At 40.6% G+C, this 59,394-nt stretch overlaps 1 protein-coding gene across 1 annotated transcript; it reads right to left on the bottom strand.

Moving 5' to 3' along the window:
• Positions 1-1,839: 1,839 nt before the first annotated feature.
• ephx4 (epoxide hydrolase 4) lies at positions 1,840-57,731 on the bottom strand. The gene is made up of 7 exons (XM_069936366.1): positions 57,489-57,731; positions 47,373-47,458; positions 41,969-42,126; positions 33,653-33,781; positions 19,916-20,019; positions 18,961-19,109; positions 1,840-2,062 (listed from the first exon to the last, which is right to left on the bottom strand). Exons 1-7 carry the CDS (start codon positions 57,729-57,731, stop codon positions 1,840-1,842), a joined length of 1,092 nt encoding a protein of 363 aa, XP_069792467.1.
• Positions 57,732-59,394: the final 1,663 nt, after the last annotated feature.

Below are 59,394 nucleotides of genomic sequence, written 5' to 3'. Positions count from 1 at the left end.
AACTGCTGAGATATTTTATTCTCAGATCAGCAACAGGCAATTATTCTCTCACAATTAAATTATTAATGATCTCTTAAGCAATACATCACAGTATGTCCTAACCATCAACCTGACTTGCATGAAATGAGCACTGTACTTTAACGATTTGCCTGGCTAATGGATGTACAATGCAAGTTAGTGCTCAAAGGGTGTCAAGAAAATATTATCCTAAGCAGAAAATATATACTGTGGGATCAGTCAATATCTCAAATAAAATGAACCATGCAATCCCTCTCACCTTTGGAAACAACAAAGCACATATGGTTTCATTTTCATAGGCCATACTGCCAAAGAATTTGTATTCAAAATTCCTGCACATTCAAAATACAAAGTCATTATTGGGAAGATTGGATGGTGCTGTGTCCAGGACAGAACTCATCACTGAAGGAATGTGTGAAGACAAATCTTGTTTTTCACCCAAGCACAGCTTCCTGGAATTGTCAGTAAATTTATTCCTGCATTTTGATTTTATTTACTTTTACTAATCTTTGAACCCTCTAAAAATAAACACCTTACCACTTTTCGAAGAAAATTTGCAATGGATAAATTTATTTCCCGGGGACCTCTGCAGACCTCTGAGCACCAGGGACAGAATCAATCAACCACAGACCTCATCAATGCTTTAGGTTGATCCTGCTTCAAACGTCTGCAGGAAAAGCCAAATGCTTCAGGTCGATCAGAGAAAATCCCAGTACTATCCTCAGCTTTTCTGTATATCCCCACTGACTGCTCTATCTCAGGAAGTGGCAGGATTCATTCAGATGGAGGTTGCAAATTTAGACATCAGGTATATTGAGATTCAAACCAATTACTACGGAGAGTTGTGGGCACATGATGCTGAAATCTGGATTTAAAAAACTCAACCTGCTGGCAGAACTCAGCAAGTATAACAGCGGGCGAGACAAAACAATTGGCAGGTGGAATCAATGAGTCCTTTCTCAATGGATAGCTGAGATAGGATGGGGCAAAGCATAGATTGATTCCTAATTAAAAAAATAATCCATAATCATTCTTCAGTTTTGCACTAAGAATATACCAGCTAGGAAATATGTAATTTTCCATGGATGGATATATACATTTTATATGGAAACCAAGTTGTGATGTCAGCAATATGCTCAATACTTGATCCTTGTCAATTGGTACAACTTATAAATATAAAATATAAACATCCCCATTTATATTTTCACAAATGGCACTCTTAATTTATTTCCTTAGGAAGAATCTAGTGGAAGGCACCACAAAGTAAAGAGCATGTACCACTCGTTTACCTGGTGACATCACTGCTTCTTATTTACGAGTTTTAAGGCTGGTGTATCCAGGTCCGAAGATTCAGGAATATATATGCTTGGATGCTGTCTTAAAAGTTGTAGGATCTCTTTGAGTTAAAGCTCTTTCCCCTTTGTGTCTTCTTCGTACCTCTGCTCTGACTGTCAGCACCACTACGAAGACAGCTCAAGATTCGCACATCTTGTTTATGACCCCCTTAAGCGGACGGCCGAACCTGTTTGATCCCCTCGGCCAGTCTAAATACACAGAAATCAGGTCACTGGGAATCTGAATAAGTATATAGGCTTATTTTTGGGGGGACACCCAGCTTTAAATGGATACTGCTCAGCATTACAAGTAAATAGTGCATCAACTAAAGTACGGACCTCACAAGCAGACTTTCATTCCGCACCAAAGATTTTAGACGGCACGTGGAAAAAGAACTGGCGACAGTTAAACGGCACAGAAAAACATTTACTTTTGACACTTGAACTGACGCAAAATTTTCGTGCCCTACTTCAGTGACGGTAAGTTTTACTGGTTGACTTCCTTCAGAAAATCCCAGATCAAATGGTTGACCAGCTGGGGTCGGTCCTGCTGAAGCCAATGACTGGCTTCAGGCACAACGTTGAGTCTGAAACAATTCCTCACGTAGGACTTCGAGAGCTCAGCCATTCTGAATTCCAGGAATTCTTCTTTTTCTCCCCACAGCAACAGGGTGGGTGACACCACCTCATTCTGATTCAAGGGCAGGCTACTGTAAAATAAAGGTAATCATTGTTTGAAAGAACTTAAACACACAGGGAACAAAGGAATTCGTTCTTCTACCTTTAACCTACCATTAAGTAAATAATGATCCAGTTCTACTCCCCTTTGTAGTGAAACACAAAAGTCTGCAGACACTATAATTGGAGTAAAAAGAGAAATGCTGGAAAAACTCAGCTGGTCTCTCAGCATCCATTGGAGGTAAAGACATCTTCTCGAAATGTTGGTAACATATCTTTACCTCCTATGGATGCTGAGAGACCAGCTGAGTTCCTCCAGCATTTCTGTATTCCCTTTTGTATTCTGTTATGATATTTTCCCAGTTCTGTATCTTTTCCTGCATGGCTGCCTTTTGGATTCAAATGGCCAGGAAGGGGTGGAGATGGGTGCCCATCATCAGCATTAAGGATCTGGTTTAATGCACAGATACCAGTCAATGAGCTTCACAGACTTCTGCTGTGGTGACTAGAAATAGGAGCAAGTGCTTGGGTGAAATTTCTCTAAAGTTCAGACGCACTTCATGTAACGGAGGTTAAGATTTTACATGACAAGAGCTCCTGACAAAAGGCATCCTGCAGATCAATCCATAAAATTTCATCTATTTTTTGGGTCCAAAGTGAGTACAACCATTGAATGAGGAGTTACCTTATAATATGCAAATGTGAAAGAGAAAAAATGAATTTTCCTTGTATAACCATCTGTTTGGAACTTGCTGACTTCACAGCGGATCAAGAGCATGTGCAAGAGGTGGAGCTAAACGGGGACAAAGATCCCTTTGTTCAATTGCACGCCTCAGTTCCATTCTGTTTACTGCGTAGATCACCACATTTTCTGATCCAATTTCCCACAATATCACCCTGATTGTTGACATAGATGAAAAACATATTTGGAGATGCCCCTTCAAAAAAAAAACCCACGATAAACCCACAATCTCCTGTTGCGAACCTTAAATTGTTTTGGATTTGAAACAATTTACATTAAATTAACATTGGAAGGACATTATAGTGATTAAAGTGAATTCTATTTCCATCACCATGAACTGAGATTATAAAACATAAAGCAGTGATGTTCTGCTCCCCATAATTAAAAACAAACGAGATGAATAAGATCAACTCAGAAAGTTTATTTGGTTGACATCATATTTGTCGATAAAATAAATAGCACAGGGACCAAACCATCTCGTACATAAAAGTGTTGGAGAATTTCTCCAGCATCTGCAAATTTTCTTGTTTAATATCTTCTCAGATTAATTAGATAATGCACAGGGAATGAAAGAAATATCTGCATTTATGCAGAGAAAATAAAAATAAAAATTGCAGAAGCTGGACATCAAAACCAAAAAAAACAGAAATTTTAAATTTTAAATGTAGACATACAGCAAGGTAACAGGCCCTTCTGGCCCACAAGCCTGTGCCACCCAAATACCCCAATTAACCTACAATCTCAGTACATTTTGAAGAGTGGGGGAAACTGGAGGAGCCAGAGCAAATCCACGCAGACACTGGGAGGACGTACAAGTTCCTTACAGATAGCATGGGATTCAAATCCAAATCACTCTAATAGCATCGTGCTAGAAAATGCTGGAAGGTCCCACTACCGTTCTGGGAATGGAAACAGTGTCCACATTTCAGGTCGGAAATTCTTTCAGAACATTCTCTTCCCTCAGTCTGGCCTGACCTGCTGGGTATTTCTAGAATTTGCTGCTTTTGTTTTGTTCTGAATTCAGGATGACCCACAAGGTTTACAGCCAATTACATAGCTAAGAAGCATGGTCACTGTTGGTACAGTAAGCTCCCACAGATTACAGTATGATAAAGAGTAGATAGCATGTGGCACTCACATTCCCTGATAGATAAATATTGACCAGATAGATGATCCATTCTTCTCTGAAATAGTATCTTGAGAGACTATTGGGGATAACAGGTTAGTCTCTCACCCATGTGATATTATGAATAGGGGACCCTATTGCATGCAGTGTCAGGTTAGATATGTGTGTACAAGTCTCTAATGTTTGACTCAGTGACGACATGAGCATTACAACTCAGCAGAAGCAGCTGAGTACAAAATAAAATGATCTTTGGTGCAATTCTTCATTTCTATCAACAATATTTTGAAATGTTTTTGGAAGGTACAAATTGAATTAAGAGTGAAGCAAAAAAACAATATACAACGTTAATTAAAAACAGAAAAATGCTGCGTAAACAGTGGATTAGGGCAGCATCGGTGGAAAAAGAAATAGTGAATGTAAAATGTCACTCCCAGAGACTGCATGTTGACTGGTTTATTTGTTGAATTGAAAATCAATCCTGAATCAGTGCCTTTTAACATAGAACAATGCAGCACTGACCCTTGATGTTGTGCCAGCCCATATATTAAAAAAAATTACTAACCCCTCCCCACCCTGGAATCCTCCATTTTTCGTCCATCCATGTGCTTGTCTAGGAGGTCTCTTAAATGCCCTGTATAATTGTTCCTTGGTCACATTGAAAAAACATGGATCCCAACAGATACAGGAGAAAAGAGAAAAACACCACATGTCGGGCGATTGGGAGGATCCCAGAATCCCTTGGGAATATTGAGTTTTTCTTATGTCATTTACAAAAACCCTCAAAACGTCCAACAGTAAAAGATTTTGATGATTGACCTCTAAGTAAATATTGCTCTCCATGGATACTGCCTGACCTGCCGAGCATTTTCATTCTTTTCTATTTTATTTTTTTCTCTCTTCCTTTTATATTTATTATTTTTTTCTTTTCATGACAGCTTATGCATTAATTGTACTTAAGTTGTTGTTAGTGTGCTCTATGGAACCATGAAGCTTCAGCAAGTAAGACTTATATTGCACCTGGACATTGTACTTAATGCATATGATAATAAATCATTCATTCATTCACCCACTCACCCTGATCCATGATCCTATCTTGCGCACCATAGAACTGTTAAAACTTCCTCTGGGATGGATGCCACAACCTTGCTGCGTTTTAACTCTCTTGACTCGTAGTCTTTACGGAGGATCATTAAAACAGCAGAGAGGATCATTGGGGTCTCCCTTTCCTCTAAAGATGGCATTTACTGCGACCACTGTCTAAAGATGGCTCAAGGAATTATAGAAGACCTTTCCATCCAGCGCACAGGATCTTCAACCCACTACCATCAAGCAGGAGGTACAGGAGCATCAAGATCAAAGCTACCAGGCAGAAGAATAGCTTCTTCCCACAGGCTGTGAGATTAATAAACAGTATCCTGTCTCCATGACAATCATCCCAATTATCCGTATATTTATTTATCTGATTTTGCATTGTGAATTGTGTGTTTTGCGTGTGATGATGGCCTGGAGAGATGCTGTTTCGTCTGGTTGTATCTGTACAATCAGATTATTGTGAACTTGAACTTGCTTCATGTACTGTTGTAGACCTTTTGCCTGACATCCAGAATTGGATGAGCTCTATATCGTTACTGCCTCTGTCCCACATAACACATTTTATTCTTTTCCCTGTGACCTCATTGCTTTTCCTGGTCAGTAATTCTCAAGTCACAACTGAATTCAGTCCTAAAACTTCCCCTTCACAAAAGCCATCTACTACAGCTCCAAAGTACCTCGTGCCTCCACTTCAGGCCAGTCTTTTTGTTGCTTTGTTTCCCCCCAGACTACGCTGTCCCAAACTGTCCCTTGACCTCGCTCCTATTCTCCACCCGCTATTAAATGTTTGGTTCATGTGAAACTGCTTTCCCTATCCTGCAAGCTCTGCTTATTTATTAGTCCCTCTGATGAACACTGCATCCCAAAAGACTTGAATATAAACCCTAATTGCTGTGTTTAAATCAACCACATATTCTTGTACATAACTGCCACTCCTGACTCTCCAACTCTAATCTCTTACACCATCACTAGAGAAATAATATTTGGCAAACCATTCGCTAATGTCTCTTGGCCAGGATAGCTTGCTCCAAAGGATCTGAAAGAAGTGGTTACCAAGATAGTGGATTCATTAGATATAATTCTCTACAAATCCTTCAGATCTAGATAAGTGCAATACAGGGAAGAAGGCAAGATGTGAGGAACTAGAGATCAATTAGCCTTGTTGGAAAAATGTTGGGACCAATTATGAAAGAAGTAATAGCAGGACATTGAAAAATCTTAATCCAGTCAAGCAGAATCTGTATGCCATCATCCCCTCAAATCTGATCAGAAAACTCCAAGACCTGTGTAATTGGAACATGGATTTCCTCACCTCCAGACCACAATAAGTGAGGATTGGTAAGAACATCCCCTCCACAATCTCTATCAGTAGCGGAGCACCATAGAGCTGCGTTCTTAACCCCCTGCTCTACTCGCTTTACACCTACGACTGTGTAGCTTGATACGACAATAACACCGTCTAAAATTTGCTGATGTTGGGTTGTATAAAGAAAGGTGATGAGTCAGCACACAGGAGGGAGATTGAAAATTTGCCTGAATGGTGCATCAACAACAATCTTGCAATTAATGCCACCAAACTAAGGAACTGATGGTTGACTTCAGAAAGGGAAAGCCAGAGGTATACAATCCAGTGATCATTGGGGGATCAGAAGTGGAGAGGGTGAGCACGTTTATATTCTTGGGTGTCACTATCTTGGAGGATGTTTCCTGGACCCAACACACTCATGGCATCATGAAGAAAGCACGTCAATGCCTCTACTTCCTCAGGAGTTTGTGGAGGTTTGGTATGACACCAGAAACCCTGGCAAATTTCTATAGTAGAATGGTGGAAAGTGTGCTGACCAGTTGCCTCAAGGTCCTGGATAGGGACACTGTTATGAGCCCAGAGGACCCCAAAACCCAGCAGCAATAGGTATTCTCAAAGACAAATGGTTACTTAAACAAAATTTGCTTTTAATTATCTTTAAACAGGAAAACATGATCATACTTTACCTTATCACTATTAACTTAACTAACCTAACTTAACCCCCTTCTAATTCTAAGTGCACGTATATGTAATGTGTTTGTAAGTTTAGAAAAGTTATTTGATTCACAGTCCAATCTCACTTCTCATTTCTTCAAGTTCACGGGCTGCAGGCAATTCTTATACTGTACAAAGAATTTGATATTTATGAAATTCACCAGGCTCTGGTGCTTGAAAGGCAAATGGTTACCACTCAAAAAGATTCTTGTCGGTTTTCAGAGAGAGATTTGTTGTTGTTGGACACAAACTGATCCCTTTTAATCAGTCACATCAGTGTCTTTCTGAAGAAACTTGCCCCCTCAGGGCTTTCCAGATGATAACCTCTTTCTTTCAGGTCACCACAGAGTTCCTTTTTGTTTCCCTTATTTTAAGTGAAACATTACATAGCCAGTCGTCTCCTCTTGAATGGACACAAGGGCTTTGACCAGGCTGAACTAAGCACTCAAAACCCGTCTTCAAATTGGGGTTTTTCCACAAGCTTGCCAGCTTGTCCTGTTCCAGTCCCAGCTGCTGCTGCTGACTGCAGAACTGATATCTCTCTCTCTCTCTCAGAGAAAAACTTTTCAACTCTCTCTGCTTGTAAAAACCACAAGATCCTTTTAGAACAGCAAGCTGCGCTCCCAGACAGCCTATGGCTTTGAACTACTCCTCTGATCTCTTTCATCTGTTGCTTTTCAAAATGACAATTCATTGTCTATCTTGGGCACTCCCCAAAGTTTTTGCCAAGGCCCCCAGGAGCCACCCTGTCTGGCTTGAGCAGAGCTCCAGTATTTTAAAGGAGATCTGTTTTGAAGTGTTTGTATGTGTCCTACACTAAAAAATCTGCCCTAATTTATCTCCCAAAAACGTATCTTATGTACAATACAAACACAACATAATCTCTCATAACACCAATACTCTTGAGTGTAAATCCCTGCAAATGGTAGTGGACACAGCCCAGAAAATCACAGGCTAAACCCTTCCCACTATCGTCAGAGAGCAGCAGCAATCATCAAGGATCCACACCACTCAGCACACACTCTGTTCTCGCTGCTCCCATCAGGAAAGAGGTATTTGTGCCACAAGACGCACCACCAAATTCAGGAACAGCTGCTACCCCTCCACCATCAGATTTTTCAACAAAAAACTCAATCAGGGACTCTTATTTTGCACTTCATTGATTAATTTTTTCTCTCTCTCTGTATTGCACAGTCAGTTTACATTCGTTATATAACCATATAACCATTTACAGCGTGGAAACAGGCCATGTTGGTCCTTCGAGTCCGGTCCGGTTCACTTGAACAGCTTCCCCTTCCGCTCTCCGCCCATAACCCTCCAATCCCCTCACATCCATATACATATCTAACCTTCTCTTAAATGACTGAAGGGACCCTGCCGCAACTATCTCCTCTGGAAGATCATTCCATTCTGCCACTACTCTCTGAGTGAAAAAGCATCCTCTAACATTTCTCCTAAAGTTTTTCCCCCTTACTCTTAACTCATGCCCTCTTGTTCCAACCTCCCCTGCCCTCAGGGGAAAGAGTCTATTTATGTCTAGTCTATCTATTCCCTTCATAATTTTAAAAACCTCTATCAAATCTCCTCTCAGCCTTCTACGTTCCAATGAATAAAGACCCAGTCTCCTTAACCTTTCTCCATACTCTAGATGCTGTAAGCCAGGCAACATCCTTGTAAATCTTCTCTGCACCTTCTCTACCTCATCTATATCCTTTTTATAATTTGGAGACCAGAACTGAATACAATACTCTAAACCTGGCCTCACCAATGCCTTAAACAGCTGTAGCATCACTTCCCAGCTCCTATACTCCATACTATGATTTATGAAGGCCAGCATACCATATGCCTACATGGGAATCCACCTTCAATGAACTCTGTACCATAACCCCCCAGGTCCCTCTGTTCCTCTGCGTACCTTAGTGCCCTCCCCTTAACTGCATATGTTCTATTTTGGTTATTTTTTTCTGAAATGCAGCACCTCGTACTTGTCTACATTAAATTCCATCTGTCATCTTTCAACCCACTCTTCCAAACCAACCAAATCCTTCTGTAATCCAAGAAAACCTTCCTCACTATCCACCACTCCCCCTATTTTCGTATCATCTGCATATTTGCTTACCCAGTTAACTACATCCTCCTCCAAATCATTAATATAAATGATAAACACCGATCCCTGAGGCACCCTGCTTGTCACAGGCTTCCAACCTGACAGACAGTTGTCCACCATGACTCTCTGCTGTCCATCTTCCAGCCATCTCTGAACCCATGTCTCTATCTCTCTATTAATCCCTAGTGACTGAACTTTCCTTATTATCTGTTTACAATTCTTTATTGGTTTACATGTATACACTGTATATATATTTTTACACGACCAATAAGTGGTAATTCTGTCTAACCCACAGAAAAAAGAATCTCATGTATTGTCATGTATGTGCACTCAGGGGTCCCTATCCCAGACCACAATGCAGCTACTCAGCACACTTTCCACCACACATCTGCAGAAATTTTCCAGGGTTTCTGGTATCATACCAAACCTCTCCAAACTCATCTGGAATCAGAGGCATGAAGGGGAAGTGCCTTGCTAATTCACTACCTAATATTAAGCAAAATTGTGAATTTACGTCTGTATTCCAAAAAGAACGGGATAAGAAAGGATGAGAGAGGAGAGTTCGTCTGGGGGGGGGGGGGGGGGGGGCTATCGACTGAAGTTCAAGTTGAAACTGGGGAAGAGCAGGCTGATTTGGATAGTCCACTATCATAAATCTGATGAGCTATGAGAATGTTCTGAGGTCATCTTGACCACAGTAAATGGGATGAGGAAGGGTGAGCTGGGTGGGTAGGGGAGAGGAACGGCAACAGTAAACAGCAGACGATACTAAGATAGGTGGAATAGTGGATAATGAAGAAGGTTTTCAAGGATTGCAGAGGGATTTGGGCTGCTTAGAAAAGTGGGCTGAAAAATGGCAGATGGAATTTAATGCTGATAAGTGTGAGGTGCTTCATTTTGGTAAGAAGAATCAGAATAGGACATACGTGGTAAATGGGAGAGCATTGAGGAATACAGAAGAGCAGAAAGATTTAGGAGTGACGGTACATCGTTCCCTGAAGGTAGAAACTCACGTGAATAGGGTGGTGAAGAAGGCATTTAGTATGCTGGCCTTTATCAATCATTGCATGGAATATAGGAGTTGGGAGGTGATGTTGAGATTGTATAAGATGTTGGTGCGGCCTAATTTGGAGTTCTGTGTGCAGTTCTGGTCGCCTAATTATCGGAAGGATATAAACAGAGTGGAGAGAGTGCAGAGAAGGTTTACCAGAATGTTGCCTGGGTTTAAGCATCTGGAATATAGGGAGAGATTGGACAGATTGGGTCTTTATTCTTTGGAGCGTAGAAGGTTGAGAGGGGATTTGATAGAAGTATTTAAGATTATGAAAGGGATAGACAGAATGGATGTGGATAGACTATTTCCGTTAAGAGGAGGAAAGATTAAAACAAGAGGACATGAGTTAAGAATTAAGGGGCAGAGGTTTAGAGGTAACATGAGGGGGAACTTCTTTACTCAGAGAGTGGTAGCTGTGTGGAATCATCTTCCAGGAGAAATAGTGGCGGCGGAGTCAATTGTATTATTTAAGAAAAGGTTGGACAGATATATGGATGAGAAGAAGATGGAGGGTTATGGGCATTGTGGAGGGAGGTGGGACTAGAAAGGGGTGTTTGGTTCGGTGCGGACTAGAAGGGCCTAATGGCCTGTTTCCGTGCTGTAATTGTTATGTTATGTTATGTTAAGTTTTCAACAAGATGCCTCATCAAAGATTAAGTGACAAGATGAGAGCCAGTGGTGTTGGAGGCAACATGTCGGAATGGATAGAGGACTAGCCAACACATTTAAGTATGAATTTCTATAATATTCACTTGCAATACAATGCTGTGTGATTTCACAGCGAGCCTATGTATTTTCTGAGCCGCAGCTGATTGCAACACCTCCTTGGGAACTTCCGATACCTCATCATTTTTTTTAAGATGACCATATGCTCCTCCTGGAAAGCAGTTTCTCAAATGTTTCTTAGCTATGCTTTTTGTTTTTAGCTTTATCTTATTAATTTACCACGAGCAGTATGAATATTTTCTTCTCCTTGAAATGAAGGAGAATTGAAACTCACAAGAACATAGGCATCGAACATAGCACACTATGGCACAGTACAGGCCCTTCAACCCTGGATGTTGTACTGACCTATATATCTCTACTAAAAGAATTAAATCCTTCCTTCCTCATAACCCTCTATTTTTCTTATATCCATGTGCCCGTCCAAGAATCTCCTAAAGGCCAGCATACCATATGCCTACATGGGAATCCACCTTCAATGAACTCTGTACCATAACCCCCCAGGTCCCTCTGTTCCTCTGCGTACCTTAGTGCCCTCCCCTTAACTGCATATGTTCTATTTTGGTTATTTTTTTCTGAAATGCAGCACCTCGTACTTGTCTACAAGGTTTCAGCCTCCACCACCACCTCTGGCAAGGCATTCCAGGCACCACAACTCTCTGCGTAAAAAACCTATCCCTGATGTCTTCCCTAAACTTCGCTCCCCCTTACTTGGGAGAAATGTCCTCTGGTGTTTGCTATTCCTACCCGGGGAGGGAAAGGCACTGGCTTATAGGCAATTGGGATATGTTGGCCAAAAGCCAAGGACAACACATTTGCCACAACAAATTGTATTTATATAGCATCCTCAGCACATTAATTACAACAAAGGACTTTGGCTGGAATGTTATTAAACAAGAGTTCACACCAAGCAACGAGCCTGCAGCAGACGCGGATATACCCCTCCATAAATCTTTTTCCGCGAAGCCAAGCCACAAAGAGTAAGAGCGACACCAAGCTATACATAGAGATATCAGGGCATGAAAGTTTCATCAAAGGAGGACACTATAGAGATTGGAGAGATGCAAAGGCTCGGCGAAGGAATTCAAAAACAGAGCCTGGACTGGGAATGCTCAAACAGATTTAGAGATTTAAGGTATCTTGAGGGGTTGTAGGTGTAGGGGAGATTACAGAGAAAGAGAAGCGCCCTTGGAGGGATTTCAAAATAGAGATAAGAATTTTAAAAGTCTAAGCTTTGCTAAACTGAGAGCCATTGGAGGTAAACCAGTAGAGGAGTGCTGGGTGATTTAGGAAACAGACATATTTATTGTCAGAGTGCATAGATGACATCCCATACAACCTGAGATTATTTTTCCCCGTGGGCCAGGCAGAATATCTACTTATCATTGCCTAATCTTTTTAGTTATGGAGAGAGGTTGGATAGAGTGGGGTTGTTTTCCTGGAGTGAAGGAGTCTGGAAGGTTACGAGATGCATAGCCAAAATATTTTTTCCATGGGAGAGTGGCAAGATTAGTGTAGCAGTTAGCGCAATGCTGATGCAGTGATCGAGAATGGAGTTCAAATCTGATGCTGCCTGCAAGGCATTTTCCTTATGTTCCTCTTCCTTCAAACAACCTGTTCTAATTAATTTGAGCAATTCTTATACTTTAAAAGTTGACCTTGCCCCAATTCTGAATTTTAACATGGTTAAGCCTGTCCCTCTCCATAATCTCATAAAACAATGACGGCTCATCCACAAACACTTCATCCAATTTTCCCTTCCCAATTTTTTAAAGACTAGAACATGTGTTGGTTTCAGTTCTAGTCATCTCAGTACAGGAAAGAGTGCAGGGGAGATTTACCTCGATGTTGCCTGGATTGGAGAACGTGTCTTATGAAGCAAGGTTGACAAAGTTCAGGCTTTTCTCTGTGGAGTGATGAAGGATGAAAGCTGAGTTAAAATGAGTTAATATTCTATAAGGGGCTTAGATAGAGTGGAGAGCCAACATATTTTTCCAGGCCAACAATTGCAAATATCAGAGTAAATCTGTTTCAGGTGAGTAGAGGAAAGTTTAGGGAGACGTCAGAGGTGAATCTTTTACACAGAGTGTGGGGATATCAGCAGCAGGAAGAGAAGCAGTGATGGTGGAGGCTGGTACAACAGGGATGTTCAAAAGACTCTTAGGCAAATTGATGCAAGGAAAATAGAGCATTATGGGTGAGAGGTAGAGAAAATATAGAGTATTTACACTCCATGTTATGGAGTAAGGTTTCATAGCTCGGGCCAACATTGTGGCTGTATGGCCTGTATTATGCTATAAGGTTCTATGTTTATTCCCAGGTAGGTAACTTATGGAGGTATATTATATTATGAGGTGAATGGATAAAGTGAATGGTCACAGTCATTTTCCCAGAGTAGGTGATTCTAGAACTTGAGAGCATAGGTTTAATAGGGGAGAGATTTAAGAGAAATCTAAGGGTAACCTTTTAATTTAAGGAATGAGGTGCCTATGAAAGTTTTAAAGGTTCAAAAGTTCCTTTTCCTGTCACATAAAAATACATTAAAGATATAATATGCTTGATATTCTTCAACATTTGTATGTGTTAAGACAAACAAAGAGCTACCACGAGCATTGCCCGGCACCCCCTAACAGCAGCAGAAAGAGAAGCAAAAGAGAAACTCTTCAGAGACACTGAGTGTCTGTGGATTTGCCTTCAGAACTCCTGCGGCCACATAAACTCTTGTTCGATTAATTGGCAATTTTGATGTTTAAAAGATAGTTCAACAGAAATATGGATATGTTGGATTTTCAAGAATATGGGCCAAATGCAGACAAATGGGATCAGCCCATAATGCCAACTTGGTAAGCATGGGCATTTTGGGCCAACGGGCATGTCCCCTTGCTGGAACAATAAAGGATTCCCGATAGCTGTGGCAGGGTCTAAATAATATAACCTGCTGAAAAACCAAATCTGGTGTAGTAAGAGACAGCAAAGCTTCACTCCCAGATGAACTCAATGCTTTCTATATCCGATTTGACCACCAGATCAAGGAAGACCACTTCGCCACCCCATGCCCCCGATGATCCTCTGCTGTCAAGAGTATTCAGATTAAATCCAAGGAAAGCATCTGGTCTGGAAGGTGTACCTGGCTAAGTACTGAAAACCTGTGCTGGCCAACTTGTCAATGTACTCATAGATATCTTCAACATCTCACTCTGACAGGGAGGGACACCTATCTGTTTCAAACAGGCTTCATTTGTCCCAATGCCCAAGAAGAGTGTGGCAACCTGCCTAAAAGACTCTCAACTGGAGGCACTCACATCCACAGTGATGAAGAGTTTTGAGAGGATGATGTTGGAGCATATCAGCTCCTATCTGAGCAGTGACAGATCCATTCTAATTTGCCTACTGCAGATGCCATCACAAAACCCTGGAATGCCCTCATACATCAGGATGCTCTTTATTGACTGCAGTTCGATACATCATCATCCCCCTCAAAATTAATCAGCAAACCCCAAGATCTGGGTCTTGGGGTTTTGGTCACCAAATTATAGGAAGGATAAAAACAAAATAGAGAGAGTTCAGAGAAGGTTCACGAGAATGTTGACAGGATGTCAGGGTTTGAGTTAAAGAGAAAGGTTGAGCAGCCTGGGGCTTTTTTGTCTGGAGAATAGAAGATTGAGGGGGGATTTGATGGAGGTGTTCAAGATTTTAAAAGGGACAGAGAGAGTCAACGTGGATAGGCTTTTTCAATTAAGAGTGGGGGATATTCAAACCAGAGGCCATGGTTTGAGATTGCAGGGGGAAAATTATAAGGGGAACATGAGGGGAAATTTCTTCACGCAAAGGGTGGTTGGGATGTGGAATAAGCTTCCGGCAGAGGTGGTTGAAGCAAGGATGTTATTTACATTTAAGGAAAGACTGGATAATTACATGGAGGGGAGAGGATTGGAGGGGTATGGCCCAGGTGCTGGTCAGTGGGACTTGGAGGGTGGGGATTTGTTCCGGCATGGACTAGTAGGGCCAAACTGGCCTGTTCTGTGCTGTATATGGTTATATGGTTATAAAACCTCACTGTGCAATTAGATCTGAGATTTCCTCACCTCCAGACCCCAATCAGTGCAGATTGTCAAGAACATCTCCATAATCTTCATCACCACAGGGCTACGTACTTAACCCCCTGCTCTACACCTACGAAATGGCACAGAACGACGGCAACACCATCTACAAATTTGCTGACAATATCACATTGGTGGGCTGTATAAAAAGGAGAAATGAGTCAGCATGTAGAAGAGAGATTGAAAACTTGGCCAAATGTTATACAATGGTGTACAACTTCACACTCAATGTCACCAAGACCAAGGAGCGGATTATAGATTTTAGGAAAGGAAAACCAGAAGTGTATGATCCAGTGATCAGTGGAGGATCAGAAGTGGAGAGGGTGAGAAGATTTAAATTCCTGGGAATCACTGCTTCAGAGGATTTTTCTTGGACTCATCATACTAAAGACATCATGAAGTGAGCATATCAGCGCCCTCAAGTGTTTGCAGAGGTTCAGTATGACATCAGACACCCTGGCAAATGTCCAGGTTTATACTGGAAAATGTGCTAACGGCTGAATAATGGACTGGTATTGGGGGCATCAATACTTCTGAGCATAAAGGCCTGCAAAGGATAATGGACACAGCCCTGTACATCACAGGCAAAACTCTCCCCACCATCAAGAAAATCTACTTGGAGATTTTACATTCAGCATTGAATTCAATGCATTGATAATTTCTTTCAAAGTAAATGAAGAATCTAAATTATTACGGGCTTGGCTTTTTAAAGTTGGTAATTGCAACTTAGATAAAAAAATCCTCAATCTTATCTACATTGTTTATTGTCTCTGATGAATAGTTTTGTACAATACTCTTTAAAAGAGTCATTTATGTCTTGTGGTTTATAAGTAATCTTAGAGTTCCTTTTAACTGCAATAATAGTCCTTGATGTTTGTTCTGCTTTTAACTGCCAAGCCAATACTTTATGAGCTCTCTCTCCCAACTTTTGTTTAGTTCTGTCAATCAATCTTTCCCTTCTGTAAGTCTGAATTGAATTATATTGCATCTTCTTATTTTCCAATTTTATTCTATCTCTCTCTGATGGCTTTTCTGTTTTTTTTTCCATTTGAGCAATTTCCTTCACTAAATCCTTTACTTCCTGTAAATACTTCCTTTTAATCTTAGCTGAAAAATTTATAATCTGTCCCCTTAAATAAGCTTTTAATGCATCTCATATAGTAAACTTATTATCAACTGAGTTAAGATTAGTCTCCAAATATATGTGTATTTGATTTCATATAAAATCACAAAATACTGAATTTCTTAGCAACGACAGATTGAATCTCCATCTATATATAGAATCATTTTCTTCCATATTTGAACATGACATCAATAATGGAGAATGATCAGATATAATTCTAGGTTTATATTGTACGTTTTCAATCCTTCCTTGCAAATGAGCTGAAATTAAGAAAAATTTAAATTCTAGAACATGAATCAAATCGATAAGAATGAAATGAATAGTCTCTTTCTTTAGGATTCATCTCCTAATATCAACCAGGTTCGATTCTTGCATCAATATTGATAAGTTTTTTTGCCATTTTAGTTTTAGTGACAGATTTTGTAGGTTTGTCTAAAATTGGATCTAAGCAACAATTTAAATCTCCACCAACTAATATATTCCCATCAATTTGTGCTAGATGAAGGAAAACATCAGACATAAATTTATCATCATCAACATTTGGGACACAAATATTCATAAAAATCCAAGATTCTGAATAAATTTGACAATTTATCATTACAAATCTTCTGAAGGGATCTGTAGTTATCGATTGCAACTTGAATGATAGATTTTTACTAATTAAAATGGCTACACCTCGGGCTTTAGAATTAAGCGATGATACAAATACCTGGCCCACCCATTTTCTTTTCAATTTTTTGTGTTCTTTCTCTGTTAAGTGGGTTTATTGCAAAAAAGCAATATCTGTCTTCAATTTCTTAAGATGAGCTAAAACTCTCTTCCTTTTATTTGGGTTATTGAGCCCATTCACATGAAAAGTTACATAATTCAAACTTTGTTTTGACATATTAATAGATCTTTAAAAAATATGGAGCTTCTGTCTCCGCACCAAGAGGCCTCCACTCCACAGCCCATCCGCAAAATTCAACATCTCCCAGAAAGAAAGTAGGAAACCCCAAATAATAATAAAAATAAGAAAAAGAAGAAGAGGAAAAAAAATCCAAAAGTGTCGATTAGGTCAGCACTAACTCCCTTATTTAACGAGAAGTGGCCCTCACCACTAGCGGCACGAAGCTTCGGAGGAAACAAAAGAGAATCCGCCCCCCCAAACAGAATATCATAAGTCAATCAGGTAAGACGCGCTTCTGCAGGATCCAAATCAGCCTGCTCTTCCCCAGTTTCAACTTGAACTTCAGTCAATAGCCCCCCAGACGAACTCTCCTCTCTCATCTTTTCTTGATCCCGTTCTTTTTGGAATACAGACATAAATTCACAATTTTGCTTACTATTAGGTAGTGAATTAGCAAATTCCAACACTTCAAATTCATTGGAAAAGAACTGAAATTGATGTTGACCGTAAAAAAACTTTCAAAACGGCCGGATAGCGATATTTGAATTTATAACCTTTATTCCACAAAACTGATTTGGCTGGGTTGAATTCTTTTCTTCTCTTGACAATTTCATTTCTCAAATCAGCATAAGAAAAACACTCTGTTATTCTGAATTATTAAATGACCTTGTTGTTCTCTTGCTCTCTGGACAGACATTCTTAAAATCATTTCTCTGTCCTGATAACGTAAGCATTTAATCAAGACAGAGCGTGGCGGTTGTCCTGGATACGGATTTTTCCTTGGAGCTCTGTGTACTCTGTCAATCTCCAAACCATTTGGAAAATTTTCCATTCCCAAAATTTCAGGTATCTACTTTTGGAAAAAAATTTACAGGTTCATTGCCTTCAATATCTTCTGGCAGACCAACAATTTTCACATTCTCTCTTACTTTGCTATATGTTTATTACTGAACATTTATTTCTGCATTTGCACAATCAGTTTGTTTATATGTCTTTCTTCAGTTTTACATTTCTTTCTTCTTGAGTACCACTTACAGTTACCAGTAATTAGAAATTCTGTCTAGCTTCCAGGCAAATGAATGTGATGTCATGCATGTACTCTGATAATAACTGTGGACTTTGAACTTTTGAACAGTTTATTTTCAAACAGAGATCCCCCTAAAACTGGCATCTCCCACAACAGGAAACGTTTTTTCCATATCCACCCTGTCAAGAACCCTCAACATTCAATACATTTCAATCAGACCCTCTTTTCTATCTGAAGTAGGCGCTGCCCAAATATCTGATAAGGGGAACTTTATAATTTCAATCTCCATTGTGCTCCAACTGTAGAGGTTTAAGGAGTATGAATTTCTAGTACTCTTCAACCTTGGGGGAAAAATTTATGAATCACTTTTAAGGTAGCAAAATCTCCCACAAAATGTGACATGGTAATTATTATCAGACAAAAGTTTAGCACTGTTCAAATTCTGATAGAGACAACATGATGCCAAAGATGATAGTTCATGTTAATACTTTAAAAAAATCAATGTAAAGGAGGCCAAATGAGGTCAGACTTTCTGCTGCTGCCTTGAAGCAGCAAATTGTGCCAAACTAGGATGTCTCTCATATATTTGCTAATGTATTTGAACTCGTAAATATCACAAAATAGGAGCAGGAGACACCCTCCTTGCCCCGAAACCTGCACCATCATTCAATATTATTTGCCCCAGCCCTCATCTTCTCTTTCCTGCCAGTTCTCCATCATCGTTCAGAAGTTTAAATATCCCCCCCCCACCCCCCCCTTGATCCAGTAGAGATGTCCAGAGATTCACCACCTCTGGAAGAAGAACATGAACACGTCGCCGACACCAAACATGTGATTACATAGATAATTAAAGAAATTTTTGAGTCACATCTACATTCAAATTTTGCACAGGCTCTGCTTTCCCTAACCCCGTTTACCACATTATACCTGACGATATTCCTGAAGTGGCTGAGTGGTCCAGAGAAGGCTCCAGGCTGGGAAAAGATGTACAGGTAGGCTTCAATCTCATCTGCAGTCATCCTGCACTCCTTTGTCCTAATGCCTGTGCTCTGACTTGTGAATAAGTATTTCAGCACCTGCAAACATAAGATAGGTTTAAGTGCATTGATGTGTAGTGTTTATGAAACTGCCTAACAACGGCTTGTGGCTTAGCTAGAAGAGCCACTACTTCACAGTGCCAGTGACTGGGGTTCATCCGACCTGGGCACATCTTTGTCCCCTTCTAATGCACTTCCTCAGATCTCAACACCCCTCTCACTGCCAATTTTTCAATCATGCATCATATCACCTGTCTAATTACCTGTGCCAATCACCTGTGTCAACTGGACAACATTCCCAATCTCCCCTTAGTCATTCAGTCCCTTGCCCCTTCGTGCCCGATTCTTCTCTTCAGTCACTTGATGCAATTTGGGGGAGAGAACAGTGGGAGGGCTGTTCTACCTAACATGATGCCTCAGGCTTGTGCAGGTCTAGGGGCTAGACCGGCAACAAGCCATCACCCAGTCACAGACAACAGAAGGGCAAGATCAAACTTATGCCTTGAAAATGAGCCTACCTGGAGGAGTTTCTGGAACTGAGAAGTAAGGTAAAAAAGGAAATCTGGAGGGCAAAAAAAAGACAGGAGATGTGTGTGTCTGTGTATGTAATGTGTATATATGTGTGTATATCACACACACGTGTGCATGTGTATTTATATTTATATGTGTGTGTGTATGTGAATGTGTATGTGTACACTTGTGTGAAGACAGAGAGTTGCCTCAGGATATTGAATGTTAATGCGCTGTCGTGCTGTTATGCCTTATATTGAAATAGTTCAGTGAAGCACATAATATACCTTAATGACTCTTCAAACCAATTATCCTGCATCTGAATCACTGCTCACCTTGAAATCATTTATTGTCAGAGCAAATTCAGGAAGCCACGGCACTTGGCAAAAGAAAAAGTATCTTAATTTCATCAGCTGGGAGGGATGTCGCACCAGGTAATCTGGAAAAATATAACAATAAATTAGTAGTGTGCATTCACTTGTAAGGAGTTTAAGAACATAGAACACCACAGCACAGTCAGGGCCTTCAGCCCACTATGTTGTAAACCTCTCAACAATCTAAAACTTCCCTACCCCACTCCCATAGACCTCTTTTTTTTGCATCATGTGCCTGTCCAAGAGTCTTTGAAATGTTTCTATTGTACCTTCCTCCACGACCTCCCCTGGCGAATGCATTCCAGACACCAACTACTCTTAAAAAAAAAGGACTTACCTCTGACATCTCCCTTAAACTCCTTCACTCACCTTAAACAGATGTCCTCTAATATTTGCTATTGTCCCCCTGGGAAAAAAGTGCTGGCTGTTCGCTCTCATAATCTTATTGACCTCAATTAAGTCACCTCTCTTCCTTCTTCACTCCAAAAAGAAAAATTAATCTTACCTTATAAGATGCATTCTCCATGGCAGGCAACATCATGGCAAATCTCTGCAACCTCTCTAAAGCTTCCACATCCTTCCTGTGATGAAGTGGCCAGAATGAACACAACATTCCAAGTGTGGCCTAACCAAAGATTTATAGAGCTGCAACATTACCTCACAATTCTTGAACTCAATCCCCCTACCACTGAAGGCCAGCTTTCCATAAGCCTTCTTAACTATCCTATCAATCTACATGGCCACCTTAAGAGATCTATGGATTTCAATCTCGAGGTCCTTCTGTTCTTCCACATTATTAAGAATCCCACCATTAAGTATTTACTCTACCTTCTTCAAGTTCGACCTCAAAAATGCATCTCTTCACACTTATCCAAATTGAACTCTATCTGCCATTCCTCTGCCCAACCCTGCACCCTGTCTATATCCTGTTGTAACCTTCTACATTTTTGAGTTTCTCTAAGTTGCTTTAACAATAAACATTTCAAGGCAACAGATAGCAATAAGGGCTTGTGAAGCAGTTGAACTGGAGGCAGTGATTGAGAATATCTGTCCAGTGCACTGCTTTTGCATTTTTTTTTCCTTGATTCCATTAATACAATATCTACTGAAGGTAAGTGTAAGTAATTTCAAATATAGGTCTGGAATCTGTACTTTAATAATGCAATGACTCTTGTTACTGACCTCAAGGAAAATAGCTCCCAAGAATCCAGTGACCTGCGTCGGGTAGTAAGGAAATGTATGGCAGTGTGTTGCACTTGAAGCTGCAGCAGTGTAGAAAACGGAAGTTGCTCTCAATTCCCCGTTGTAATTGCAGTGAATAATAACAGCTTTACCATCATTAGAACGTGACCCAACCAACAATTTAGCAATTATCTTTATTTTTGTTGGGCTCTTTTGCATGAGAAAGCTTCAAAAATAGCAAATTATTGGTTGTTTTTGAAAAGCTTCTTACTTCGTAAATATTTTAATTTAAAAAAAATTTAGACATACACCATGGGAACAGATCTTTTCAGCCCTCGAGTGCGTGCCACCCAATTGACCTGCAACCCAGTACATTTTGAAGGGTGGGAATAACCCACACAGACACAAGGAGAACGTACAACTCCTTACAGAGGACGCGGGATTTGAACTCTGGTCACTAGTGCTGTAACAGTGTTGTGCAAACTCAGAGCCAAGAATCCCACTGATCTAATGCATGGAACATGCAAGGCTGAAGAAGTATATAGTCCTGACTAGATTTAGGTCCAAGGAACCTTATGTAAGACTTTAACTTGTCAAGATAAGATTTGAAATCAAAAAGAAACTTCTATTTATCAGGCAATTTTAATGTACACAGTTAGTGTGGCAGTACAACACTGTAACAGTGCCAGCAATCAGGATTGGTGTTCAAATCCGTTGTTCTCTGTAAGGAGTTTGTATGTTCTCCCTGTGTCTGCATGGCTTTCCTTTGGGTGCTCCAGTTTCCTCCCACCATTCGAAATGAACTGGGGGTTGTAGGATATTTGGGTGTAATTGGGCGGCTTGTGGGTCAAAATGGCCTGTTATGGATGCTAAATTAAAAAAGATTAAAAATCCTCTCAAGGTGTTTTGTATTTTCAAACAAAAACTGATATCAAGTCACAGAGCAGATGTTAGGTAACTGGATGGACATGTGATGGGGAAAGAATGGGACTAAGGGACTGCCTAGATTTCTCTACCAGAAACTGACAAGAGATTTGATGGTCTGAATGATCTCTTTCTCTAACAATTCCCTAATTCTGATCTGTGACTAAAAAGTTTGGTCAAAGGAACAGATCTCAACTTGCTTGCCTAGTGAAAATACATTGCAAAGACACCAGAAATTCAGAGCGGGATTGTTTCCAAATTATTAACAAAAGAAAATTAGGCAATGCAGAAAAGAAATATGGCAAATTATAATGACCCAGGCCTTCTCAGGACATAACACCATCCCCCACCCAACCACATTGTCCTATGAAATATTTTTACACCACACTCAAAATATTCTATACTCTACTTTCATTCAAATATAAATTGATGTTCAATATTCAATGAGAGTTCATTGTCACATCTTCTTTCTTTGGCTTGGCTTCGCGGACGAAGATTTATGGAGGGGGTAAAAGTCCACGTCAGCTGCAGGCTCGTTTGTGGCTGACAAGTCCAATGCGGGACAGGCAGACATGGTTGCAGCGGCTGCAGGGGAAAATTGGTTGGTTGGGGTTGGGTGTTGAATTTTTCCTCCTTTGCCTTTTGTCAGTGAGGTGGGCTCTGCGGTCTTCTTCAAAGGAGGTTGCTGCCCGCCAAACTGTGAGGCGCCAAGATGCACGGTTTGAGGCGATATCAGCCCACTGGCGGTGGTCAATGTGGCAGGCACCAACAGATTTCTTTAGGCAGTCCTTGTACCTTTTCTTTGGTGCACCTCTGTCACGGTGGCCAGTGGAGAGCTCGCCATATAACACGATCTTGGGAAGGCGATGGTCCTCCATTCTGGAGACGTGACCCACCCAGCGCAGCTGGATCTTCAGCAGCGTGGACTCGATGCTGTCGACCTCTGCCATCTCGAGTACTTCGACGTTACGGATGAAAGCGCTCCAATGGATGTTGAGGATGGAGCGGAGACAACGCTGGTGGAAGCGTTCTAGGAGCCGTAGGTGATGCCGGTAGAGGACCCATGATTCGGAGCCGAACAGGAGTGTGGGTATGACAACGGCTCTGTATACGCTTATCTTTGTGAGGTTTTTCAGTTGGTTGTTTTTCCAGACTCTTTTGTGTAGTCTTCCAAAGGCGCTATTTGCCTTGGCGAGTCTGTTGTCTATCTCATTGTCGATCCTTGCATCTGATGAAATGGTGCAGCCGAGATAGGTAAACTGGTTGACCGTTTTTAGTTTTGTGTGCCCGATGGAGATGTGGGGGGGGCTGGTAGTCATGGTGGGGAGCTGGCTGATGGAGGACCTCAGTTTACTTCAGGCTGACTTCCAGGCCAAACATTTTGGCAGTTTCCTCAAAGCAGGACGTCAAGCGCTGAAGAGCTGGCTCTGAATGGGCAACTAAAGCGGCATCGTCTGCAAAGAGTAGTTCATGGACAAGTTTCTCTTGTGTCTTGGTGTGAGCTTGCAGGCGCCTCAGATTGAAGAGACTACCATCCGTGCGGTACCGGATGTAAACAGCGTCTTCATTGTTGGGGTCTTTCACGGCTTGGTTCAGCATCATGCTGAAGAAGATTGAAAAGGGTTGGTGCGAGAACACAGCCTTGCTTCACGCCATTGTTAATGGAGAAGGGTATAGAGAGCTCATTGCTGTATCTGATCTGACCTTGTTGGTTTTCGTGCAGTTGGATAATCATGTTGAGGAACTTTGGGGGACATCCGATGCGCTCTAGTATTTGCCAAAGCCCTTTCCTGCTCACGGTGTCGAAGGCTTTGGTGAGGTCAACAAAGGTGATGTAGAGTCCTTTGTTTTGTTCTCTGCACTTTTCTTTGAGCTGTCTGAGGGCAAAGACCATGTCAGTAGTTCCTCTGTTTGCGCGAAAGCCGCACTGTGATTCTGGGAGTATATTCTCGGCGACACTAGGTATTATTCTATTTAGTAGAATCCTAGCGAAGATTTTGCCTGCAATGGAGAGCAGCGTGATTCCCCTGTAGTTTGAGCAGTCTGATTTCTCGCCTTTGTTTTTGTACAGGGTGATGATGGTGGCATCACGAAGATCCTGAGGCAGTTTTCCTTGGTCCCAACAAAGCTTGAAAAACTCATGCAGTTTGGCATGCAGAGTTTTGCCGCCAGCCTTCCAGACCTCTGGGGGGATTCCATCCATACCTGCTGCTTTGCCACTTTTCAGTTGTTCGATTGCCTTATATGTCTCATCCAGGGTGAGGACCTCATCCAGCTCTAGCCTTAGGGGCTGTTGAGGGAGCTGGAGCAGGGCGGAATCTTGGACTGAGCAATGCACAAATTCTTACTTGCTGTGGACAAACAGGTATATACGATGCACCAAATACAACAGAAAAAATGTATATAACCACAAATGCAACAATGAAAAAGAAGAACTGAGAAGTAAATGTTCACTGAACATTAAGGAGGCCCTGCTTCCACTCCAGTTGATGTCCAATGCAGATGCACAAACTTTCCATCGGTGGGGCAGATGGTACTTGATGGGGAAAGTGGATGAGTCTACAACATTGTACAACTGGGCGCAGATTGGGAGATCACTTCACTGACCACCTTCGTTGCATCTGCACCGGTAACATAGTAGCCAACCATTTCAGTTCTGTGCCGCACTCCCAAACTCACATGTCTGTCCATGGCCTTATGTTCTATCCCACCAAGACCACCTGCAAATTGGAGGAACAACACCTGAATTTCTGTCTGGGTACTCTCCAGCCAGATGACATTAACTTTGACAGTTTCTGCTAACCTGCTCTCCCCCTTCCCTTCCCCTTTCCAGTTCTCCTCCCTCCCTTCCCCCTCTATTCACCTAGCCATCCCTCCTCCCTTTGATCGCTGCTGACCCCTCCCTCCCTTCTCCACTATCACCTCCTGCCTTTGCAACCTCACCTCCCCTCTACTCTTTTGTTTGGACACCTGCCGACATTTTTCCATACCTTGATGAAAGGCTCAAGCCTGTATTTTTACCTTTGGTGTATAAAGGACCCTGCTTGACTTGCTGAGTTTCTCCAGCATTGTGTTTTTACTAGAACATTGTACGTCTCTTCTGCTGTTTGTGGATGACCATCACATGCTCCAGTCACAGAGAATCAAGGTGCTCACCATCTTCTCAATTTAGATCAGTAATAGGCCAGCAATTCAGTGGGGATATTCTAATTATTGGAGGAGGTCTTTGGAACATCCTTGAAGCATTTTCTTTGTCTTCCTGGAAATCTCTTACTGTAATAGAACTCAGAGTAGAAATTTGTTTCAAAAATTTACTGCACAGCATTTGTATGATGTGGCCTTTCTCCAGAAGTTGCAATCAGAACCTGGATGCTGTGACATTGACCTGGGAGACGGTGCTAACATTGGCTCCTCTGCATGCCAATTGGTTTAGAAAGTGTTTGGGAATCAGTTTGGTAGCACTTTAGTACCATGCTGTTGAAGCATACAGGAACCTTCAGTTTACCGTTGCGTAGTAAAGCACAAGTTGCCACTTAGTTTGAAGTCAACTTGAGGGAAAGTTTTTGCAAGGAACCTCCCCATCTATCACCATCTAATCTTTGATCCTCCTTCAGTTTCAAAGTGGAGTCCATCTATCTAGAAGTGCAACACACATCATCTTCAATGAGTGACAAGTGCAAGCACACGATTGGCAACACAGTTAGTGTAACGGTGAACACAATGCTGTTCCAGTGCCAGCAAGCGGGGTTCGAATCTGGCACAATATGCAAGGAATTTGTACCCTCTCCCCATGACCCATGTGGGCTTTCCCTGGGTGCTTTGTTTTGCTTCCACCCTTCAAAACACTTGGGGTTGGTAGGTTAGGGTATAATTGGATGGCACGGGTGTCATGGGCCAGAATGGCCTTCTACTGTGTTGTCTTCTTTTCTTTCTTCTTCTTTGGCTTGGCTTCGCGGACGAAGATTTATGGAGGGGGTAAAAAGTCCACGTCAGCTGCAGGCTCGTTTGTGGCTGACAAGTCCGATGCGGGACAGGCAGACACGGTTGCAGCGGTTGCAGGGGAAAATTGGTTGGTTGGGGTTGGGTGTTGGGTTTTTCCTCCTTTGCCTTTTGTCAGTGAGGTGGGCTCTGCGGTCTTCTTCAAAGGAGGTTGTATCATTTAAAAAAAAGGTTTTATTCAATCAACTGAAAGGATTTTGGAGAATCCCTTACACTTCTAAACTCCAGTGGATGTAGCCCTAGTCTGTCTAGCTTTTTCTCACAAGAAGTTAAGTGTTAGTCTAGTAAACTTTCTCTGAACTGTTCTAGCACATTTACAAACTTCCTTAAAATAAGGAGTGCTCGATATAACTAAAGTAAAACTTCCACCTGTTGAGTGACCAGGTATTGTTGGAGCACTGATGGTTTTCTTCACACACACGTCAATTCCCATAAAACTGTCACCTATGGAGATTGGTAGACACCAGATAAGCGAGATTTCTAGTTGCTTGAGATTTACTCTTACATTCCCTAACTAATACACGTGCATCATTTTAAAAGACAAAAATACTCCACTGTACAAACTTCACTTGCATGAATATATAAACCTAAAGCATTTTACTTTATTTTTTATTCACATTGTTTGAAAACATTTAACCATCACTGCACCTGCAGGTTCCTCCCCTTCTATGGAGATGCCCAAAAGGTGAACAATAAGATCATAATGATCTCCCCTCCCCCAAGTTTATGGATAAAGCCTTACTAATATACTTAATAATATACTAAGCAGGGATAAGGAGAGTATCACCCCAACGGCGAGCGACATCAACCCGCTCTTCATCCTGGGCGACGCCATTTTATTCAAACACAACTTTATTCAAACAGCTGTTACGAGCAAAGCACAACCAAGACACTCCACTGGCTGAATATTTGCTCTCATCTTCACCAAAAGTTTATGTGTTGCTTCAGAGAACATTTACTTTTACAAATTTAAACTTTTATTTACATTTTTATTTTTTTCTTATTTATTTATTTCGTTTATTTCCCTCAATTATTTTGCTCATTGCTTGAGGTTTCCAGTTGCTTGAATTCTGGATAACTTTTTTTTTTCCTTTTACCTTCAATGAAATTGTTCATGGATAGTGGACAATAGAAGCTGAAATGGACATTGTTGGAGGATTCTATTGATTAAAGGTAGCCCAGATTCTCTTTGTCACAGAACGGATCAATAATAAATTTTGACTTGGAAATCTTAATCAGCAGTTAATTTATTTTAACTAATGTGGAGAAGCCTACAATATCCTACTATTTCAGATATAACCATTTACGGAGCGGAAACAGGCCACGTTGGCCTTTCGAGTCCGCACCGGGTCACTGATTTTGTGCGCCCTTTTCAGGCATTGGTCCCGCTAGATCCTCATTCAATAACGATGGGCGAATTCAATGCAGGTGGAATCAGATAATAGCAAAACTATGAGCAAACAGATTGGCTGTCTGTGTACCAAAAATAGTAAAATTAATTTCTTGTGTTAATTAATAACTTGGTGTTACATTTCAATCTGTGTTGGTTTAGTACAACTGTTAATCTATTTAAAATAAATAAGCACATTTAAGCAGCGCTGGCAACAGACCTTTGTGAGCTGTGTGAAAGGAAATTAAACCCCAATGTCTCCAGCTTTGCACCTTTGCAGGTATTGATTCACAGTGTAGGAAATATTAACCTCCTGAGAATTTTTATTTAATTCAACACACTGATTAATTCTTATGCTTAAGAGAGTCAGTAATCAGAAATAGTTTTGAAGCAAAAGAACTGCAAGGGAAATGAGGAAGAATCACAGACGACAGTGAGGAAGCGCACAGGAGTGAGAGAGATTAGCACACAATGTTAGCAAAACTAAGGAAATGACTGTGGACTTCAACAAGGGGAAACCAGGCGAACACAAACCAGTCCTCATCAGTGGAGATGGTAAAGAACTTCAAATTTCTGGCTATCTGAACATCTATCCTTCAAGTTGGTGCAATCATGAAGAAGGCTTGCCAGCAGCTGTATTTCATTAGGACTTGTGGAGATCTGGTATGTCGCAAGTTTCTACTGGCGTACCATGGAGAGCATTCTGTCTGGTTGCATCACTGTCTGGTACGGAGGTGCCAATGCACAGGACAGGAAAAGATTACAGAGAGTTGTAAACTAGACCAGTGTCACCATGGGCATCAGTCTTCACTCTATGAAGGACATCTATGAGAGATGGTGTCTTAAGAAACCAGCCTCTATCCTCAAGGACCCTCACCACCCAGGCCATGCTTTCTGCAGACTGCTACCATCTGGAAGGAGGCACAAGAGCTTGAAGATGAACATCCAATGTTACAAAAACAGCTTTTTCCCCTCTGCCATCAGGTTTCTGAACAGATAATGAACCACAGACATCACCTCACTTTTTTTCTCTTCTTTTTCACTGATTTATTGAATTTTAAAAAAATAGTGTGTTTACAGAAATGTAATTTATAGCCATTTTTGCCGCAAAACAACATATTTCGTGACACATGTACAGGACAATAAATTTGATTCTGATTCTGAAATTTCTTCATGTAAAAAGGCTGAATTTTGAAACACAACAGCTAAAGTGGTGAAGAAATTAAATGGCACTGTTTTTATTAAAAGAAGCATTTAATTGGGCGTGTTAATTAGTTCCATCACATAAAGAGGAGAAAAGTTAATATGATTCTAGTGAGAACTTGCTTCATTTTGAGAGAATACTTCAATTAATGGCTCACAATAGCTCTTGGATTGATTTATTCATCTGGCTAATTTCAAAAATAAGTAGGTAAAAGAAACACTACTTGACCTCAACAAAAATATCTTTCAACTTCCTCTGGTTATCTGGATGGACGTTGCTATGGTACAATTATATTTGACATTGATTATGAAAAATAAGTATCTATTTTTGGCACCAAGACCAATGTTCAATTGGGAGGTCAACCTGTATTTACCTGAAACAGTGCAAGGTTTTAGTCCAGTGGTTTTCAAATTGCCCCCTAAACTCACATTCTACCTTAAGTAATCCCTATGCCACAGGTGCTCTGTGATTAGTAAAGGATTGCTTAAGGTGATATGTGAATGGGAAAAAAAAGTTTGAAAACCACTGTTTTAATGGTACCTAATTGACTCGTTATGTGCACGGTTTCATAACTCCAAAGGAAATGGGCCAATGACAAACTTCTCAAGAAAAATATTTCAGTAACAATTGGGTCTAGAGCAATGGTTCTCAATCTTCCCTTCCCACTCACATAACCACTTAAACAATCCCATACTAATCACAGAGCACTTATGGCATAGGGGTTGCTTAAGGTGGGATGTGAGTTTAGGGGGCAGTTTGAAATCTGTAAACTGTATTTCTGTAAAAGATGTGACAAAATGCATCTTGTCTGATGTAGGAACCCACTGATTTCCTTTATCGACGGGCCATGGAGGATTTACCAATGCCACAAGTTATTTTTGCCAACTGAAGTCAGAGCTTTTCAAGTGGGTCACCTGCTTTAACTGCTCAATCGGTGATGTCTCGCAGAGTGGTGAAGGTGAGGGAAACAATCCTCATTTTTGATTAGAGCCATAAAGTCATATGTGGAAGACCTCTGCTCCACTTTGTCCATGCCAACCAAGTTGGCAAACGGGGCTTTTTCCATTTGCCTGCATTTGGTCTTTATCATCCTGAACTTTTCCTATCCACATACCTGTCTGAATTTCTTTTGAACATTATAATTGTTCCTCTGACAGGTCGTTCCACAGTGCAAAAGTTGCAACCATTATCTCTCTTCAATCTCTCCCCCTCACCTTAAAACTACGCCCTCTAGTTACAGATTTGTCTCCCCTTGGAAAATAAAACTGTGCATTCACCTTATCAATCCTATTGAAGTGAGAGACAAACCTTTAGCCCTTCATGCTGCACCGTACTATTTAGTAAAGTACATTTACATGGTGTCCCAGACTCAACAGACCTGCACATGTGGACCGTCTTTGATCTCCACTAGGTTGTTCCTTCAGCAGTCAATTAGAAATAACTTAGCATCTCCTGTCCCCATCCTAATGGGAGCCAGATATCTTTTGGGGCAAGTTGCATAACCGCAACCTCTCAGTAACTACAAAGATTTTCCTTGCATTTTAAACTCAATTTTAAGTGTAAATCTTCTGCAATCATTCATAAATTTGCTTTTTGCCATTTTTAATCTATGTCCTTCTTGAAGATTTCTCTTTAAAATAGTGGTCTGGATTGACCCACTATTGTTAAATATAATTTCATATAACTGCTGGGATGCAGGATTTAATTTTATAAAATTTAAATTAGAGATGCATCACAGTAACAGGGCCTCTGGCCCATGAGCCCGTGCCACTGGCATCACTAGGGGTATACGGGGGTGTGGACCGCACCGGGTGACACCATCAGAGGGGGTGACACCAAAATGACTGTCTATAAAATTTCTGTGCATTGTTTCAGTAAAAATTTATTATTTTTTATTACAATATCCCTTTAGCTATTACAACAAAGACATTTTTTGAAAGACCAGCTTACATGTATCAACATAACTACAAGGCTAAAACTCTGACATGATATTTCCTTGGACTTTGTGGGAGACTAGTGTAGATATTGCAGGGGCTCTGGCAGAAATATTTAAAATAATCCTTAGCCACGCCATGGGTGAGGTGCCGGAGGATTGGGGTGGGTGGGGTAACTCATGTTGTTCTGTTGTTCAAAAAAGGCTAAAAACCAGGAAATTACAGGCCGATGAACCTGATGCTAGCATTATTGGAAGGTGCTCTGAGAGATCAGAAGTATTTGGATGGTCGAGGGCTGATTAAGGATGGTCAGCATGGCTTTGTGCGTGATAGGGCGTGTTTAACAAATTTTATAGTTTTTCAAGAAGGTTACTGCAGTGATAGAGTGCTACTGATACTCCTGACCACTAGAAGGAGTCGAAGACTCATTGGTTGCAGTTTTGGTTGGATTCAAGATGGATACTTCTACATGGTCATGAGGGAGTTCTACAGATAATAAAATTTCCCCCAAGTTTCTTTATTAGGAGTGTGCAGAGTGAGAATCAATTAATAGCAGCAGAGAAATGGATAGTGTGAAGGGTGAAGACTCCTAATGCTGTAAATTGGACTGGAAATCTCAACCACGAATGGAGGCTGTTCAAACAAAGATTCATGCTGTACCTTGCAAGCCATTTGACTCAATAGCAAACCTGACACATGGAAAATTGTACTGCTACTTACCGTGGCAGGACCTCAAGCACTGTTTATCAAAGAAAAATGAAACGTTCGAGAGGTATGTGTTTTGTGGTGGGGGGGGGGAGGTGACACCACGAGTTACTGCACTGGTTTGTACCAACCCTAGTGACACCACTGGCCCTTGCCACCCAAATCCACCCTTGTGAAAATTAACCTACTAACCACATTTGTCTTTGTAACTTGGGAGGAAACTGGAGCACACAGAGGAAATCCTCGCAGACATGGGGAGAACCTAGAGTTGTCGATGTGTAATAGTGTTGTGCTAGTAATAATGGTGCCAATTTGAATTTTTCATTCTGAATCATCTGTAATGTCGTTATATAATTGATATGATTTTATAGTGTAATTTTTTTAAATGTTATTTTTAAATTTTTCCAAAAACATAGTATCTCATCTATAAAAACAATCCTTTTTAATGTATTTACACTTTCTTTTAGTATAATTCACTTCTCAGATACAAACACTATATCAACTTACTTACGATTTCCTTCTCTCACCCCAAAACTTTGAAAATTAAACAACTAAAGCAATTCAATGTTCCAAAAAATGGTAAAAAGAGAAAGAAAATTTCAGTGTCCCACCAGTCTTTCTAATCTACTTCTGCTTCTTGAGGTACTTCACTGCTGTTGTCTTTATGTATTTTTTTAGCCTTTTCGAACTGTGGGCTGTTGTTATAGCTGTGCACCAAAGTGCTCTAATTTTTTACAATAGATATAATTTAGTTACTCAAATCTAGTTGTGAAGTCCCAAGTAGGATACCCGAATGAACCGAGATAATTTAAGGAAGCCATCTTAAAAATAGAAACTAATTAATTTCAATTAAATCACAAAAGAACCACAAGGTAGATGATATAGAAGGCTGATTCACTTTGAGACCAAGTCTGATTTTCATTGTTGAAACTGTGTTAATTAGAACCACAGCATCACCTCTGTTTAAAAAAAAGACTGGGACATCAGAACTTTGATGCAAATAAATGAGATGCAAGTAGAGCGAATCACCCAAATGGCAAATAGCCAAGCTTCCAAACCTCTGAAGGAAAGTACATCAGCAGTTCCTCCCACATCCCAACGAATAGACCACCAAAGCAAGATGCAACACACTAAAGTGCTGGAGAAACTCAGTAGTCATTCAGCATCTATAGGATATAAAAGGGAGTCGATGTTTTGGGCATGAGCCCTTCATCAGGAATGGGGAAAAACAGGGGTCAAGATTTTTTTATCTGAATAAACCATCGACATCCACCCCATTTTTAAACTCCAAACTAGATCAGGATCATTGTGGATTGGCTGGAGTAAGAGAAGGAAGATTTCATTTCTTATTAAACATGCTTATTGTGAAATTTCAGGCAGGAATTGGTACTTGTAACCTAAACTAGGGCAAAGTTGGCACAGTGCTAAATGCTGATCCTGACAGGCTCGACACAGGAGAACATTAGTTCCGCTCTTATTTAGATGGCACTAGTGAGCTAAGGGCATCAAACACTCTGTTGTATGTTGTGGTCTGGGAAGGTAGATTACTGGCCAGTTTTACACAGAGCTGGCGCATAGATAGTGTCTGTAGGTAATGGAAGATAGGTGGAAGACAATCCAGGGTGAGTGAGATAGAAATAGGCTGAGATTAGTGGACTCTGGACCAAAATCTCAATGGCAGAATGGTTGCACTAATTTGAAAGCCTAGAATACTGAAACCAATTATTCTATCCCTCCGACTGCCTTCGCTGAAGGACCGCCATCTCAGCAGAGAAAGAACGTTAAATCTTAAGGACTGTTAGACTTGGCTATCACTAGAATCCAATAGAATTGGAGCTCATGGAGGTCATTCCATTACACAAACCAACTTCCCCTCCCACATCCCATTGCCTTGGGAAGGCAGACAACATATTAAAGGACACATCCCATCGCCCAGTCACACTCTCTTCTCCCCCCCCCCCCCCCACCTTTTGGGCAACTGATACACGAGTTTTAAAACCTCTATTTTAAGGAGAAATATTTTCCCTAATGTCATCAGACTCTTGATCAGTAAGGATAATGTCTTGCACTGTTTAACAACCCTCATTATTTTTCTTAACCCTATAGCCTGAAATTTTGTCTTATGTACACCAGACCCTGAACTTCGGCTTCATTGCAAAACGATGCTTCTACTCCTGCACTATCTGCTGTATTACCATAGAGGTTGATTTCCCTGGGTGACACGCAAAATAAAGATTTTCACCGTATCTTGGTACACATGACAATAAACAATTCAACAATTCCATTCAATCCAATAGTTCCAGTTGGTCAATAGTTCATCAGTAAGTAAGAAAGATCAAGAGGTTTGAAATGGAACTCACCACAAAAAACTGCAGGATGTGGGCAATTCAGAATAACAATCTTGTTGAGCATCTCAGGGTAATAAATTGCAAAGCACCAGGCAATCAGTCCACCCCAGTCATGGCCAATCAGGACACACTTCTTGTAGCCTTCACATAAGATGAAAAAAACACTTCTCAATTCATAGATAGAAAATAAATGAAAGAAACATTGATCAAAACAGGATACCAGACAGAACTTAATTATTGACTAAAATATTCCATCCTTTTCTGCAGCTGTTCTCAAGGTACATGTTGCAGCCTTTTTTTTTTAAATAGTCAGATTTCAGATTTATTGTCAAAGTACATACAGAACAACACATACAAACTTGAGATTCTTTTTTCTGCGGGTGAGACAGAATCGCTACTTATTGGTTCTTCTTTGGCTTGGCTTCGCGGACGAAGATTTATGGAGGGGGTAAACGTCCACGTCAGCTGCAGGCTTGTTTGTGGCTGACAAGTCCGACGCGGGACAGGCAGACGCGGTTGCAGGGGAAAATTGGTGGGTTGGGGTTGGGTGTTGGGTTTTTCCTCCTTTGTCTTTTGTCAGTGAGGTGGGCTCTGCGGTCTTCTTCAAAGGAGGAAAACGTACTCAACGTACACACGTAAACGGATAAAGTAATGTAAACAAACTGACTGCAATACAGAGAGAGGAAAAAAATCATGAAGTGCAAAAGTGAGGGTCCTTCAATGAGTCCCTAATTCAGTTGGTTATTGAGGAGTCTGATGGTGGAGGGGGTGCAGCTGTTCCTGAACCTGGTCGTACAAGTCTGTGGCACCTAGACCTCTTTCCTCATAGTAGCATCAGTTGATACTACCAGTTGAGTTTAGCAGTGGTTCTTGTCACCATGGAATTTGTTGCCAGGAGCAGTTGCGGAGGCCAAGTCATTGGGTGTTCTTACGATAGAGATTGATCAAGGTTCTTGATTAGCCAGGTCATCCAAAGGTTATGGGGAGAAGGCCGGGCAGTGGGGTTGGATGGGAAAATGGTGCAGAATAGGAGAAGAAATAGCTTATTTCTGTTCCTGTGTCTTATGGGTTTATGTCCTAATCCTGAAAGCAAGTAAAATCAAAGGATTATTTGCCACAATAAGCTGGTTCCACAATCAATACCCTCCCTGGCTTCTTACAGGTTTGGGAACTCCATCCTTATTTTTCTGTGACTCCTTGGGATTAATTTCACCATTGGAAATATTCATCCACAAGTCATTAGCTTTTAGCAGGGAGAAGCAACAAGAATTTGGGAAACATTACTCAAGGTTTCACTTCCCAGATTCAGCAGCAAACAGGCCCCAACCATTCAGCACTGAAACCCTTGGGGCTATGAATAGGGACTTATCTTCAGAGAACTATTTCTATCTGAAGCCTTGCATGGGATTTATGGGATAATGTGAAGAGCTGGATGTCACAGCTTGAAAATATTATGCAAAATTTAACATATCTGAAGGCATTTACTTAAATTAATTATTATTATTAAATACCTACTTAACGATGAGTAGAGAATTCATAATTTTGGTGCTGATGCAAATTTTGCCAAATCACAGGCACACTATTGTCAGTCTGCATTGAATACAGTGGAAATAGATCAAAATGATGGTAATAGATGGAAATACTAGGCATGAACTTTATATTCTTTAGAATATTCATCCATGAAAAACATGAAGCAAGTCAATCTCCTCTCTGATATCACTGGACAATCAATATTTTGTTTCCTGAACATTTTTGGGTATTTTATGGAATTTGGATGGATGATCGTGAAAATCACCTTGAAATTTTCCTATCCTGTACCTTTCTTTAGATATAACCTATTTGGTGATTTCCTGTCATACTTTAAGTCTACTAGTATATTGCCTACAAAGCAAGCTGTTTTGGCCAGTCCAAGAAAGCCTGGGCATGCTCGTCAGGATGGATGCAGACAGGCTATAAAAGCAGCTCACATATACAGATGCCATGTATTACATTGATATAGATTTAAATCTTAAATTTAGACATACAGGATGGTAACAGGCCATTTTGGTCCATGCGTCCATCCCACTCAATTTACACCCCATTAACTTATACCCCCATTATGTTTTGAAAGGTGGGAGGAAACCGGAGCCCCCAGAGAAAACCTACGCAGACATGGGGAAAATGTACAAACTTCTTACAGACAGCGTGGGATTTGAACTCAAGTCCAGTCCTGATCACTGGTGCTGTAAAGGCATTGCACTAACTGCTATGCCAACCCTGCTTCCCTAATTGAACACATGTTTCTAAATATATTCTTCAGGGAATAGCATGGTAAGAGTACTTAAGAGAAGCATTTATTGTCTTCAGGAAGATTCAATGCAGCAGAAATGTCTTGTCAATGTCACAAAAGCTGCAAAACAGTTGTGGCAAAGTACATGTTTCAGGCTCGAAGACACAGCATGACTACACTTATTAAGAAAGCCTATGAGCTCTGCTTCGGTTGTAAAATTGGTGACCAAGACAAATACTGTTGTGAAACATGAGCAGTCAACCTGAGTGTATCATTATGTGATTAAACATGTTAAATTCAATAAAAATTAATTTAACATTTCTCCAACCTCGTAAGTGTAACAGCAATCTAAAATTATCTTTGTGTTTGGCTTGAAGTTCTCTATTATAATCCCCAATATTTTTCCAGGAAGCAAACCTTCTGAAAAAAAAATGTTTTCCAGAATATATTCAGTTTTAACACCTGAATATAATTAAAGATTCCATTATTGTCATGTAATACTATATTTAGAATGTAACATACATGAAATTCTTTTACTTTTGTCTACCGTAAGGAAGACAGAGAGTCACCACTTTGTCAAGCGCCCCTCACAGAAATGAGGCTCCAGCAAGGAACAAACTAGCAACCCTTGGTTTACAGGATCAGTGCTCTAACTACTGAACTATCAGAGCCTCCAATTTTGGATTAAAATAAACAAATCTGAAGAAAACTAAACATTTACCTGAGCAGGAGATCAAGTGGAATAAAATAACTGCAATCAATTTAGTCTCAGGATTTCAATGTGGCAACACTACCATTTGACCACTGTAATACAGGTACATAATCCTTTATCCAGACATCTAAAATCCGGAAAGCTCCAAAATCCGGCAAATGGGGAGAGAGACAGCAGCACGAGTCAGGCGGGCGAGAGGGGGAGACCAGCAGCGCGAGTTGGGTGGTTGGGGAAGGGAGACTGGCAACGTGAGTTGGGTGGTCGGGGGGTGGGGGGAGACCGGCAGCGCGAGCTGGGTGGTGGCGGGAGACGGCAGCGCGATTGGAAGGGGGTGAGGATGGATACGGCAGCACAATTCGGGTGGGTTTAAATCTGGCTTTCCGAAATCTGGAAAAATACGAAATTCAGAACACACTGTCCCCAAAAGGTTCCCGATAAAGGATCATGTACCTGTATCAGAAAGGATTCAAAATATAGATAGAAAAATTTAATCACATATCACAAATAATAAAATGGAATGGCATAATCTGAAATGTCAGAACTGCTGGCATTTATCTATGTTTATTGTTTAAATGTTTTTACAATATCGTGATTCAAACATGATATTTCAAAGTGTATTTAGTTCCTTGAAAGCAGCTATTTCATCCCAGCCTGTTACTATAAATGTACAACCAACACAAATTCAAGCACCTCTCCTTGAGCACCAAATAAACTTTTTACTATGGGAATGAAAGGGTTATCGTATGAGGAACATTTGACAGCTCTTGGCCTGTAGACAGATAGCAGACAGGCGCAGGAAACATAAAAGTTGTAATGGTGACTGGGACTGCCATACTGTAAAAGGGTTGGATGGCTTGGAGTTTGTTAAATGCATTCAGGAAAGTTTTCTAAATCAATATATAGAGGTATCAACTAGAGAGAATGCAATAATAGATCCCCTATTAGACAACGAGACAGGACAGGTGACAGAAATATGTGTTGGGGAATATTTTGGGACCAGTGATCATAATGCCATTAGTTTTATGGAGAAGGATGGGTCTGGGCCTAGGGTGGAGATTCTAAATTGGAGAAAGGCCAATTTTGAGGAAATGAGAAAGGATCTGGAAAGCATGGATTGAGAGAGGATGTGTGAAGTAAGTGGAGGACCTTCAAAGGTGAAATTTTGTGAGTACAGAGTTTGTATATTCCTGTCAGAATTAAAGGCAAGGTTAGGAGCATAGAGAACCTTGGTTTTCGATGGATATTTGGGATCTGGTTCAGAAAATGTATAGCAAGTATAGGCAACATAGAGCAAATGAGATACTTGAGGCATATAAAAAAATGCAAGAAAAACCTAAAAAAGAATTAGGAAGGCTAAAAGAAGACATGAATTTTGTTATGAGCTCAAAGGACCCCAAAACCCAGCAGCAATAGATATTCACCAAGACAGGTAGTTACTTAAACAAAAATTGTTTTTAATTATCTTTAAACATGAAAATAGAATCAAATTTTAACTTATCTCTATTAACTTAACTGAACCTAACTTAACCCCCTTCTAATTCTAAGCGCACGTGTATGTAAAGTGTGTGTTAATTTAAGAAAAGTTCTTTGGTTCACAGTTCAATCTCACTTCTCATTCTTCCAAGTTCTCTGGTTGCAGGCAATTCTTATACTGTGCACAGAATTTAACATGAATAAAGTTCACCAGGCTTTGGTGCTCGAAAGGTAAATGTTTATCGCTCAGGTAGGTTCTTGTAGGGTTTGCAGAGAGAGAGATTTGTTGTTCCAGGATTTCCACAACTGAGGTCCCACCATTAGTCACCTCAGTGTCTTGCTGATGAAACTTGACCCATCAGGGTTCTCCAGATAATAACCTCTTTCTTTCAGGCTACCAACAGAGTTCCTTTCTGTTCCACTTATTCCAAGAGAAACATCAGACAGATAGCACTTCCAGGCCATCCACTGCTCTGTTTCAACAAGCTTCTTGGCTTGCACTGTTCAGCTGCTTTCAGTATCACACACACTGGCTGAGAGAACTGTTTTCAACTCTCTCTCTCTCTCCAACTGAGACTGCTAGAAAGTCCATGTGACTCTCTCACTTGCCACAAAACCCCCACCTTCTTCAGCAAACCACAGGAGTTATCCTTCTGCTCCCATTTGTTGCTTTAGGTAAACAAAACCCAGGAGTGACCTTTCTGTGAGCACTCTGTAGATACTTGCAAACAGCCAGAGTGTCTCCAGTCCAAAACAATGGTCTATTCATTTTATGACATCATTTCAATTAGCACCTACTTGTGAAATGTGCATAGCATTCTTCATAGTTTCTGTAAAGTCCATTGAATATTAATTCTTCAGTATTTCAAATAAGATGTTTTAAAATGTGTGTATGTATGTAAACTACTCTAATTTTACCAATTATCTCCCAAATATTCCATTACAATTTGTTTTAGCAGACAATGTGAAGGAAAATCCTAAGGGTTTCTACAGGTATATTAAGAGGAAAAGGAAAGTAAGGGACAAAATTGGTCAGCTTGAAGATCAGAGTGGTTGGCTTTGTATTGAGCCAAAAGAGATGAGGGAAGTATTAAATCATTAGTCGTGGGAAGTAATGGAAACAAGCAGTGACATCATGGAACCTATACAAATTAAAAAGGCAGAAGTGGTTGCTGTCTTAAAGTAAATAAGGGTGGATAAATCCACAAGCCCCAACAAGACATTTCCTCAGACTTTGTGGGAGGCAAGTGTAGAAATTGCAGGGGGTCTGGCAGAAATATTTAAAATCTCCTTAGCCACGTGTGTGGTGCCGGAGGATTGGAGGGTAGCTCACATTTGTTCCGTTGTTCAAAAAAGGCTCCAAAAGTAACCCTGGAAATTACCAGGCAGTGAGTCTGACATCAGTAGTAGGTAAATTATTGGAAGGTGTTCTAAGATATCAGATATACAACTATTTGGATAGCCAGAAAACGATTAGGGATAGTTAACATGGATTTGTGCATGGTAGATGGTGTTTAACCAATCTTATAGAGTTTTTTGAGCAGGTTACCAGGAAAATTGATGAGGGAAAGGCTGTGGATGTTGTTTATATGGACTTTAGTGAGACTTCTGACAATGCTCCTCATGTGAGGTTTATCAGGAAGTTCAGATGCTAGGTATTCATGGTGAAGTAGTGAACTGGATTTGACTATGGAGGGATGGGAGAAGCCAGAGAGTAGTGGTAGATGATGGCTTCTCAGACTGGAGGCCTGTGATTTGTGGTGTGCTTCAGGGATCGGTGCTGGGACCATTGTTGTTTGTCATCTATATCAATGATGTGGATGATAATGTGATCAGCAAGTTTGCAGATGACACTAAGATTGGAGGTGTTGTTGACAGTGAAGTAGGTTTTGAAAGCTTGCAGAGGGATTGGAAAAGTGGGAAAAATGGGCTGAAAAATGGCAGATGGAATTTAATGCAGACAAGTGTAAGGTGTTGCATTTTGGAAGAGTAAACCAAGAAAGGACATACATGGTAGGGCACTGAGGAGTGCGGTAGAACAGAGGGATCTGGGAATACAGATACATAATTCCCTGAAAGTGACATCACAGGTGGATAGGATTGTACAGAGACCTTTTGGCATATTGGCCTTCATAAATCAAAGTATTGAGTACAGGATTTGGGATGTTATAGTAAAGTTGTATAAGACATTGGTGAGGCCACATTTGGAGTATTATGTGCAGTTTTGGTCACCTAACTACAGGAAAGATAGAAAGAGTGCAGAGAAGATTTACTAGGATGTTGTCTGGACTTCAGGAGCTGAGTTACAGGGAAAGGTTAAACAGGTTAGGACTTTATTCCCTGGAGCATAGAAGAACGAGGAGAGATTTGACAGAGGTATTTAAAATTATGATGGGGATAGAGTAAATGTAGATAGGTTTCTTCCACTGAAGGTAGGTGAGATACAAACCACAGGACATGGGTTAAGAATGAAAGGGAAAAGTTTAATTTTTCTAAAAAATGTAGACATACAGCACTGTCACAGGCCATTTTGGCCCATGAGTCCATGCTGAAATGTAAGGGGGAACATGAGGGGGTATTTCTTCATACAGAGAGTGGTGGGAGTGTGGAATGAAGTGGTGAATACATGCTCAATTTTAACACTTAAGACTTGGACTGTAACATTGATGGGAGAGGTATGGAGGGCTATGGACTGTGTGTATATCAGTGGAACTAAGTCAAAAAAATGATTTTGCACAGTCTAGAAAGGACAATGGGGCATGTTTCTGTGCTGTAATGTTCTATGGTTCTATGAAGGTTAGTTAACTTAATGAACCTTGAAAATTTGGCCCCTTATTAGAGAAGAGAACAATATAACTCTACCCAAACAAGCAATGAGTTTCTGGAAGAATTCAGCAGGTCTGACAGCATCCATAGGTTATTCAATAAAGGTTGTGTCCCTTTATTGACCTGGAACATTGACTGTCCAATTCTATCCAAGGGTGCTGAGGAATCACTGCAGCACCTCATTGTCTACACATGATTCAAGCAACTGCAGTCTTTGTGTTTTTCCATTATAATTCAAACGGCTTTGAAGAAGCTCACTGCCTGAAGCATCTTCAGAAATTTGCTTGCATTTTAAAATAACTGTGGAAGTTTTTTACATACTTAGAGCAGAAATTAAAACCTTGGCTGCTGCCATCGAATTCTCTCTCAGGGAGAAACAATTTGAAGATTGACAGATTCACAGATCAGCTCCTCGGTGTTCAAAACACAATTAAAAAAAAACTATTTATTCATTCAAAAAACAAATACAGCAATTAAACATGAACATTTTTTTTATATATATTGAAAAAAGAAAAGAAAGAGAAACCCCCCCACCTTCAGCCAACTCTCCGAAGGAGAGCCATAAAAAAAGAAAAAAGGATATTAAAAAAAACTTAAATATACAATATTAAAATCTAATCAATGTAAATATTCCAAATATAACAGCCACTTATTAATAAAAAATTATAATCATCATGTGAAACATACATAATTTGTTCTATTATTAAACAATATTTCATCTCATTATGCCATATCAATCTTTCCACGTACTAGCAATACATTTTTTCGCTACGGATAAAGCTAAATATACAAAAGCAAGCTGGAACTTATTTAATCCCAAGCCTTTCACTTAAAAATAGTTCTGACTTCAGAACAATACCAATGTGGTAATGTGATGACGACAGTTGACAGTCTATCTGCATTTTTCTGAGAGATAAACAGAGAGAATAGAAAACAATTGACAAAACAAAATGAAAGGAGAAAATACTAACTCTTCTGGTGTTTAATCCACAGAATAAAGTGCCACAGAAAAAAGGAAGGCAGATCAAGCAACTGCTGAGTAACTTACCAAGGGCATCCACAATTTCCTTTACATCAGTGACCAAGCAATCCAGCTGATAATTCTCTCGACCAATGGGTGCGTCGGATTCCCCATATCCCCGCAAATCAACTGCAATGACTCGGAATTCACACTTGAATTCTTGGAGCTGATAACGCCAGGAGTACCTGCATCAGGGAATAAAATTGTCAAAGGGCAACTTGAGAATTCTGAATCATCTGTAATGTCGTTATATAATTGATATGATTTTATAGTGTAATTTTTTTAAATGTTATTTTTGGTGTTGTAGGTTAATTGGGTGTATTTGAGTGGCACGGGCTCGTGGGCTGGAAGGGCCTGTTACTGTGCTGTATGTCTAAAGTAAAAATAAGGTGATTTTTTAAGAATATGAGAATTTTCTTTTACTTGACATTCCCATATACTCAGGGGAGATAGGTGCTTTTTTTAAAAAAAAAGTGATGTATTTGGGAGTTTCACTTGTTTACCCTGGTCTTGTTTAAAAGTAGCTGAATTCTAACCCCTCCCTGGTCCAACAATTCTTCTGCTATTTGTTATGCTCCAGTATTGTGTTGCTAATTCTTTCATCGGTGGCGTCTGCACAGTTTGAACACTGCAGGGGTAGATTCATGAGTGATCCTTTAGAATAATACAGAAATCAAGGGGAGTGTGGTTAGCCATGATCATTTGATTTTGAAATTAAATTAACTAAGTATTACTTGCATGGACGCAAAACCATTCAAAACTAAAGTAGTTTTGGTTTTAAATATAATGGATCAAAGCACTCTATAAATTAATTGATAAAAAAAACAAAATTCTGATATTTATTAGAAGTCTGAGCTTTCTAGAAGATGAGGGAAATCCACATCAAGTTCTTTTTATCACAGCCCCTGGAAGAACTGCAGTCCCTTACTGTGCACGTTAATTGGAAAATTGGGCTTAAATGCCTTTTAATTTCAACTTCACTCTCTTTAACAACTATGGTGCATTGCAGTGGATGGACTAAGTGATCTTTGCTCAGCAGGGCCAATGCAGACGTTTGTCCACTGCTGCAAATGTCATTAACATAGAAACACAGAAGATAGGAGCAGGAGTAGGTCATTCGACCCACTGATGTTACCTTCTCCATGTGCGCACTCCAGAGAGCATGAAGAAAAATATGCAGATTGAGGTCGAAGGGGGGGGGGGGGGTGTGGGAAATTGACTGAAGGATGTGATTTTAAACCTTGACCAGGACAGATGGGAGTTAAAGGGTTGCCCACCAGCCATTAAAGGATCAGAGGGTCAAGACATTGGAGTGTTGAGGTTCTTGCGCATTCAGAACATTGTTGTTAGTTTAGCAATTAGGGCAACACTGTCAAGGCACAGATGATAGGATTCAAATCCCACACTGTTTTTAAAGAATTTGTACATTCTCGCCATGTCTGCGTGGGTTTCTCCCTGGGTCTCCGGTTTCAACCCACCCTTCAAAACATACCAGGGGTTGTAGGTCAATTGGATGTAATTGGACTGCACATGAGTTAAAAGGGTTTGTTACCATCCTGGGTGTCTAAATTAAAATTTTTAAATATCAGAAGCTGGAAGCCACGCTAGGGTCGGGGGCCATTGGATGATGGTGGTGAGAATGAGGCTCTGGATTGACCAGAGACAGAAACAAAGAGAAGCTATTTTAATTTAAAAAAAAGAGATCAATATTGGTTAAATTAAAGAGGATAATGAAGCATGATGGGCACATGAGATTAAATGTACTGCTTTATCAGACAGAAAATGGAAAAAAAACCCTATGCTGAAAATAGGAAACAAAGAAAATGATGGAAACACTCAGCAGGTCAGGCAGTATATATATATATTTTCCACATAGAGTAACACTTGAATAATATTGTGTTTAGGCAAATCCTGTAAAGAAAAAATTGACAAAGTTGTTGACTTGAAATATTTACTCAGTTCTTTTCATTGACGCAGCCTAACCTGCTGAGTAGGTCCAACATTTTCTGATTTTATAAACACAATCTGCCTGGTTGGGTCAAATGGTTTATTTCAATGTTCCAATTTACATAAAATCTATGCATAATTTCATGTTTTATTAAGGTGACTACCATAACCCTAACCATACTACCTCGGGACCAGTAATAAAATCTGTCTGTGCTATTGAAACATCACATTCAAGGGAACAGAATATTTATCTATCCCTTTGTTTGTATCATCTTTTCTGTCTCATGGCATATCATGGTAATTTTAATGTATATTATTGTTATGTACCTGTGTGGCTGCAACAAGTAAGAATTTCAGTACTCATATATAGGACAATAAACTCTCATATAATAAAGTTTGATTATAATGAAGGAAATACCAACATTTGTGTTGAATAATGCTCTTTTAAAAATTGGCACATGTTGAAAGGCCACTTCTATCCTTGAGAATATAATCAGAAATATTATAAACTGAACTGAAATTCTAAATAGGGTCAGGCTTCAGAACCAGACCTTGTTTTTTTAAAAAAAATTTACTTGTTCCATTTATTTTTGTGGAGAATATTTAGCTGAATTATTAATTCATAATAAGATATTGAACAGGAAACTCAGCTCAAATTGAAAAAGAATTTTAATTCGGGCAATTATTCAAAATACTGAAAATCAAATATCCTTATGTTAATGTGATGAGATTACAAGTTAATGCGAGGTTTATGATATACTTCATACAAATGAGCTTCACCTTGTTTACTGTAACAGTGATATGTCCGAATGCTACAGGATGTCATATATAGGTCACCTGACTTTAAATATTAGAATGCTCTTGTATTACAGTATCTTTATGTAGGACAACCCATCATATGTACATGGAAAAGCTCCTTGCATTCCAGCCAAATATGAAGGCCATCTTCACTTTAAATATAGATTGTCTCACTGTCAATTTTGTGATCTGGGCAGTATTACATTTGGAGATAGGCAGGGTAAAAAGGATATCTACCACATGAGACCAATCCACCTGTGAATACTGGAGAAGAATAGAGAAATTCTATTTAGTCACAAAATGAGTAATAGATTTTCCAAAATCTATGCAATAGCAAGCCAGTTTCAACAACGGTGCTCACAAGTGATAGCATTCAGGTAATTATACTGACTTGGCAGGGAGGGCAAAAGATGTTCAATGTTCTGCCCATGGCTTTCGATTGAAGTTTGACTAATAAAGAAAACTGCGGTGTAAACAACAACCTTTATATTATCAGAAGAAATATTAGCATTAAACTTGGGGACAAGTAACCTCCTGCCCCTCAGATAAGTACAACTATAGAACCAGAGTTGGAATATATTCTTTTAAAATTGGAGAGGGTAGATTTTGATCAGATGTAAATCCTTCCCCTCCAGTCCAGCCATTCTCAACCAAGGCTGTACGCATCCCCCCCATCCCCTACCCCCACCCAGGGGGGACACAGCACGAAGGGGGTACATCGACTGAAACCATATAACCATATAACCAAAGGGGGCCATAGCCAAACATCAGTTGAGAATGGCTACTCTCGTCCATTGGATTATGCCTTCAATCTACTTAATTCAGGGCTAAGAGGTTCTGCCTACAATCTGTAAGACAAGGCTTTGCTATTTCATGGTTGGCAGATGCAGACTGTTTATATACAACCCAACGAAACAGCATCTCTCCAAACCGTGGTGCACACACAAAAACATGCAATATACAGGATGTATATTCAAATAATCAAAATAAATATACAAAAATATTTGGAATAATTTACATGGTTACAGGACACTGTTCATCAGTCCCTGGGCTGTGGGAAGAAGATATTCCCCAGCCTGGCAGTACTGTTTTTGATGTTCCTGCACCGTCATCTTGATGGTCATGGGTTATTGATACTGTGAGTTAGAGAGAAAGGGTCTTCCATAATTCCTTCAGCTTATAGAATAGGGAATTTGAGGTTGATAATCACATTCAGGCTTTCTTAAGAACTTGGACTCTTTCTGGCAGCTGAATGTTTTCTTTGCCTCAATCAGATGTGAGCCAAGGTTTGATTTTTTTAAAAACTCAATCACAATTAATAGACAGAAAATCCAGTCCAAGGTGATCAACACTTGCAATGGAAGAGATTTTTCTGCTATAAATGCTGCTCTGCTTAAAGTTAGTGCTTGCATTCCAGCTCATCAAAAAGATGGATTCTTGATGACGTCAGGGTCTTACACTATCAAAATTCTTGGATGATAAACAGAAATTACTGATGAGTTCAAAACTACTGGAGGTAGAGTATTCTCACTTTAAATACAGAATGGCCATATCATCATTCATCAAGGATTAGAACTTCACTTTTAATTCTTAGCAGTTTGGGCTGTGGATAGTGTAGTGAGTTCGAATGTATCTGCTCCCTGAAAGAACTGTATTTTAATTCAAAGGCATTGTGGTAATGTTGTATGTGAGCTTCCTGCCAGATTTATTAATTTAGCAGGGAATCATTTCCGAGGAACCAGGAATCTATGAAGGCACCAGGATACTTCTGCTCCCCTGCACAATTTTACAGGTCAATGGCTGGCAAGGGCAATTGCTCAGAAATTAGTTTTTCAAGATCTTTTGTGGATGAGGATGGAGAGAAGGAAGGAATTATCTTTCCTCCCAATGCTGGAAGAATTCTACAGCAGCCAAGTTCTCTCAGCATGGGGAGACATGACTGAGATGGTTGATGCTGGATTTACTGCAGGGAGGTGGTTCAGCAAGACCTCACAAGATCACATGGGTGATGGCAGCTCTTTAAATCTTAGCTTCTCTACCAAATAGCATACATTAAACAATGCCACATTCTACCATGATAATAATTGTAGCTGAAGAAAATACTGAATAATTATGATGGGTAGAGAAAGTAGACTTTTCCCACTGAGGTTAGGTGAGATTCCTGAGGGCATGGGTTAAAAGTGAAAAGGAAACAGTTTAGGGGGAACTTCTTCACAGGGAGTGGTGGGAGTGTGGAATGAACTGTCAGCTGAAGTGGTGAATGTGGGCTCAATTTTAACAATGAATAAAAATTTGGAGGAGAGGGGTATGGAGGGATATGGACTGGGTGCAGGTCAGTGGGGCTAGACAGAATTAATGGTTTGGCACAGATTTGAAAGGTCAAAGGGCCTGCTTTCTGTGCTGCAATGATCTATGGTGCTATGGTTATTACATTTATAAAATAAAAGATAAAATACTTCAGAGCATGTTACATCATGAACCAGAGGCACGACCTGAATGCACCAACAGGAAAGGAATACATATCTCAATTAACTTTCACGCTGGGACTGCTGGTGGGATCAGCTTCAGTGTATTGTCGAAGAACTTTTATCCCATAATCAAATTTACCAAACATAATGAGAGAAAAGAATACAGATAGCAGTTAGTTATCACAAATCTGAATCAGGAAAGAAGAAGAATTCATTACCAGAACTCTGGGAACCCATGCAACAGTAGCATTAGTGGTTTTCCCCTTTCCCCTGCAGCCACATAGTGGAATCTTAATCCTGACTCCTGGAATAGAGAGAGAGAGAGAGAGAGAGAGAGAGAGAGAGAGGAGGGGAGTGGCAGGAGGGAGAGGGGAGAAATAAATTACAGTATGTTACATGGTTTAGAAGTGAGAAAGAGATACCTTCCTGTGTTTGTATGGGCATGTGCTTTATCATCTACTTTTCCAGAGCCTACAGTTACCAAAATACACCACCTATGTTGAAAGAGCAAGTTGACAGGACAAAAAGTGAAATTGAGAAGAATGAAAAATAATCTTTATGCTTCTTAGTCTCTATGAAGGAAAAGTGAAGCAAAACTTTCAGTCATTTACCAACCACTAATTAACTTTAAAGTTTAATGAGGCTTCTTTCAAGACATGGGTATTTATTTAATGAGTACTCATGAGATAGGTAATAATGTTAGGGCATAGTTTATTGACCACTCTGATGAAAAGGAATCAGCAGAACTTGGTAAGATGGATGGCTCTCTTCCCTGAATGACATACAAGAATTTTTTTTGTGTGTGACAGCCCCATAGATCTCAGTCACACTTTCCCACAGAGACTGATGGATTTTTAGATATCAATGAATCAAGGAATGTGGGGTTATCACAGGAAAGAGGCAGAGATAACAGATCTACCATGAACAGGAAGGACCGAAGGGTCCACTTCCTCTGCTTAAATTTCTTATCCTCTTACTTACATGGTGCCTTCCCACTATCACAACTTGTAAAGTTACCATACTTGCATGTTCTGATTAGAAGATTAGATACCAGTTTTCTAATCTACACTCCCCACCAATGACAACATCTGCAGGGAACTCTGCCATCGGAGAGCAGCATCTATCATCAAGGATCCACACCACCCAGCACATGCTCTGTTCTCACTGCTACCATCGGGAAGGAGGAATACGTGCCACAAGACTCCCACCACCAGGTTCTAGAATAGCTGCTGCCCCTCCACCATCAGATTCCTCAACAGCAAATTCAATCAAGGACTCATTTAAGGACTCTTACACTTTATTGGATATTTTTCTCTCTGTATTGCACTGTTTATATTTCTTTATTTGCTTACATGTGTACATCGGAACATAGGAAGAAGGAACAGGAGTAGGCCAAAAATGGCCCATCGAGCCTGCTCCGCCATTTAATACGATCATGGCTGATCTAATTTATGACCTAACTCCACCTACCTGCCTTCTCCCCATATCCCCTAATTCCTCTATCATGTAAAAATTAGTAAATTTTTACTAAACACTGTGCACAATTTTTTTTTTGCACTACCAACTAGTGGTAATTCTGTTGTGCCCGCAGGAAAAAGGAATCTCAGTTGTATGTGATGTCATGTATGTGCTCTGACAATAAATCTGAAATCTGATCTACAGTGAGGAAAACATTGTCATCAGGTTGAGAATGAATTAAAATTGACTTCATTGTTTCAAATGTAGACTAATTCAGTACAGTGCCTTGTGACAGAAGGTAAATTGCTTAGCCTTCACTTTATTTAATTCTCCTTTGCTGAACAGATTACATTTCCTGTTATTACCCAACATATCCCTCCTCCCATTCTGCACGGCCCTGCCTTTGTGGAACCCTCATCTTCACTTAAAAGAAAATGTATTGACCGTTATATAACATGCAGCACAGGAAAAATATGCTTGGCCCACGATGTCTGCACTGAACATGATGCTAAATTAAACAAAGTCTCTACTGCCTATACATGATCCATATCCCTCTATTCCCTGCATATACATGTATCTATCTAGAAGCCTTTTTGAGCTCGACTATTGTATCTACTTCCTCTGGAAGCTCATTCCAGACACCCATCACTCTCTTAGGAATAAAATTAATTTACACCACATCTCTCCTTTATATTTTCTCCCTTTTTAAATGTAGTATTTGACAGTTTTACCCTTGGAGAGAAATTCTGTCCACCTTATTTGTGGCTCTCATAATTTTATAAACTCTCAGGCCTCCTTAGTTCCAAATCTAAACTTACACCTCTCAGTGGATCCCAGGCATCTTTACCTTCTCGACCTGCCTACCATGAGGGACCTTGTCAAATGCCTTACTATAGCCCAGTAGATGATGTTCACTTATCAACCACCTTTGTCACCTCCTCAAAATTCAGTCAAGTTGGTAAGACATGGCTTGCCCCACACAAGCTTGTTGACTGTCCATAATTGGCCATTCTTTTCCAAATGCACAGAAATCTGATCTCCAGGTATCCTCTCCAAAAGCTTCCTGACCATTGACCTGCAATTTCCTGAATTATCCCATTTTTCTTTTTGAACAAAGGAACAACAGAGCCTGCTCTCCAGTCCTCCACAATCTGGACTTTTGTTAGTGAGGATATACAAATTTCCATCAAGGCACCAGCAATCTCCTCTCTATCCTTTGTCAATACCTGACATTAAAGTGATAATTGTTCTTCAATAGAAACAGCATCATCCTTTTCCTGAAGCCAAGATGCCCAACACATTCACATTCCCCACACTGCTTTCACTAGCCTCCTTGTTCCCTTCTAGTCCTCATTTAGTACCTCACCCCCTTCTCCTGACTCCAATCATAAATTCTCTCCCTTATCCAAGAGTGGTCCTACTCTCACCCGAGTTATCCTCTTGTTTTTATTATGTAAAATACCTTGGGATTCTCTTTAATCCTATTCATCAAAGACATTTTATGGTGCCTTTTGTCCTCTTGAGCTCTTTTTGGAAATCTTTATATTCCTGATTGGCCATGTCTTAGTTTAACTTCCAAACCTTAGATGTTTTTCTTTTTTTTAAAACCTCTCTTCTCATTCAAGGTTCTCTTACCTTGGCATCCCTGCCCTTCTTCCTTACTGGAACATGCTGGTCTTTAAACAACTCCTACATATTATATATGGGCTTAGAGCAGTGGTTCTCAACCGTTTTCTTTCCAATCACATACCACTTTATGTAATCCCTATGCCATCGGTGCTCTGTGACTAATAAGGGATTCTTTAAGGTGAGATGTGAGTGGGAAGGGAAGGTTGAGAATCACTGCTCTAGATTCAATTGTTACTGAAATATTTTGCTTGAGAAAAATTGTCATTGGCCCATTTCTTTTGGGGTTATGAAACCGTGCACTTAACAAATCAATTAGGGATGATTAAAACAGTGGTTTTCAATTTTTTTCTTTCTACCCACATACCACCTTAAGCAATCCCTGACTAATCATAGAGCACCTATGGCGTATGGAATACTTAAAGTGGTATGTGAGTGGAAAGAAAAATGTTGAGAACCACTTGCTTAGAGTGACCCGAAGTCCACATCTGACAATGAGGAGTTGAATAATGCCATAATTTACCTCCCCAATTTAGTACATTGATGCAATGTCCATGCTTATCCTGATTCATAATGACCTTAAAACTTAAGGAGTTGTGATCACTATTCCCCAAATGCTTTTCGACTGAAACTTCAATCACTTGGCTGGGCTAATTTTCCAGTACAAGGACCCTTCTCTCATTGGACTGTTCTCACTTTAGATGTACCATGTTAGTCCTATTGAACAGATCAGGATTTGTCTAAACACAATATTATTCAAGTGTTACTCTATGTGTAAAATATATATGTTGACCTATTATAAATGTATTTCACAAAAATATCGTAGACAAGTATAAGGATGATTTTGCCCTTCTCCTCATTAAATAATAGAGATAGTACTTATAAACATCTGGATAGACAGGGTCTGATCAGGAGCACTCAACACGGATTTGTGGGCGGAAGGTCCTGTTTGACCAATCTGATTGAATTTTTTGAAGAGGTGACTAGGAATGTGGATGAGGGTAGCACGGTGGATGTTGTCTATATGGACTTCAGTAAGGCCTTCGATAAGGTACCACATGGAAGGTTAGTTAGGAAGGTGCAGTCTTTAGGTATAAATTTTGAGATAGTCAAATGGATTGAACATTGGCTGAAGGGGAGAGGCCAGAGAATGGTAGTGGATAATTGTCTGTCAGGTTGGAGGCCGGTGACCAGTGGTGTGCCTCAAGGATCTGTATTGGGCCCATTGTTGTTCGTTATATACATTAATGATCTAGATGATGGGGTGGTGAATTGGATTAGTAAATATGCAGACGATACTAAGATAGGTGGGATAGTGGATAATGAAGAAGGTTTTCAAGGATTGCAGAGGGATTTGGGCTGCTTAGAAAAGTGGGCTGAAAAATGGCAGATGGAATTTAATGCTGATAAGTGTCAGGTGCTTCATTTTGGTAAGAAGAATCAGAATAGGACATATGTGGTAAATGGGAGAGCATTGAGGAATACAGAAGAGCAGAAAGATTTAGGAGTGACGGTACATCATTCCCTGAAGGTAGAAACTCACGTGAATAGGGTGGTGAAGAAGGCTTTTAGTATGCTGGCCTTTATCAATCATTGCATGGAACATAGGAGTTGGGAAGTGATGTTGAGATTGTTTCAGGCGTTGGTGCGGCCTAATTTAGAGTTCTGTGTGCAGTTCTGGAGTTGGGAAGTGATGTTGAGATTGTATAAGGCGTTGGTGCGGCCTAATTTAGAGTTCTGTGTGCAGTTCTGGTCGCCTAATTATAGGAAGGATATAAACAGAGTGGAGAGAGTGCAGAGAAGATTTACCAGAATGTTACCTGGGTTTAAGCATCTAGAGTACAGGGAGAGATTGGGCAGATTAGGTCTTTATTCTTTGGAGCGTAGAAGGTTGAGAGGGGATTTGATAAAGGTATTTAAGATTATGAAAGGGATAGACAGAGTGGATGCGGATAGACTATTTCTGTTAAGAGTAGGAGAGATTGAAACAAGAGGACATGAGTTAAGAGTTAAGGGGCAGAGGTTTAGAGGTAACATGAGGGGGAACTTCTTTACTCAGAGTGGTAGCGGTGTGGAATGAGCTTCCGGGAGAAATAGTGGCGGCAGAGTCAATTTTATTATTTAAGAAAAAGTTAGACAGGTATATGGATGAGAAGAAGGTGGAGGGTTATGGTCATTGTGCAGGTAGGTGGGACTAGAGAGGAGTGTTTGGTTCGGTGCAGACTAGAAGGGCCTAATGGCCTGTTTCCATGCTGTAATTGTTATATATGTTTATATGTATATGTTTATATATGTTTAATGGTAGATTTCACAGCTGATTTGATTTGAAATTTGTTTGTAAGTGAAACCTACATATTTTGAACACAAGAACAAATAAACATTGATCATCTTTTAAAAAAGGTCACATTACACAATGTTATCTATTTTTAAGAATTCAGAATAGATTATATAATTATACTTGCTATCAAACTTAATTCATTTATTGGAAATAAAGGTTTAAAATAGGTTACAGTGATAGGAGTGAATAAATTAGCAAAACAAGTGATCTAATTCAAAAAGCCAGGAAGTACTCAAAAATAGTTAAGTACAGATTTGACAAGTATTATGACTATTTGTGCACCATGGTAACTGGAGAAGAACAGGTGATCCCAATGACTCCAGATTGCAGTCTGCTCCTCTACCTCCTTCATCTTTACACCCACATTCTCCCTCGACACATACACTCGTTCTTAGTGCAGGGTGGAAATGATTACAGAGCATGGCTGGTATACTTCGCATTAAAATATTGTACCAAAAACGAAAAAATCTTCAGCTAATTTGGAAAATTGTGTGGGTCTCAACAGCATGTTCTGCCTTATCCTCCTGCTCTGTTTCCTTGATTCCCACTTCTGTTCATCTCAGATACCTCCTGCACCTTCCACATGCTTCTCATTATTAGATCTGCTTGCTTTTTCTCATGGACACCATTACCTCTGCTTCTGGTTTACTTCTGCCTGCCATGAGTTTCAAAATTCATCTCTTCTTATCCCTGCATTTCTTCCCCAGTTATTCTGGTCACTTTGTGCCTTTTTAAATTTTCCCTTCATTCTGGCTATAAAATGTTCCTTTCTTATTGACTCATCTGCAACCCTCTATCACGTTTCTTTATAGGACCCATCCCTGACAATTCCATATCGACTCCACATCTAATTCCTACTGAGTTATTATGCCTCTCTCATCATTAGTCCTGCCTGTCTTAACCAAACGTCCACTACATCACTTTAGGTGGTCTGACATGTCTATAAAATGACTGCCAATCACATTCAAATATGACTACTGCAGATGCTGGGATCAATACCCATAAGGACGGCTCCAGGGAAAGTTGTGTCAATGTTCTCTTCTATGAGGTGGCTATAGCAAGCAGGGTGATAATAAATCCAAAGGGTTTCTACAAATATGTAAATAGCAAAAGGAAAGTGAGAGACAAAATTGGTCCAATAGAGAATCAGAAAGGACAAATGTGTGTGGAGCCAAAAGAGATGGGGGAGGTCTTGAACAATTTCTTTTCCTCAGTATTTACTGAGGAGAAGGATATTGAACTGTACAGGGTGAAGGAAGCAAAGGGGATAAATATGGAGACTATAGTGATTAAGAAAGAGGTAGTTCTGGAGCTTTTGAAACATATAAAGGTGGATAAGTCTCCAGGTCCTGAAAGGATTTTCCCCAGGACCTTGAGAGAAGTTAGTGAGGAAATAGCAGAGGCTCTGGCAGTGATTTTTCAAATGTCATTAGAGACGGGGATAATGCCGGAGGATTGGCGTGTTGCGCATGTGGTTCCTTTGTTTAAAAAGGGTTCGAGGAGCAAGCCTAGCAATTATCGGCCTGTAAGTTTGATGTCTGTCAAATTTATGGAAATTGATGGAAAGCGTTCTTAGAGATAGTATATATAAGTATATGGAGAGACACGGTTTGATCAGGGACACTCAACACGGATTTGTACGTGGAAGGTTGTGTTTGACCAATCTTGTTGAATTTTTTGAAGAGGTGACTAGGAATGTTGATCAGGGTAGAGCAGTAGATGTTGTCTATATGGACTTCAGTAAGGCCTTCGATAAGGTTCCGCATGGGAGGTTAGTTAGGAAGGCTAAATCCTTGGGTATTAATTTGGAGATAGTCAAATGGATTCAACAGTGGCTGGAAGGAAGGTGCCACAGAGTAGTAGTAGATAATTGTTTGTCAGGATGGAGGCCGGTGACAGGCGGTGTACTTCAGGGTTCGGTATTGGGACCATTACTGTTTGTCATATATATTAATGATCTGGAGGATGGGGCATTAAATTGGATTAGTAAATATGCAGCTGATACTAAAATAGGGGGAACTGTGGATGATAAAGAGGGTTTTCAAAGATTGCAGAGGGATTTAAACTGCTTAGAGGAGTGCGCAGAAAGATGGCAGATTGAGTTTAATGCTGATAAGTGTGAGGTGCTTCATTTTGGAAAGAATAATCAAAGCAAGACATATGTGGTAAATGGGAGGGCGTTGAAGAATGCAGTGGAGCAGAAAGATTCAGGAATAATGGTGCATTATTCCCTGAAGGTAGGAGTGCATGTGGATAGGGTGGTGAAGAAGGCCTTTAGTATGCTTGCCTATATAAATCAGTGCATAGAGTATAGGAGTTGGGAAGTTATAATGAAACTGGACAAGGCCAAATTTAGAGTACTGTGTGCAGTTCTGGTCACCGATTTATAGGAAGGGTATTAACAAGATAGAGAGAGTGCAGAGAAGATTTACAAAAATGTTGCCTGGGTTTCAGCATCTGGAATACAAGGAAAGATTGAGCAAATTAGGTCTTTATTCCTTGTAACGTAGAAGGCTGAGAGGGATTTGATAGAGGTGTTTAAGGTAATGAGAGGGATAGATAGAGTTGATGTGGAAAGGCTTTTCCCATTGAGAGTAGGAGAGAGGCATACAAGAGGTCATGGGTTGAGAGTTGACAGGCAAAGGTTTAGGAGTAACATGAGGGGGAACTTCTTTACTCAGAGTGGTTACTGTGTAGAATGGGCTTCCACGAAAGGTGGTGGAGGCAGGGTCAATGTTGTCATTTAAGAAAGAGTTGGATAAGTGTATGGATGGGAGGGGGATGGAGGGATATGGGCAGAGTGCCAGTAAGTGGGATTAGAGGAGGATCAGTACGGACTAGAAGGGCTAAATTGGCCTGTTTCCATGCTGTAATGGTTATATGGTTATGGTTATCAGAACCTAAGGTTGGCTCATTGAGGATTTGCTGCACATTCAACGTACTCTGTGGTGGAATGCCCATCTCACCTCTCCGAGCCTGAATCCTCTCAAGTCATTAAGTCACTAGTCAAGGCGATCATTTGAATTTCACCATTTCTTATCAGTGGAAACAATGAGAGAAGCGAACAAGAAGGGTAATTCACCTGGAATAGCTCTGAGTGGGAAGACCATGCGAAACTTAGCACAGAAGAAACATAGGGCAGAGATTAAAACCTGCTACAGTGACAGAGTTGTGCATTTTTATGTCAAATGAAAATGGGAGCTACTTCTTAAACTGTATTAGCAAAGTGACAGTTGGTTAACACTGTTCAGATTCCTCTCATTTCTAATATTCCAAGTAGATGTATGTATGTACGGCATCAAATACTGATTCTGACATCAACAAGCAGCACAAGGCTCAATTTTCAAAGAAAATATGTGGCAACATTCACTTCCACTGCAACCTTAAAACATTCAAAGACAAAACCTTTCGTAACAAATATTTATAATAGTACCCTTGTATTTCCCAATTCATTAATTAAGTAATAAAAGCAAACAAGAGCTGGCTGCACTCTTTCTGAATACATTTTACAGTTAGTTCTATTATGAATATATCCAATCAATCTGCAATAAATATCAAATATTTCTCAACTGTTTTGTTACTAATGAGGTGTGCCTTATTGCTGCAGCATGAATGAACCTTCGTAATTGTTAGGGCTGCCAGCGGATTCAGTTTTAAGAACCCGATGCAACAAATTGCGTTACCTTTTTTTTTAAAAAAAAGATTTAATTGTTTGCATCATTACAGGAAAAAAATGAATAAAACATCCATTGCCAATGGATATAAAACAATTTTGTATATTTTCTCCCCCTCCCACCCAAAAGTGAGAAAAGAAACACCTACCATTTAATATACAATAATATTGGCATAGACAATCACTAACTTTTATTAAAAATGACTAATTAAGAGGAGTGGATACGATAGACAAGGTGGACGGAAAATTATCCCTAAAATCCATATATGGGTTCCAAATACTAAAACAAAATCAACTCCATTCCTTAAGCTAATTTTTTTCCCCCAAAGGTCGACAATTTCGCATCTCACTCTACCCTTTACTTAATAACACTTCTCGATCATCCTTCCATGGATATCGCTAGACATTTCTTTGCAGTTGCTATTGAAATAGCGTTACCTTTGACCAAGCCTTCCTCGAACAGAGTGGTGCACAAGCCTGTCGGAAGATCCTGTGGAACACCTCCCCGGCACATCAACGGTGGGAGTTCACGTGCCCACTGACAAGGGAAGATTTCTAAACAATATTTATACCAACTAATGACCCAACTGAGTCCAATAACCATGAAAGGTGAGCGAACGAAGTCGCTTTCGGAATGTTGCCTGTTGAAAGTGACAAATGTGTCCTGCGGGAGGTTTTCTGGCTTTGAAGCATTTTTTGAGCTTATCATTCCAGTAACGTATTAAGGAAACGCAGGAGGTGACCTGCAGTGGGAGAACGTGTCTGGCAGGTACAACTCGACTTCTTTTTCAAAAGAAGAGGGTGCCCTGGAAGGAGCAACATCCCATCGGAGTGGGTGGGCTGCAATCCAGTGTATGAAATATAGGAATATATGGTGGGTCCGATTCCAAAGTCACCGAGGAGCTGTCCACGCTTTCAGCACCATTTCGCTGAACGGCAAACGCTGAACAGACGCCGGGGAAATTATTAATGTACCGCACGGACTGCAATGCACATGGTGCAGCTTGGGGCCCGCAGTGTCCCTCCCTGCTCCAGCTTCACTGGAATGAAAAAGAGCCCTTTGTTTGGTCGACGCGGAACATTCACAGTTTAGCCTCATACTTTGCAATCGCAGCATTAATAAATCTCACGAAAGGAAGCTATTGCAAGGGTGATGAGGGCGGACGTGGAATAATTGGGCAAGAACCATTCGAGCCCCCCACCCCCCCCCTTCCCCCTCCATCCAGCCGAAGCCCTCACCTTGATTCGCATGTAACAGTGCGTTCCCAGGGACGTGTCGTTTAAGCAGGCGGGGAGGCTTTCCCGTTCGGTCCACTGCAAGGCTTCTGCTGGCTTCCTGACGAGGTGCCACAGAAGTTTCAGCAATACCAGGCAGGCACAGAGCCCGCAAAAACTGTAAGCAAGAGCCCAGAGCAAGAGATTCTTGATCTTCCCAATGACTCGGGTTGTAGACATGAGGAAATCGCAGAGAGCTTTCACCATCGTCCGGCCGGGAACGGGAGCTTCCCCTTGGCATTGGCCGATCATTCAGGCCGGCACCTTCAGCTGCCGACGACGCCGGCCGAGGACCATCCTTTCAACTGAAGTCATGGAGACGACCGCAGATCCAAACGTCAAGGGTTACGCCGGCGTAAAACGCACCGCTTTTTAAGCACGAAGGCATTTTCATTGGGGCCGCTCGACCGTCCGGAGCTCCCGAAACACGTCAAACTTCTGCAACGGGGACAAACACCAGCAGCAGGTTCTTGCCTGGGCGAAACCAGTGGAGGGGCACACGCCAGATGAGAACGTGGAAGGAAGCGGCCAGCGCATTCAGCCCCAAAGGCACTTTCCTTTGTTCTCTCCTGCCAGGTTCCTTTCTCCTGAGCACGTCCCTCGGGATCCACCATGACTCGTGGGCGTCGCTGGCGAGACCAGAGTTTGTTACCCATTTCCACTACCCTGGGGGGTGGGGGGGGGGGGGCGACTTCCTTCATTGGGCTGCAACTCTTCCATCTGAGCGTGTTTCCACCCCACAGTTGGGCATTATTTCCCCCTTTTTCACAATAAATTCTTTACAAAAAAGAAAACCTTACCAAGTCTTTTCACATCCATGATGTCAGTTATCTCTATACATTCCCATCAATGGACATGGTTACATTTGTTTTCTATATACCTTTACCACCACTTCTCTTCACTCTATTGTTTGAGGGACTTCTCTCTCAGTCTCAGCCCTTAATAAGGGGATCTCGACTATGGTCCTTCCCCATGGTGCATTCCCATTGGCTGCACCAAGCCTCAGTAGGCCCCTCAGCAGGTACTCCTGCAGCATGGTAGTGTGCCAGTCGGCAGCATTCTCTCATTGCCATCTCCATGTACTGAAAGACCAACAGGTTTCTGGCAGACCAAAGTGCATCTTTCATTTGAGTTGACGATTTAACAGCAGTTCTGGATGTCTAACTGTGTGTGTTCTCCGAGATCAGAGTCCTCTGTCACTCTGCTGCCGGAGATGATCCCTTGCATCCTTCAGCGAATCTGCATTCAGCAAAAAGATGGGTGACTGTCTCCACTCCACTGCAGTCATCTCGGGAACAAGGCGCACGGTCAGTAATTCGCCGGTTGTACAGGACAGATCTGACTGGCCGTCCTTGCATTTGGTCCCAGCCACATAAAAGGAATGCAAGTTGTTTCCAAGCAAGATTGTGTGCCATTTGGATGGAAAGCATGTAGACTGCCCTTACCCTTTAAATTGGTAAAGATGTCAGGACCTTCATGAATTGGTTCAATGCATGTTATAGATCCTGTGGTAATGTGTCTCCAATAGATGGGATGCAAAGCAAGAGATTTGCATTGTTGGAGCTACTTGTTCCTTGGATTAATGGAATTGGATATGTCCTTCATATATCTATAGGCCCCCAAATAGCCCTTAGGTCACCGAGGTGCAGATAAGCAGGCAGATTTTGGAATGGTACAGGAAATACAGGATTGTAGTTTAGGGTGATTTCAACTTCCCCAATATTGACTGGCACTTATTGACTGTAAGAGGGTTGAATTTGTCAGGTGTGTTCAAGTTTTCCTGACACAATATGTGAACCAGCCAACAAGCGGAGAGCCCATGTTGGATCTAATTCTGGGTAATGCACCTGGTCAGGTAGCAGACCTCTTG

Source organism: Narcine bancroftii, chromosome 5 (genome assembly GCF_036971445.1).
Source record: "Narcine bancroftii isolate sNarBan1 chromosome 5, sNarBan1.hap1, whole genome shotgun sequence".
Taxonomy (NCBI): Eukaryota; Metazoa; Chordata; class Chondrichthyes; order Torpediniformes; family Narcinidae; genus Narcine; species Narcine bancroftii.
Note: the sequence above shows the minus strand (reverse complement) of the source record. Positions and strands in the feature narration are given on the sequence as shown.

Coding starts and splice junctions, on each gene's coding strand:
- ephx4 (XM_069936366.1), bottom strand. CDS start 57,731: ATGGTGAAAGCTCTCTGCGATTTCCTCATGTCTACAACCCGAGTCATT. Junction 42,127..47,372: donor CATGGGTTCCCAGAGTTCTG/GTAATGAATTCT, acceptor TCCCTGATGCAG/GTACTCCTGGCGTTATCAGC. Junction 20,020..33,652: donor ACATCCTGCAGTTTTTTGTG/GTGAGTTCCATT, acceptor ATATTTTTCCAG/ATTACCTGGTGCGACATCCC.